This window comes from Mya arenaria, chromosome 9 (assembly GCF_026914265.1).
Source record: "Mya arenaria isolate MELC-2E11 chromosome 9, ASM2691426v1".
Lineage (NCBI taxonomy): Eukaryota > Metazoa > Mollusca > Bivalvia > Myida > Myidae > Mya > Mya arenaria.
This window is the reverse complement of record NC_069130.1, coordinates 57,802,621-57,874,709: the sequence shown is the minus strand read 5'-3', so window position 1 is coordinate 57,874,709 and position 72,089 is coordinate 57,802,621. Positions and strand designations below refer to the sequence as shown.

Sequence of the window (72,089 nt, the reverse complement as noted above, 5' to 3'; positions counted from 1 at the left end):
TGGTTTGGTGTAAAACGGAAACATATATTTTGAGATTTATTCATAAGTTGTTGTGTGTTTTTTAAATGAAATTCAAATCTAAATTATGTTTAGGTGTTCAAGCAATACATGTATTCTACTGAAGTAATTTTAAATTACCCAATTAAAATTGAATGTATAAAGAGTAAATGTACACCTTCACCCCTCCCCCATCCGATCCCCGACCCGAATACTCCTTCATTTAAAGCCCGAATCCTGTGTTACACATACTATTAAACTGTTTTTGAAATTCTTCTTTACGTTCAATTTTCATAAAACTAGATTATACATTCATCAGACTCAGAGGTTCGACATTTTTGTCCGCATAATTTTGTTGGTAGATTTATAAACGGGTCTTTGTTATCAGAGCTATGATATTTAAAAAAACGGCAGAGAATTGGAATGTATAACAACCAGTCTAGATGCGCTGCGGAACATCGTAGAAGTACTTAGTATAATATATAGTCCCTATGATGAAACAAGGCAGTTTTGGAATTTCATTTCTGAATTATCTAACAAAACAAATACTAAGAAAATATCATATGCTTAAAAATACATTTAAAAAAAATAACGATCTGTAGGAATTGAAATTACGTACATCAATTTTCAGAAAATCAATTTTTTGAAATATATCGTTGCGTAATCGATATAACTGAACCACGTTTTGAATTCTACTCAACACAATCGATGAACAGTTATCTATAAGGTTTATACTTGTATTTATTGAGCTATTCGGATTTGACCCTCATTTTACATTTTAATCTCTGCTTTTCAAATAATCGTTTTTTTAAAATTAGCGATGATAAAGAATCGAAATAGCATTCATGAATTTTTAAAAAAATCTCATTGCATAACTGTATAGTTTGTATGACTATTAAATAGGACGATTTATGAATGAATCATACGGGTATTTGGAATGAAACGAAATTTGTAAAATATCTTGAGTTTGATGAAAAGGAGTTGTCGGTGTTGGCTGGACATCATCTGCATCTTTCTTCATATGGAAACAATGCTTGGAATATAATTCAAAATAATACAGGAAAATACTAAATACTAATAAAAGCGTCCCAAAGGCGTCTCCTACTGTAAAGTCAGCCATTGAAAGTTTATTAAATTTGGCTTATGCTTGGACATCTTCAAAATCAACTGCTGCCATATTTTATAAAAAGATTGAGTTATTAAAGAAAATCATCACCGGGATTCCACCAGAGTATGGTTAAGTCGGCTGGTGATAATACGTGTTGGACAGCGTTAAATTAAAAGTATTGACGGATTTTTCATTTACGTTCATGCATATGCATTGTTTTATAGATATAAAGTGACTAAGCATATCAAATAATAGTGCTTTTAATAATCAGTACACTGTCAACAATCAACAGAATATATAACAATTGTAAAGTATATTTATACCTTGACACACTGAAGTTTTCCTCCTTCACTGGACACAAAATGGACATTAAACTTTTAACATACGTTGGACATTATCTTCTTGAATTTGAAACTATTGGAGATCAGATGAGGAATGAGATGGACTTTCATTTAGAAAGATACCACACACACTATATGGTGGCCTTTCTGACATCGGCAGAAGAGTTAAAAACAAGACACAGTAGGCACGTGAGAGAGTTTTATGACAGGCGATTTTACGATCTTATTTCAAGGCGAGAACTTAATATGAGTCAACGATATATCAAACTTGACAGATTTTTATTCCTTGTGAATTTTAAAGACGAGTTTGGAAATGATAAACACACAGAGGCAAGACTGGTTGATCCAAATGGGGATCTCCGAAAAGAAATGAAGAACAACGAAGCTAGTGTTGGCGACACAAGTGAAATTCCTAATACTTCTTTGCAAATACCGACCCATGGATTCCTTCATGATATGATGGCCGACTTCAAAAAACAAAGAGGGGATAAGGAGGTACCTATCCTTGTCATATTTTCTTACTTCACACCTTGCACTTTGCAAGAACACAACTGTTCGGAGTTGTTAAAGCAATTTGCAATGAAGACGGGTATAGAAGTGATTGTGTCGTACAGAACGCCGTTTCATAGGACAGATGAACAGCAAGCTAAGCGATCCATGCTATGTGCTAACATGACAGTAATTCCCCCGTGCTTCACAGGGCAGCTTTTGAGGCAAAACATGTATCATGATGTGCTTTACAATTATGGCCTATAAAAACGCGTGTGTTACTTTTAGCACGGTCTAAAAAGTGGCAGTAAAACATGTTGAAGAATGTTCTTTCCAAGTTGTACTGTGATAACAGAGATAATGACCTTAGTGCGCCTACGAAAGTCGACCGCCCCTGGGATGTTTCCAATGGTGTGAGAATATATGGTTGCCTGAATACGAAAATATTGTGCCCCACGATGTTTCCAGTGGTGTGAAAATACATGGAGCCTGAATACGAAAATATTGTGCCGCGCGATGTTTCCAATGGTGTGAGAATATATGGTTGCCTGAATACGAAAATATTGTGCCCCACTATGTTGCCAGTAGTGTGAGAATATATGGTTGCCTGAATACGAAAATCGAGTGTTGCGATAATGTTTCCAATCGTGTGAGAATAAATTATTACCTGAATACAGAAGTTCAGCGCTACCTTGATGTTTCAAATGGTGTGAGAATATATAGTTTCATGAATACGTATATCAAATGATCCAATGATATTTCCGATGATGTAAGAATATAAAGTTGCCTACATACGAAAGTCGAGTGCCCCTTATGATTTCTCCAATGGTATGAGAATATAATTATAGTTGCATGAATACGTATATCAAATGATCCAATGATATTTCCGATGATGTAAGAATATATAGTTGCCTACATACGAAAGTCGAGTGCCCCTTATGATTTCTCCAATGGTATGAGAATATAATTATAGTTGCATGAATACGTATGTCAAATGATCCCATGATATTTTCAATAATGTAAGAATATATAGTTGCCTATATACGACAGTCGAGTGCTCCCATAATGTTTCCAATGGTGTGAGAATATACAGTTGCCTGAATACGGATGTCGAGTCTTTTAATGAAATTTTAAATGGTGCGAGAACATACCTGAATAAAAAAAATCGAGTGCTCTCATGATGTGAGAATATATAGTCGCTGAAATGATTTACAGAATGAAAAAGATTAGGAAAATTATAACCTGTTATGGTGATGTTAGTTACACAATATATGACACACAACTAACAGGATTGTATTGGAATAGTGCTACAAAAGTGTTGAGGATGTATCCCTATTTTTGCTCAAATATATACAAATTAATAAAATCAAATGCATATTGTTTATTCGTGAAAGTAATTAATTCATGTACATTTTATTTGGTAAAACCGGCGATTTTGAATCGCAACAACCAAAATGTATTAGCTAGATATTAGTGATTAACTATAACACTACTATAATTATCAGTGTCATGTCTTGATTCAGTGTTACGTATGATTTTTTTTATCAATTGCGGTTTTGATGATACTTCTTGCATTTTGAAATAGTTATATCCTTTTATATGTTTTTGATACTATATCCTTATCGTATATAATGTATATATTTAATAAAACATTAACTTTTTTGTCAAGCAAAAAACAACAACAAATACTAGCAGAGAGTGTGATATCTTTACTGATGTAATATGTATGTGTGCATAATGGTCAAGGTCAACTTAAACATTATACTGTGTGAACATCTGAAGCTGTGGTAAAAGGTATGAAATAGTGTAGCATAAACGGCGTCATGAGAGTGGTCAGCAACCAAGGGCCATAACTTATGGAGCCCATAATGCAGCAGTACTCGTCCCTTTTCTAAGTTTGCCATTTTTTTTAAGAAACGGGTAGATGGTATATATGATCGGTGTAGATTATAACTGCTGACTTATTTTTTCGATGATATTAAATAAATGTGATAAATTGTTCGACTATTTTTTAAACTATATTTTTGCTCATTGAATATCATTTTTAAGAACAATTTCTGATTTTTTTTATCTTGAACAGCCATATTGATTAACAAAGGCAAAGTTGAATATAGCTTATTTGACATTTCAAGAAGAGTTATAGTACATATTTAGAACTCACTTTACTTATCAGATGTCTTCAAATTTTAATATAAATAAATGTATTAAAATGGAGCGATGTGTTTTCGTTTATATGGCGTTATACAGTATAGATCGTCTGGGGAATTATATGATTTAGAAACTGTCTTGACGAAGGGCCATTTATTTTGTGAATATAAAGTGAACATGACCAGAACAAAACCTTTGTTTCAGTGACAACTACTAATCAACATAGCCACATGCTGGTACATATACTGTCAACAATTATTTAAAATGCCCCCCCCCTCTCCTTCGGACGCCCTCTTGGCCAAGTAGAGTGCTCTCATTTTAATGCCGAGGATGTCAGAATATATAATTGCCTGGATACAAACGTCGTGTGTTCCAATGGTTTTTCCAATGGTGTGCGCATATTTAGTTGGTTAAATTCGAACATTTAGTGTTCCCATGATGTTTCGAGTGGTGTAAACATATATAGTTGCCTGAATTCAAATATCGAGTGTTTCCATGATGTTTCGAATAGTGTGCGCATATATAGTTGCCTGAATACAAAAATCTAGTGCTTCCATGATATGTCCAATGGAGTGCGAATATATAGTTGTCTACATTTAAAATTTAGTGCTCACATAATGTTTTCAGTGCTGTAAGAATATATAGTTGCCTAAATACGTCAATCGACTGCTGCCATGATGTTTCGAATGGTTTGAGCATGTTAAGTTGCCTGAAAACAAAATTCGAGTGCTCCCATGATGTTTCGAACGGTGGAAAAATATGTAGTTTCCTGCATAAGAAAGTCGATTGCTACCATGATGTTTCAAATGATGATGAAAATTCAGTTGCCTGCATACGAATTTCGAGTGCTCCAGCGATATTTTCCATGATGCTAGAATCTTAAGATGCCTAAAGAGGAGGTCGACTGTTCCCATGATGTTTTCGATGTCGAGATAATATAAAGTTTCATAAATAAGAATGTCGAGAGCTCCCACGATGTTTTCAATGGTGTGAGAATTTAAAATTACCTGAATACGAATGTTGAGTGCTCGCATGATTTTTTCAATGTTGTGAGAAAATAAAGTTGCCTGAATGAATGTCGAGTGCTCAAATGAAATTTCAATTGCTGTGTGGCCATATGGTAAGTTGAATAAAGAAGTCGAGTGCTCCCATGATGTGAGAATATATAGATGCCTTAATACGAAGGTCAACTGCTCCCCTAATGTGAGCATATAAAGTTGTCTCGCATGAAATCGTTGAATACAATTATTCACGTTTTGAAAAATATAAATTTTATTGATTTCAGGAGATAGGTTCAAATACTCGTAGTACTTCAGCACTTACGTAGATTAGTTTGGCGGGACACTAGTAACATGATTTCCTCGTGTTTTTGTGGGTATATGGGGAAAACGATTTTGTTTCCGTCACTCGAGGTTTTGTATTTGGTGAAATAAGAAGTTATTTTGAAATGTCTGAAAGCGAAGATATAAATTTGATCAGTTCTTTGGTTAAACAATTTTAGTGGTATTTCGACAAGAACTTTGGCCAGCTGAAAAGGACTGTGGAATCTGAAACTGAATGGGCGGCGGAGACTGCTGGGTAAAAAGCCTTTTTCTTTTTGAAGTTTTCTGGGAGGTCTAGGCGGCGTATCTCTGGCAGAAGGATGTTTTGTGCAGGGTTTTCTGAATATTTTGAAAACTCGGTTGATATTTCACAACATTCTGGAAAGATACTTTAAAGGCTGATCATGAAATTTTGTCTTTATAGAAAATGTATACGTTTTATCTATCATTATCAAACCTCTAAGTTTTATCATGAAAAACAAACAATCAATTTTACGAAATAATGAGTTTGTATCTTTAGCAATTCATGATTTGATTCAGAAAAGTGTTTATGAAGAACCTTTCATTTTATATAATTTCAATGCGTGTGATATATTTTCAAGGTGAGTCTAGAGGCGTTTTATGGAAAGGTGTATTGATACATAGAACACGAAATTCGTTAAGTTAAGTGTAATTGTTGATTATGATGATTATGGGACTTGTCAGGATTTTTGTATTTATTTCAATACATTGTATAAGCCGCATTATAAAGACAGATTTGATAAAGATGCAATTTTAACCCAAATTACCAAAATTTATACAATTGATTTGATATACCAAAAAAATTATGTTTAAATGTCGAATACAATGGTTCTTATGAAGGATACCGAGTTTAATTTGAAAAGAAATGAGCATAACACATGGTTTTTCTACTCTATGAGATGATAGTAGACCACAGTAAATCTTTAAGCATTCACCAATCATTTAATATATTTGCGTTTAAAGCTATTAAATACACGGTTACACTCTTGTTCTCATTATAATATATTCCATAAATGCATTATTTAGTAAGTAGTTAAAGGTTTATCACTTAAAAATTATGTTTGTTATACAAGTGTATGTATTGATTTTGAGCAATAAGTCCCATAATTAATGATTACACTCATAATTTGCCAAGATAGTTCCCTGTTTTGGACTCCGTTCACAGTGGCAGTTGATGCTTTTTCTGTTTATTGGGGGAAAAGAAAACAATCTGTCGGTACCTCCAATTCATTAGGTACCAAATGTTTTGAATCATTTGGCATATTGTAAAGGTGTGGGGACATTAGCTAGTTGCACCCTTTTGGCCTTCGAGTCTCTTTTGCCTATGTTGAGAAGTGAGAATGCTTCCTTTAAGAAATATATTATGAAGATTTGATGTTAAGAAAAGACAATATTTATGTTCAAGCTAGAAATACTTCTACAATGTTTTGGTACAGACGGATGTACAAGTGATGTTGTTGTAGTAAGATTGGATTGTGATTTGTAATGGAACTCATGGAATGCATTACTCTATTCTACAAGATATTGTTACTAATTCATTATTGATAATATTATATAGAAGTTGTTTTACTTGTATTAAGTAAGATTTCTTTTTTGTATATGGGTTGTATATATCTGTTAGATGGCAGAAAACAGCCAGCATTTGTCAGACTGTCTCAAACAATCCAGAGGAGCAGTTCTCAGAAGTTGATAATGTGATTTTGCCTGAGAGAGAACGTTTTACTGTCTACTGTAACTGTTCTTTAGCTTTTAACAAATTTAGAGCATGTTGTAAGAAATCAAAATTAAAAAGTTTACCAGCTTCACCTGTATATGTAGCCTTAAGTTTAGTGATCGTTATTCAGGAAGATAAAGTTAGTAAATCAAAACTGAAATTTATACTTTACGGTATCGATTGGGCAAATGTTGTTGTTTATGAAAATTTTCTTTGTGATGGTACTTGGTTGAACTGTCTTTTGGGTTGCATAAGGAAAGTGAAAAAACCGGTTAATAAAAAGGAGCCTTTAGATAGTGAAATTTAAAAAGAAAGGAAGACGCTTCAGTTTATGAGAACAGTTCTTTATGAGACTTTAGAGATATTACTAGTTTTGTGCTTGCAATTGCAGATTTTTTCAGGATAAAAGAAGTTCTTTAAGTCGTTTCAATACAGTATAAGACACATATTGTGAAATTCATATTGAAAAGCCAATGACTGACGTTTAAAGAGAAGGAAATAACGTTGTTATAGGTAAAACGCATACTGAATTTTGTCATGTTTAATTGCTACGTACATATTTGATAAAATTTGGCATAGACAGTGATCCATCAGAATTAATGTTTTAAGAGCTGAGTGAATTTGTAGAAAAACTAATACTTATGAATTGAGAATTTTGGATAAACTAATTAGTTGAACAACTGTACATGATTTGTTTAAGACCAAATTAGCTGAAATAGGTTAAGATGCTAGTCATTTTGGTTTACATTCGTTTCGTTCTTGTGGTGCCATAGCTTGTGCTGAAAAGAAATTATTTGAAAGAATATTACAAAAACATGGAAGTTGGATTTGTGCTTCTTCCATGGACAATTATGTAAAAGAAACCTTAAAAGAAAGGTTTACAGTGACACTGATTTTAGACTTATGAAACGTTTTATTTATGTTTGAAAGCCTTTACTAAGATACTCATTTAAGGTCTAATGAAGAGATATATAAATATTTTTTTGTGCTTTTTGGGGGGATGTAGAGTAAGAAGTTAGTTTGATTATTTTTTATTCAATTAAGGTTGTGATATTTGGCTTGGATAGCCAGGGCTAGCTGCCCTTTTGTGATATTTGGCTTGAATAGCCAGGGCTAGCCGCCCTTTTGTGATATTTGGTTTGGATAGCCTGGGCTAGCTGCCCTTTTGTGATTTGGCTTGGATAGCCAGGGCTAGCTGCCCTTTTGTGATATTTGGTTTGGATAGCCTGGCTAGCTGCCCTTTTGTGATATTTGGCTTGGATAGCCAGGGCTAGCTGCCCTTTTGGGATTAGTTGCTTGGATAGCCAGGGATAGCTGCCCTTTTGTGACATTTGGCTTGGATAGCCAGAGCTAGCTGCCATTTTGTGATATTTGGCTTGGATAGCCTGGTTTAGCTGCCCTTTGTGATATTTGGCTTGGATAGCCAGGGCTAGCTGCCCTTTTGTGATATGTTGCTTGGATAACCAGGGTTATAGAACCTTTAGTGATACTTAGTTTAGATAAAAAAGGGCTAGCTGCCCTTTTGTGATTGTTGATTTGGAAAGCCGGGGCTAGAGTTCTTTTTGAAAATTTAGCTCAGATAGTTAGGGCTATATTCCCGTTTGTGGTATTTGGCTCGTGTTTTTGTGGGTATATGGGGAAAACGATTTTGTTTTTGTCACTCGAGGTTTTGTATTTGGTGAAATAAGAAGTTATTTTGAAATGTCTGAAAGCGAAGATATAAATTTGATAATATTTCCCGCCCATCCCATCCCTATTTTCAGATTGATTTTCCTGTTGCACGTGCTCTATTTACATGCATATTTTTTCATTTACATTATTCCACTGTTTGATTGCCTAACATAAGTTAGTAACGTATTTGTTACTTTTATGATTTAAGATTTACCGTATGTTTAGTTTCGTTCCAGTTATTTCATGATGTTTTGATACCAGTCATTATTGGTGTTGCTGACTCTTAGGACGGACGTGGCCACGATTGACGAAGATTACGATCCAGATGTGCTCAGACGCTATAACCAATCTTCCAGCATCAGAATACTGCCTTTCCCTGTGTACATGTTCACCAAATACATTGCCAATTCCTAAACTGTTTGTGTTGTTGTATTTTGAGATTAGTTAATAATTAGTTTACTCACGTATTGAGTGAGTAAAACGATTTACAGAATGTACAGCATTAGGTATATTATAACTCGTTATGTTAATGTTAGTTGCCAAATATATGACACACAACTAACGAGACATCACGTAACTAACCATATGTAATGGAGTAGTGCTTCTAAAGTGTGTTGAGGATGTATCCCTATGTTTGCTTAACCATATACGAATTATGAATTTAAATGGATATCGTTTATTTGTCAAACTGATTAATCTATGTCACCTTTATTTGGTGTGACCGGTGATTTTGAATTGCAACATCCGAAATGTGTAACCTTGATATGAGTGATTGACTATTACACTGTTCTTTATCTGTCTTGATTCAGTGTTAAGTATAATTTTTATATTGCGGTTTTAATAATTATATTCTAATCAATTTAGATCTGAAATGGCCTCTACCTCAAACAAACTGAAAGAGAAATAAATCAAGCACCATTGTGAAAATCAAAGTTTTCTAAACCACAGAAAAAAAGTCCACAGAAAAATTGAGAGTAAAAAAATCTTAAAATCACGTTAACATATTTTACCTTGAAGAGTGTCAAATATCCTGTAAACAGAGATTGAAATTGAATAAACGCTGGTTTAAAGTTATAGATGCTCTTTTCTTTTATGTAATTGAACCAAAAACAACCAATAATACAAATGCGTGTGTTTTACGAGTAAAGTTAGCAAATTGAAAAGATCATGTAACGTATAATTTTCAAATGAAATTTTACAAATTCTGATGTTTGTTTTCCCCACCCAGTTTTACACACAAGTATTGAAAATAATTTTGAAATTCAATGTTTATTTTTTTAAGTGTTATTTTGTTAATATGTTTAATATAAGAACATGTCCTTATTTACACCTTCTTGTATTTCTTCCCTTTTACCCTATTTATTGAGTAAAACATATTAACATAATAATAAGAATATATATGATCATCAGAGAAAATAACATTTGCGTTTAATTAGCCTCAAAATGGTACAATTACACATATTAAGGGTATTCTAGGTGCCACTACTGAATTTATATGTACACTACAGAACCATCAAACATAAGCATACATAGAAATGAACTTTTTAAGTATTCTATTATATGACATAACACTAAGATACTTTAATTGAAATTGGGTGTATCACACTTTAGAAAGTCTACCAATATAGCGTAGTTATATAAGTGTAATAAGTGAACGCACCTTGTTCATCAATCTCTACTTCAGAACTGTTAAGTCCTGTCCTGTCCCATCAAAGAGCTCACCCTTATTGCTACAGCTCAGTCCATGACACTCACCACATGCTGCTGTACAACAAAGTCCATGCTTCCTACAGGTACAAGGCTTTGAATCACAGTTTTTGCCTGCAACAACATCGTATCATCTTCATAAGCCTTTCAAGTGCGGCTGTCAGAGTTGTCTTCACATGGACTAGCTTGTCACCATTCGTCATCCAACCCCAGTTAGTTGGAGAAATGCCTCGACCAAGCCACGTCTGAACCTGAAGGTAGACTATATAGCTATGGAAGTAAGCTGCACTTGAAGTAGGGAGAAGAGACTATACCAAAACAGCACTCCTCTTTGTTTGGACTTTATGAACAAACTTACAATATCTCAAAAGTTCCAAACCCTTTAGACTGTCTCCCCCCATATGCAGTTGTGATAACTAACTGAATGATACTACAAGCAAGTTCAAATTCGTCATGTAACGAGTCTTTTAGAAAAATACCAGCATGATTTCGGACTTTTTCATCAGACACATTTTGTTTAACGTGGCGCCTTGACCAAAGACATACAATCGAGAAGTTGTGTCACAGCCGGTAAATGCGTGGATAAATACGAGCAGTTTTCGCACTTCTTCCCCAAGCACCTGAATGGTCTTGTGTAAGTCCCAGAAGTTTTTCCTTTAAATAAAAGCTTTAGAATCAAATGTGAAAAACACTGTTGTATGCATCTGAATTTGCGTAAAAGCAAAGAAGGACAAGCAGACCTATGTCTTTTCAAATGACAACTACTTCAGAGTGTTCTGTCGCACGTATGACTGTTTTCACTTTCAGTAGACCAGGAATTGGGACGTATGACATCCATGTACATTTCGTCATCTCCAATCTTCACTGCGTTCTTTGTGCCTAATGTAACAACATTGCTTGATGTTTAGAAAGAATGTGAAGCGACCGTTTTGTCTTCCATTTCATTGAAAATGTCTTCGCCAATGCTCTTTGCCGCGTCGACATTAGCATTCTCTTCTCCGACGGTACCAGTTTTACTGTTCCTTAGCTTTGATTATTCGAAGAAAGGACTTATTCTTAGAAATGTCAAAAACGTGTCAGTGTCTATTATTTCTCGCGCTACCCTACTGCTTTGAACGTCCTTGAGCAGGTCACTTGTCTCATACCTCGGTCCTGTGTATTCTTGAATGGAAGTGTTGACATCAGAGCAGGCAGGCATTGAAAGTAGCCACTGAGCGCTTTGTATCTCTGACATTCCCCGACCTCTGGTCAGCCCTCCTGCACTTTAAACACTGCGTATGAGTGCTTGTTCGATGACTAAGTCAGTTGACAGTCCAGCCCAAAATCTCTTCATCTCTTCTTACCACATGATGACCACCAATAGATGAGTCTTGCACTCCTTATGAGTTGTTTGAAGGGGTGACATCTGCTTAAATTAGATACACCTATCCTAATTTTAGATATATGTGATGGCCAACAGCTGCAACAAATGGCAGCATCTCTTGTATTGTCTTCAAGTGAAGTTCCAAGTTTCCGGTCCTCTCAGCTTTAATGTATCTCTTCAGAATAGCAACCATGTCCATGTACTGAAGCCAGGGTTGTGCTGTTCTGTTTGATCCGAGAGATGACTACTGCTGAGTACCTAACAGCTGTATCTTGCAAGGAAGCATTGCTTAATAGAGATTCAACATTAACCTCACTTGGATATACACCGTGGAGCAAAGTTTTTAAATTCTATACAACCTGAAGCTCATGAGTCATCTCATGTGAACCACTTTGCACCATTGATTCACTGTAAACAATCGCTGTTTTCATTCTGAAAAGGCCAGTGGAAAGGTCTTCAACAAGGAGGCTATTGAGTGCGCTATCTACAAGAATATGTCCTTTGACAGCCCTAGAAACCGCATTGCCACCTAGCATGTGTTTTTGGCATACACTGTTTCTATCAACTCTTGCAAGCCAGAGGTCTGCACAAGGTGCCCTATGCAACAAAGAAAGCTCACTTGAGTATGAAAACCTATCTGTACTACCATAGGTTTGATTGTACTGTTTTCTGGTTCATTCAAGACCATTTGCACTGTGTATAGTTGATACACCTCAAATCACTTGGTTTCAGGTCGATCATTAAAAGCAACAAAATCATTGATTTCCCCGGATGGCGTCCAGTTTGTATTGTTTGCATGAAGCCTGACCAGTTTGAACATTGCGTTTTCAACGTTCTTGATATATTAAACAATTACTCAAGGTTTTGAGTCGTTCGGTAACATCATTCACCTCATTTAGACTTTGAAATGTTAAAGCACCAAATGGGCTGTAAAATGTAACATTTATCTTGCCGACTGATAGCAAATCCTCAGTGGTTGAAGATATTCTTGAAATAACCCGGCTGGATTTGACCCTGGTGTTATGATGGCTATTTTCCCATGCATGCAATGTGTTATGGCCATCAACTGTAGCGATATGGTGATCGCCATCATCAGCAACAAAATGAATGGCTAAGTCAGTTTGTTCTTTTCCTATTTCAATCATCCCGTTGGTGGCAGCAGCAGCTTCATATTTTTGCACCTTTGTATACGAAGAACTAAATCAAATACTGTTCAGTGTGTCCACAGCAAATTTTGATCCAAAATGGTGGTACATTTGTACTAGTCATGCGATTTGAAATATTAATATGCTTTTATCTGTTATTGATAGTATATCTAAAGCATATATAATAAGTTTTAAAAAACGTTCCCTTTATGTTACAAAACAAAATACTAGCAGAAAGTGTTTATATCTTAACTGATGTAATATTTACGTATGCATGGTCAAAGCCAACTTAAGCATTATATTGTATGAACATCTGAAGCTGTGATAAAACGTTTCTATAAAATTGTTTAGCATACATGGCGTCATGAGAATGAACAGTAACAAAGAGCCATAACTATGGAGTCCATAATGCTAAATGGCCAACAACCGTCCTCATCCCATTTCTTAGTTTGCGAATTGTTTTTTAGGACACGGGTAGCTGGTATCAATGCTCGGTGTAGAATTATAAATGGTGACTTATTCTTTCCAAGATATCACATAACTGAACTGTTTGACTAGTTCAAACTGTATTTTTGTCCATTGAATGTCTCTGTTTAAGAGCAATTTATGAACTATTGATCTTGATCAACTATAATAGTTACAATATTGTACCTCTATGATATCTTACTGCTTTTTTGCTTTAATTGCAAACCTATCTTGCTTTTACATGCTGGGAAAAGTTTATTATAGCTGATGGAATAGAACTCCATTCAACTGAAAACAGTAAAAACATCCTTATGCTTGCTGATAGATATCGCTTTATAAATATCTTCACATCTCAAATGTTTGTATTGTATCCAAGAGCATAAACTTAGATACGCCTAATGGTAATATTTTGTGATCATAACTGGAGATATGCATATATTAAGAATACAGTATGTTTTTGGAACGTATTCGTATATATCAATGATGCGATTCTGTGGTTTTGCCGATGTGATTTTGTCGACTTGAAGATCAACATATTGAATTTGTCGTCGTAACATTGGTCGTAAAAACAAGCTGAACGTTCTATGTCTACACAACGTGTTTAACCTAATGTGTCGATAAATGTTGTGTCGACTTATGCACTTCATCAGTGTGAAATGTTTTAAATAGTCAAATAGACAGAACTATATTGTCACATGATCAGTTTACGACCTACGCTTCCATTTAAATAGTTTTAAACACAAGGATTCCCATGTTTTTTGTGTGTTAACCTTATTTTTTCTTATATGTGTAAGGTTTTTTTATGCGACAGAGTGAAGGTTTAGCAGTTAAAAACATCATATAAATAGGGATGTTTCTGACACTTTGCGAAGGTGAAACATTGAGTCCGGGTTCTGCAAAAAAAATAGGAAAGTGAAAATGCATTTTTTCTAAGAAAAAGACATTTCATACGGACCACATTTCTTCCAGACATATTTTACAGTAACGATATTGTTAAAAGGAAACAGGAAAGTTAAGCTTCGAATAATACAATTTCTCCTTGCCAACAATATCAAGAAATCACCATAACCGTGTTGAGTTTTATATTGCTCGCCGAATTATTATAACCAATACAACATCCACAACACCTGAATATTAAACGCTATTTTACATGTTGCATGTCCAGTGCAATTTCTATGACCTACAATGCTTTGCTTATAAAAGACGTATAAACAAGTTTAAATCAGTTAAAAATAGTGATGCCTTACGACCACACTCATCTGTTCCAGAGATCAGTTTCGCCAGTTTGACAGTAAGGGGTGGCGGGACCTTGGAGATTGAAACTGATGGGCTTTGAATAAAGCTGGTTGGGACAGTCTTTACTGTTCGGAGCGAGGGATAGGCGGAAGTGTTCAATTCGGCACTCAAGAAAACTCAGCTTACTTCTTTGCAAATGCACAGGTTGAATGAGTTTGTCAATTGCTGAAGGATGTATTTTCAAATTTGATTAGATATCACTCACCGATCATATAACTGTTTATTTTTTAACCAGGCTGTCTGGAATAAAACCAAGGTTATTAGATTTAAATATGGGATGGGTTCAACAATGTGTCAGGGTTGTTCCTCGACTTGAGGATGATTTTAAAGTTACTGACACAAATGCTCACCATGACAAAACAGTGTGTGTTTTCATGAAAGAACCATGTCTATTATTCAACGGTCAAGCTCACATTTTCAGGATCTTTGGTAGAAATACATGATTTTGGCTCGTACATATTATTATGAGTCATGGCTAAGTCGCTCAAGTGATATTTGCCCTTGAATTTAAAGAAAAATCCTTCTTGTCTACAATAAGCACCCATACACTTTCTAAAGCTTACCTGATCTTAATAAAACATTTTGATGGTTATTTGCAGCTTTTCTGATTTTTAAGGAAAATACATAGTGATACCTTTGGTCTCGGCGTCAGCATCATTGATCACAATAATGGAATTAAAGTTTAACTTGTATAAAACTTAGTGTATATGTTTCCAGAAACAATAAGTACATATAAAGTATAATAAACAAACAATGCCAATCACTTATCATGCTTAGAGAATGACCGGACAACAATTTCCTTGTTTTTTTGCTGTCTAAGAGTGTAGAGTGCAGCTGCACACCTGGCGATGCTGCTACCCAGTGTGAGTCAACAGAGTACTGCGGGCTGTAGAAGGTTGATTGTATTGGCATAGAAAGCTATAGAGACATTTGCACATGAGTTAACAGAGATGAAAAAGCTTCGAGAAATTGACTTCATATTTATATGGATGTCATTTTTGGAAAAGTGCAGTGCACAAGGACAATAACTGTTGGTGCAGTATTCGTAAGATTATTTCCCTTTGCTAAGTAGTTTCATACTTAATGTTTGCCCGGCGAAAAACTTGAAAGTCTTAAAGGTATTGACTTCAAACTGTATATACCTATATATCTAATTGTGAAGTAGTGCAGTGTACAGGAAACCTAACTATGGGTGCAGTATTTGTTTAGTTATTGCCCTTTGTTAATGTTCATTGTTGTCCTTGGTCGTAAGGCATATATGGTTCTGTTCTCAGCTCGGCGGGGTATAGGGCAGTCCGTCACTGTTCTTGTTGCTGGCTAATGCTAATTTGTGTAAACTGAATGTGCTGCATATTCATACCCTATGGTTTATTTTCTAGAACTGGACCTGGATACATGCAGCAGGAAGATGAACGTGATGGTGATTTACGTCAGCAACTGTGGGTTGCTGTTGAACAGCTGGGCTTTCAGGAAAACATGTATTATGCCCCTAGTCACCCTTTGGTGGGAGGCAAACATGAACGAGGCTAGAAGTGTGGACGGCACTATGCGTCTCATATGAAGGTAACTGGCGGAATCTAAATATAAATGAACTGGTAAAGTTTCCCTTGCCATCTTTCACCCTTATAACAGCACACTATTTTAGCTCCAGTATTTTAAGAATAAGGAGAATTTAAGTTTTTAGGGCAAGTTGGCATTTTCACTTATTTTTCCCATTCCCTTCATTCGATTCATAAGACAATTCACGCAGTCGTGTAGGGCCATCACTTAATAAGGTTACATAACTCGATATTATCAATATAAATTAAGGCTCCTGATTCTTTTATTTATGCACTTTAGAAATAATTATGACAATGATAAAGAATTGATAGTTATACCGGTAAGTAAAGTTAACAAAGCGAAACAAACAGTTACTTTTCAAAATCAAAATGGACAAACAATCAAAAGAAAATGTATGTACCGTATTACCGTCTTGAAAATATTTAATCGAATATGGTCGCTGAGCGTAAATGATCGGAAACCTGACACCATCTCTAACAATTATTCTGAATAATGCAATTGACAAAATTCATCATACTGTTTTGCTTTATAAAAATATAAACTTAATGTACGCCAAAGGCACTGCCTAGTAGTATCGTGCTAACGACAAAACAACAAAATACCTTCAGAAAATAGTGTGCATTTAGGACTGCTTAAAATGTTTCAAGAAATCGTGAAAAACTAACAAGAGAACAAAAAATAGGATACAATTGAAATTAAATGCGACGATTATAAAAAGACGTGTGTATGTGTAGATTCATATTGAAAAAAAAACCTTTTTTTTTTACTTTTACTGCTTGGACACATATATTCTACTAATTGTCATTATAAATAGTTAGAAGCCGTTTATTTAACATGCCTTACATTTCATAGCCTCGAACCCCTGTTGGATTTGTTTCGTAGAAATAATATGACCGAAAATGACGTAGTACATTTTATAAACATGAACATTATTCCATAATCATTAAACTGTTGAGCAGTGAAATACACGTTGTCTTTCGGTGATATTTTTGCAAAAACGATAAAGCGAAAATACGCCATGTGTCGTGATGAAGATACGATATAATAATCTGTCGTTTCTCCGCTCTGCCACATGTCGCATATTCGCCCCGTCACTTAGAGTACTTCACCTCGCATTTTCAAGGCATTTTGCGTATTTTCGTATTGACGCATTTTTGTATTTCTGAGATCAGCCACACAACCGTCTCAAAATTATGTTTAATATTTATTCTGCTTTATATACAATGTATCATGGTTTTTTATTTGTCGCTAGGTTTCTCTTCCTATGAAAATAGGAAATAAATAAAAATAATAGTGTTTGGGAAAAATAATACTATTAAATCTAATGATCTTACATTAATTCAAAATACAAAAAAAAAACAAAAAAAACAAGGTTAAACATCTGTGAATTTTAAACAAAACTGCGCACAAACACCTAGCTCGTATTTCAACTTTACATATCGAATGCATTTTTGGTATATTCTGCACCTGTCTTATTAACATCAAGCTCCCTGTATTTGAAAGTAATAAAGCAATTGGGGAATTAAGCTACTTGTTATATTTTATTCCGTCTGTTGGATTCTATTGAAATCTTTACCCTTTTCAATGTGGTTATAATACCAAAATCAGCGACACTGGCCATTGTGACCGGCTGAAGTGGCGATTATAGACTCGTACCGTACTGTACTTTCCATTCGATACAAGATTACCAAGAGAAGAACATTGTTTTTTTTCTCATCTTTTAACAGTAAAATACTCCTCTGTCATTATTGAAGAATTTTTAGTTTTGTAGGCTCAAAAGCATGCTTCAACGGACAGTGATTTTTGTTATAGAGGCCTTTGCTTTGTTTTAAGAGTTCAAAACGAGCGTTTGACTTGCTTGGATGAATAGGTTTAAACAAGGGCTTTAATCTAAACATAAAACAAAACGACGAAGGTTTTATTATACGAAACGTGAGCTAATCATCACTGAACCGCTTTAACCTTCCTTCAATAGTAAAGAGAAATATAAAAAAAAATCCTTATGCTGCATTAGTCATAATGGGGGAAAAACCAACGACATGAAATTAGAAAACACTTTTTTTTTCGTCTGAACCGCGCAGATGAAAAGATCATGTGACTACATTTTTTTCATATTTTTTATCGTGTAAACGTTGAAGTCGAGACGAGTTGGCTGGCGGTCGGTGTAAAATATCATTTTGAGCTCTCACATTTTGAAACAATAACTATGGAAGAAAATAGCAAGCGTTTGGATTGATGTGTAATAGAGTGATAAACGGCGTGTTAAGGTGTTTAGACTGATGAGTGAATATCCTTTCATAATATATATATATAAACGAGACTGACACGTTAAGGTAAGTTTTAAATATTGTATCTCTTGTTTGTTCGGGCAACCCAGGCCATGACCGATAAAAAAAACTCTCAAGTTCTGATTGTCAAGAATATTTTCAATATTTTTTTATTCTTTCCACATAGTTGTGGTCATCTTTTTATTGCTTTATTGTTTACGTTTTAGGTCGTTATATTGCTTGCATTTGTGGCCATGCTTTTCTGAAAACTATGATAATGCATGTCTGAAAATTGTGATCATGCATGTCTGAAAATTGTGATAATGCATGTCTGAAAATTGTGATCATGCATGTCTGAAATTGTGATCATGCATGTCTGAAAATTTTGATCATGCATGTTTAAATTGTGATCATGCATGTCTGAAAATTTTGATCATGCATGTCTAAATTATGATCATGCATGTCTGAAAATTGTGATCTGAAAATTGTGATCATGCATGTCTAAATTGTGATCATGAATGTCTGAAAATTGTGATCATGCATGTCTAAATTGTGATCATGCATGTCTGAAAATTGTGAAAATGCATGTCTGAAAATTGTGAAAATGCATGTCTGAAAATTGTGATCATGCATGTCTGAAAATTGTGATCATGCATGTCTGAAAATTGTGATAATGCATGTTTAAAAATTGTGATCATGCATGTCTAAATTGTGGTCATGCATGTCTGAAAATTGTGAAAATGCATGTCTGAAAATTGTGATCATGCATGTCTGAAAATTGTGATAATGCATGTCTGAATATTGTGATCATGCATGTCTGAAAATTATGATCAGACATGTCCGAAAATGTCGATAAATTATGATAATGCTTGTCCGATAATTATGATAATCCATGTCTTAAATTTGTGATAATGCATGTCTGAAAATTGTGATAATGCATGTCTGACATTGTGTTAATTCATGTCTGAAAATTGTGATCAAACATGTCTGAGCATTGTGAAAATGCTTGTCTGAAAACATTGTGAAAATTGTGAACATGCTTGCCTTGAATTAATATACAATTTGACAGTGATAATAAATTCATCAGCTGTTCATGTCAGCTATACACAGCAGATGTACAGTGCATAATGCATTTGAATTTAAAATGCATCAAACGTATGTTTCTTTTGAATAAAAAATCTGAAATATATTTCACACAGCTAGTATACCAATTAATGAATTAGTGAGTGAGTGAATGAATCAATGAATAAATCAATCAATGAATAAATCAATCAATATACAAATCAATCAATCCATCAATCCATCAATTAATCGATCTCGCTCGTTCACTCACTCACTCGCTCACTCGCTCACTCGCTCACTCGCTCACTCGCTCACTCGCTCACGCGCTCACTCACTCACTCACTCACTCACTCACTCACTCACTCACTCACTCACTCACTCACTCACTCACTCACTCACTCACTCACTCACTCACTCACTCACTCACTCACTCACTCACTCACTCACTCACTCACTCACTCACTCACTCACTCACTCACTCACTCACTCACTCACTCACTCACTTTTCTTAAAACAATGTAGGTTTGCACTTGATATGCATTTTAATGTTTAAACTAGTGTTGGGAATCGGTTGCAATTTTACTATCGATGATCGGTTCCACTCAAGTAACCGATTATCGATAGTACAATCGGTTTTCAAAATACTAGATAGTACCTGAGTTGTAGTTTTATTCATGTACAGTATTAAACTCTTAATCATTATATGCATATACCTTATGTCTATGATTGAAATTATTAAGTGTTGTTGTATAAAAAATAGTTCATTTTCTTGCTCATCGTGGCTTTCATCAGCCATTTTGTTAAAGATAACATCCGAACACTTACTAATATATTTTTTTTCGATAATCGATTATAACTAAATACTATCGATTGTCGCCGATTTCAGGCCCAACCAATCGATTTTCGATTATAATCGATCATCGGAACATCACTAGTTGAAACCAATCGATTTTTTATGATCAAATCAAAACAAATAATCGCATTTGTGATTTAAAAAAACACATGATAACGTGGGTATTTGTGGCCACGGAGCTATTAATCGAACATGCATGTTAACAAACGAAAGTATAATTTGTTTTGTCATAGCTAAATCTCACTAAAGAAACCAGTATTATCGAGAATTTTTATTTTGTCGGGAATGACGAAGACCGTCTGTTTACCGGAATAAACATGTATATACTATTTTTTCTGGGTTGAACTTGAGCCAAAAGCCAGAGAGCCTGAGCCAAAACTTGCATAATAAATGCGTCTTTTTCTAAAAGTAAACTATGCAAGAGATATCACGTGAGGATTTAGCAGATAAGATATCACGATAAAATCTCCGCATGTATACAAGTCAGAGTGTCCCCTCCCCCTCCATGCAACGCCCGTTTCGTTACGAGGATTATAAGGGCATTTCAATAGGTACCCGGAACGCATAAGAGTAGTTTACGCGGTATACATTCTCATTCTCGGGGGTTTGATAATGATAAGTCTACGCATAGTATCATTATTGGACTAATAACTATTGTGACAGATTACGTTTTATCACCAGTTATTAAACTATTTTGGTACGCAGAGTAAAGTAATGTGCGTAAGGATTGGGGTGTGGTCGGATGGGGGCAGGGAGCTTAGGGTTTTTGAATTGAGGGAGGAGACTAAATTTATTTCCTCAGACTTAAGGAAGTTATAATTATAAACTCAGAACATTCAATGACGGTCCACATTGGATGAAATGTGAAAGGTTTTAGACTATGAGGGTGGAAATGGTTTTCTCTCAAAATGCGTGTTCATGGCACAAAAGCAAACTACAAACATTTTTAAGAAAACCAATCAAATATTTTGATGAGTGTGCATGTAGAATACTTACTTTGTAAAACAGTACGTAACAAACAATTCTTTTAAGTAAACATGACTAGATTCATTGACTTAAAACGTTTCTCATCACAGCTATAATATGGTATTCAAGTTTTAATTGCAATAAAATGAGCGACTCTAAATTGCAAGATATCTGACAAAAAAACCCCAAAACAATCTGCATGTAAAAAGCGTTACTTCAAGTTTCAATAACATGACTTGACATTTTATTGGTAACACAACACTCATAAATACTTTTATGCTAATTGACTTGAAATATCAATTACAATCTAAAACGGATATACTATTGCATCTGTAAATTGAAGCTTAAGTAACCACTGTTAGCAAGAATATCATTAACCATGCAACATTACTATGTAATAATAATTGTATAAATTATGTGAAAAAACACAGACTAGAAATTTGCTGCACACCCTCGAAACGAATATGTTCATTTACATGTACTTCTCTTACCTAACATTAAAACAATTTGACATGTGTTAACATTATGTGTCATATACTTGACAAATTGCATTACTCGTACATTTTACCAATTATGCATAATTTACATGAAAAATTATATCAGATGTATAAAATCATACATTACAGTAACATTTTGAAAGAAAAATCTGCACTCTTCAATGAAGTCAATTTAATTGACCTCATTTAATTCAAGTAACACTTTCAAACCGATATACTTTCAATATATTAACACCCTGCTCTAGTCAGTATCAGATTCGTCTTCAAACACGATGTCAATCAAGCTCCACTTCGTTATCGTCTTTTTCCGAGTCACTGTGGTTTACTTCTTAACTAGAACACAACATATCAATAATTTCTTGTGAAACAACGTTACCACATGTCCACTCGTTTTCGATACCACTTGGGCCTTTTTTCAACCACTACATTCTATAGGTCGAAGTCGTAGTAGGTAATTTTCATGAGACGTACACTTGATAGTTGAGCCGGGAAACTCATGTTGATACTGTTATACGAGTCTAGAGAGTAACCTTGATCGTGGTTCTTTTTGCAGAATGTGTCATATCTCGATTCGTTCACCTGTGTATATTTTGGTTAAGTATTCAGCAGTCAAAGCCTTCGATTTCTTCAAGAAGGTGACAAAGTTTAGACAGTGAAGGTATATGGTATTTGTATTAGTTCTTTCTAGGAATTGAAGCGGTGCCAGTATTGTATCACACCTTGTGAAGCTATTAATGGTTAGTACTACTGCACACATATCTTCTCCTTTGTTTTAGCAATCTCTTTAACATTGAAAAGTCGCTGCTTGTTACTGACACCAGTATGAAAAGAAAACTGGAATGCTTCGCTCGCAGCACTAGGACATCTGTGTCTGGATATCTAACAATGACCGTGTTTATGTATGTCTCTTGTTAGGATGAAAACAATGCCTCCTTGTCAAATATTTCAATATTGACATCTTCGAGATTTGAAAGATGGCAACACATTTCTCTTAGAAAAACAGCGGTCTCAAAGCTTTCTGCAAAGTTGTTTTTCCCATAAAAGCCTTCCAGTCCGTAGGTGTTATTATTTTCGGACCATATATCAAGAATGTTAGGGTAAACAGTCAGCTCTTCGAATTTATCAGGTACTCGTGGTAGGCTTTGAAGTGTTGCATTGCCGTCATATATGTGTGCAACATCCTCACATGGTTTTAAAGGGCATTCCGTCAGCAGTTACTAAGAACCATGGAATTTGACCAAGGGAAAGAGGCAGTTTTGTTCACAATTTGATTGTTTATGGACTCCTCTATAGCTGCATGGCCCGATCCATGAGCACAATATAAAATCTAATTCATGTTAAAGAATTAGGTTTTCCAACTTGTTTACTTATTTATGTATATGTTTGTAAACTACATGTTAACGAATTGAGTATGAATTAATTATTTCTCATTTATATACCATTTTAAAATTTTTGTTGAAGAAATACATATTTGTTATATCATTGTGTTTAAACATTTAAATTTAAATGTGTTTGCAATTTTATTTGATCTAACTCTACATAAATATTTTACATTCAAAACTTTTGTCTTAATAACTAAATTACGGTAACGTAGGTTACATCACTGCTTCAAATCAGAAATAAAATAATAAGTGTGCATAATTAAAGTGTTAAATTTTGTAAAAAGTAGTAATCATTTACCAGCATGAATCGTAATAACACTCGCGTTATCTGCACAATCATATGAAGGTTAAGGGGTTTATTGATGAAATCATCTAATACAGTCTCACCTCGTTGGCTCGAAATCGCTTGACTCGAATTCATCGTTGGCTCGAACTGAATGTAAAGGACCGATTAATTCAAACTGAGCCTTCCTGCTTGGCTCGAATATTCCAAGGCTCGAGGTAAATGGCAGGGGATAGCTTAATGTCTATTTAGTCTGCATTCTGATTATCTTAATATTGTGTTATCAAAATAACCTTTATTGCATAAGAATTTCGACGTTCTGTTCCTAGTATCACATGAAGGATCGCCACGTTTCAAATTTTCTACCAAGATGAAGTTGCTCGGGAAACTTCAAGTAAATGTTTAAAAAAAGCATCATGAAAAATCATGAAATTCACTCAATCTCTTTACGTCAGCTCATGCGGTGTTTAAGTAAACATACTATAACAAACAAGGTCATTGCCTTGAAAAATTGTAATTGATCGTTCAATGTGTCTGCCGTCTATGTTTTATACCGTCTCTTTTTGTAGCTTTGTGATGGATAACGCACGTAATGAGAATGTTGATTGCCTGGGAAAAACCGCCATATAGATGAGATTTTTTTTAATTGAGTGCTGCATTTTTACGATTAGATCCGATTAAATCAAAAACGCTTCAGTACGAAAATGTTATTAAGCAAAATATTCAGAACAATGAACTGACATTAAAACTTTATTTCTCAGTATAAGAAGGTTATTTTTCATAGTTGATTATCTTTATCGCTTAAGACCGTGCAGTTTTTATTGTGGTTTTAATGATTACATAGCACTCGTCTAATATATTCATTGTCTTACGATTGGGCGAATTGTTAAACTTTTTTTGAATATGTAAAGCGACGTTGAAATTTACACGTAGATAGATGGTAGTTTGCATTTAGTACACATTGTATATAAGTATATTAGATAACTCAGATGTCGAGTATTATAGTGAGAGGGGATACAGTGGATTAGTGATTAGTTGTCCGCCTCTCAACCAACAGTTTGTGTGTTTCGATCTGCATCAGGGTGAGAATGGTTATGGGGTCCACCTCTCACCCAAGAGGTCGAGGGTTCGAATCCCACCAATATTTTCTGACCTTGTTAAAATGCAGCAATTCACAGTTTATGCTAGATCGTTGGAAGGTGTGATCCCTTGATAAATCTGAGGAAAGAAATACATACATTTATGTTAAATATCCCTAAAAGTTTTACAGATATGACACCACAGCAGGAGTTAAGTTCCAACTCTAATGACTCTGCATAGCAACACATACTGTGTCGATTCTTATAGATAAGGAAACAAAGATAAATCGTTTTTGACACAGGCACCGGGTTTTCAAACTCATTAAAAAAAACACCTGCCAAAATGTGAAAAAATTATTATAAAATATAACTAATAATTTTTCACTTTTTTGTAAGCACCGTTATTTTTAGTCTGGAATTATAAGACTTGTTTTTTTTTGTTTTTTTTAATATAGGAGTTTTAAAATCCAGTGCCAGTGGGTAAGATACTGTAACTCATTATGAATATGTACTTTAAGATCCACCAACAATGGAATCATGTCCGCCAAACGTCCAGACAACGCCAACTTGGGTGGCACCAGGTGTTATAGTGACACGGGCGGAATGTTCCTATACTGAAAATGGGCCAGGTAAAGTCGATTACACGACAAACAGTACGCATGCTTTCTTTAATACAATTTAATAAAACATATCTACACCTATTTCAAAATCAAAGTGCCAATGAGCTGAAAGACTGTTTCCGGTCAAGTATGTGAGGATTGTGATTTTTATTCAAACAATGAGAACGGATGAAGGGCACAATAGAATGAAAACAGTGTCTGTAAAAATTTTAAAAGTGACTTGTGTTTGGACGAGGGCCTAGAGCACTTGAGTCCACATTGGGCGAGAAAACAGACATATCTACGTCTATTTTGTTGCGTCAGATATTTTGTCGATGAAATAGTCACCTATATCGCCGAAATCCACTATTCCAAAGTATTTAAGTTTACAATTTAAGCCCCTTTCGCGTTTTTCTTAAGATTTTTCGGTGCTTTGATTAAAATATCTAATAATACAATAGGAAATTTAATAATCATATATATCATTCTCTTTTATAACCATATACACGTGTTTTTTACTTAAAACAAAGCATTTCATATTATTTTACAAACAACTAGAGGAATAATTCATTTGAAAATGCAGAGCTTATCAGATGATTGTTTGTCCGCTGTGAGAACAAACATGTGGTCAGTTAATGTATGTAGAAACTATATTTAGATTAATTGGAAATCGTCTGATCTGAGAATGAGAAAATATCAATTTTATTGTTGTTTTTTTATTGATAAATTAATGTTTAATGTACGTATGTTTGTAGAAATAGTGCAGTTATAAATAATTGGCACTCTTTGTTTAATCAGAACAACTTTTTTGACCTGACCTGTGAGTATTATTAACGGGAGAAGAAACCAAACGATTAAACATGAGTCCGTCTGAATATGCTGTCGTCGAATGATTTGATAGCTGATAACAATGATTTAATTGATTTCAACGTGCGCTTAATGATTTACAGCGGTGTGGTATCGAAATTCGTCATAACTTTATAAACAAAATTTACAATTTATACACCGGTATAAAGCTCAAGAAATAACTTTTTTTTTCATATAACAAACAGAAATTGGCATTGCAACGACGAGTTTAAAAGGCCGTTAAATGAAACTCGTCAATATTTGACCGCCAGTGCAGGTTTAAAAAATAGGAATGTTTTCCCGAAAATCGTGATAACTTTATCATTAGAAGTTTTATGATTGCAATTTACACACCGATATAAAGCTAGGAACCTAATCTTTCATATGATTTAAACTATTATATCGTAACGACGATTTGATTAGCAGTGCAGCAGAGAGTTAAAAAACGTTCAGTGTTAATCGGTAACAAAAGAGAGCAATAATTCATTGCTCATAATTAATAAAAGAGCAATATTATGAACATTTTTTTTTTAATTTTCCTCATTAAACTTATACCGATATAATCATAAGAGAATATTATGTTGAATAATCGAAATTTGAATTGGAGTTATATTTTAATTATTTCCTTTGCGAGTTCAAAGTATACGGAGAGAAAATGATACCTTCGGACTGCATTCAAAGCCGAAAGGCGTAATTAAAAACGTCAATGAAATAATCATTATGCTTAACATTTTAACTTAATTTCAATCAATTGAAAGTAAAGACACTATTGTTTCGTTTGATTTTATATAATGTTTTAAAATAACGGTTCACGAATAAAGACAACTTCATATGGAAAATACGGATTGTGTTGTTTGTAAAAAATACTAAACATGTATCCTTGGTTTGCATAATCTCTTCATAAAACATAAATGATTTGTATTATAAAGAAGGTTGCTTTCGTTTGATGTAATGTTAAATTTGGAGTTTATTTTCTTTACATATCATTACATCATGGTCATGATTATGTCAGAAAACAACAACAAAGGGGTATATTTTTTTGTAAAAGCCGACAATAATTGACTTGATCACAGAAGTACTAGGGGTTTACCTATTAGTTTATTATTATTTGTTTTACTATTAAGTTTCCTCAAGTTAATGCATACTTTAATAAGATTTATCTATTACGTTTTTTCTTTATTCAGGATTGTTGGGATAAGAGTGAGGTCTGTGCAAGTAAACTGGTTAAAACCCCCCAGTAAACTTACATTGTTCTGACCGTTCCAAGGCGGTACCTAACAATCCTTGATAAGCATACCTAGTTTTTTTATATACTTAGTAGTATATATGCACTGTGATGTTTGTGGAGTTTTATGTTTCTTGTTTGTGTTTTTTTTTGGTTTTGTGTTCTATGTCTATGGCGTTTACACTGTGTCATTAAATGAGGTTTATGTTTAAACTTCAGGCCCCAATTTCTCGAAACTTCTTAAGTCCCTTATAACAGGATTAAGCTAATCTCACTATTTTTGTTGTTCTATAAAATGTGTTATATTTACTTCTTCAAGAATTTTTAGAAATTATTTAGGAATAATCTGTATGATTATCAGAATAAACCATTTTTCATTTATCAAAATTAATTTTCAGTATGTATTTTGGCTGTTTGAAATAAGCGACTTAAGCCTTTTAAGCTTAATAAGTTTCGAGAAATTGGGGCCAGGCCAATGAGCTTGTTTCTAAAGTTTTTCACATAAATATTGGATCAAACATAATTACTCAAAGGTTGGAATACTAATACTTATCATAATCCCAGCTCGAATGCATGCCGAAATTAAACTAAACTCATCAATTTTCATTTTTGATTAGGTTTGAATCGAATAATAATCTTAATTCATTGTAGTCGCTCAAATGGCCCGTAAGCTTGGCTTGCTTTTATTCTTCTTTTCTTTGAATGGTAATCACATAACATAACTTTTATTTTGAATTAATACAGATTATCATCATATACATCAATCAGTAATTCATAAATTCACAAATAATGAAATAAAACTCAATTGATAGCTCTAATTAGCTTCTATATGCGTTACATGTCACAAACAACAATAGAGAAGGAAATTACATTGCATTACAAAAAAATCTACTTTACAACATTGATTATATTGTCTTATTGTTTAGAAGCTTTTATGATATACTTGTTTATGCAATTGGTGACATATTTCTGACATTGAGACGTTGAATATATTTGAACATACTAGGCCTTTTTATATAATTAGAAGAGATATTCTCTCTCCTTAAGTCACTATATATAAAGTACAGAAAATCAATAAAATGATATTAATCCTCTAACTCAATTCGGTATAACAATATTTTTAGGCCAAAGGTACAATGTTTTCGAATTCGGATCGGTGATATTCGAAAAAAATGGTCATAGTTCATATGTTTGCAGAACAATTAAAACCACACACCTACGGTATAAATAAAATGAAGATTCACAAAGTATTAACTTTTTATTCCGGTAGTACAGCTTATAAAACTACAACAAGGACAAAACAGTCAATGAATTGAATATATCAAAATACGTTGATAGTTATTCGATCCATCAAGAGCATTTCTTGAATCGTTTTAAAGCTTTGCATGTCATAATTGATGCTGTAACATTTGTGAACAAAATTGAATCACCAACTAACTTTTTCAGCTCAGAAAGCTTTTCATGATAATTCCCATTGGCTTGTCACTGTAAGTGCACTGTCGCCAGGGAAAACGAATCGAGCAAGGAAGAAATCCACCAGGAAAACGTAATTAACTATTACCAGCTAGACCCGAAAGTACAATCGAAAAACAGTTATAGTAAGGCTATGTATGCTAGTTAAATGAAGGAGGTTACTGAAGTAATGGTTCTTCTTTTTGCCAAGTTATTTTAAGATCCGTTCACTAAGATGGCAAAACCTTTTATAACAGCGGAGGGATCATGTGATGGGTTTATGGGTTTATAGTAGTAAATTATGATTATATTATCACATATTTTGGTTGAGATCTGTACCTCAGCATTTTATTATTTAAATATTGCCACAAATATGTATTATAATACATGGAATGAAATAGAAATGTCATTACGCAATCCCGGCAGCTGCCATACTATGCCAATTTTGACAATGAAAGAAATGGCAAAGTTCAAGTCACAAATTTAGCAACTTAGTACTTATTTAAAAGTATGCATTACCATTTATTAGGTTGCTCCTTAATATGTAAAAAACATATAAACAAATGAATTTTGAATGACAGTATCACCAGTGTGACTTAGAGCTTTTACAAAAGTATCAAAAGTAACAATACCATATTTCAAAAGATAATTGACGATTCATAATTACATCAGATTTCTTAAAAAGTGTACAATACCATCAATTTATGTCATATTTATACACTTACTCAAATAAGTTGCCCATCTTTATTTGCGTATGTGTAAGTAAACATACACAAACCTCCTTAATTACAAATCCATTTTGACCGAATATTACCGATCCGAATATGTTGGCTTTCTGTAGTTTTTCACATTAATATTCAAAATATAGTTACAAAACCGAATTAAAATTCATAAGCTATACGAAAAAATAGACACAAACACCTAAGCTTTATATATTTCAGTACATTGTATATTGAAAATTCTATACCGAATCTTGGACGAAATCATGAAAATTACCTTTCAACCATAACGGCTAATTTTCATCCCCTTTGTTAGTGGTCCCAGACGAGACATAATTGTGCATTACTCACTGTCCTAGCCTAAAGTTGAATGCCTAAAACTATGCCAAAAATACACAAGAACGTACTTTTATGCAAATAAATGAAAACATTAGAAAAAAATACTCCTGAAATTTATGCGGAACATGTTCAAATTCCCATAATGTTTAAGGGATGTAAGCCTATTTTTGTATGAATATATCCAAATGCCTTCTCTTAACCATTACGTTTTTAACCTCCCCAAAATGCATTTATCGCAATAACAAATTTCAACCAAACCGAAAGTTACTTTAAGTATAATTTTTTATTTAGCACGCACATCGTCATTACAAAATTTGCATATCACTTGACTTTCTGAATACGTAAAAGTATATGTTGCTTTAAATACAAATAGCTTTCCCGAATATGCATCTGAAAATACTTATTTTATCATTTTATCATTATTTTACTCCATGATATCGAAATTGCAGAAAAAATACAATGTTTGTTTTTGGGGGGTAGCGCACCCACGCCGGTCAGGTCAATAAAACATAACCGTATGATAACACCACCTGAACCACTAGACCACCAGGATTTTCTTAAAACCAATCGATATGATGACATGTTAACCAAACTTTGATAAAATCACTTGGTTATGTCAATCAACTAAGTTACGCAACAACAAAGCTGTTTACGCTTATATGAAAAACGTCTTCAGAAAAGATATTTGAGCAAATATCAACATTTGCTTAAGCTTTTGGTATCTCAGTTTTAACACTCCTTATGATTTGCCACACTTTATATCGTCATACACAAAAAAAGTGCATTTCACAAAATCACAAGAAAGTGCCAACCTGCGATTTTTCACGAAACAATATTTATAATTTTTCATTCGAAAATACTTTCATCACATTTATTTCGAAACAGGAGCTTTATTCCTTTATGTGAAATTTCATTTGAAATTGGTCAGCATTTCTCCGGCAACTATTAATGTAAAGCTAAAGCAAAATGATTTCAGTGATCTTGATCTTTGAAGTTGAAGATTGCTTTCGTATTCTACTGATCCTGACCTAACTAATGGTGTTGTATGAAAGGAAGTCTGAAATTAACGGTCAAACCCCCTGGCAAATAAACGTAATTACTCGTTACGTAAAGGTATAGTTCTTCGCCAATGGAAACTCGCTCATGTCAGTGCAGTTTTTAAAAAGAATGACCATCAGGACGTCAGCAACTACATTTCCATTTATCTGCTGAGTGTTCTTAGTAAGGTCTTTGAACGCATTATTCATAAACATGTTTTCAACTTCTTCATTCAACGCCATAACGACTCTCCAGTCTGGGATTGTCTCTAAATATTCAACTATCTACCTCCGTGTATCATTCTTTCTGTCAAGCTCTCAATGAAAAAAAATATGAATCAGGGCAGTATTCTGTGATATATACAAAGCTTTTGATCGAGTCTGGCATCATGATCTTTTATTTAAGTTAGAAAGAAGTGGTATAGCAGGGCGTCTTCGCTCATGGTTTGAGAACTAAATTTCTGAGCGAAAACAATGTGTTGTCCTTTCAGGAACATTTTCATCTTACAGCTTCTATTTCAGCGAGAGTTCTCTAACTTGAAGGTTCCATTTTAATTTTTATTTCTATTCCTCACATAATAATATATAAACGATATCATCGACGGAATACATAGGGGATATCATGATAGGACGCTTTTCTGGTGACCTGTATCACGTCGAGTTCGGTGTGTAAACACGTATCTGTCGAGACCGCAGAAAATCGTTTTATTGTAATATTCCATTTATTATATACCTGCCTTCGGTTTCAATTTAATTTAAATTTACCGCCATCTGTCAAATGCAGGTTTGAATTCGAATGTGTTACGTAGTTTTGTGTAATGAATCCAAGGGAGGCTACCACAGCGATACGAAGTCAGAAGTTACAGAATTCACATTATTGAGCAAAATAAGAACAACATATTTTATGTTTTAGCAAAATTAACAAATTGCTAATACGAAAACAATTATTAAATATCACAGCACACACAAAAAAACAACAACAACCAAAAAACTGTACTTATTTTACGAGAATACATTAACCGTCATTTCATGTACACGTTAAAGGATTCTTCAGTTAAGAGATCAAGTTCAAACTTAAGTGCAGACAATTTTGCGGCGTATTTCAAAACTATTAATAATCCAGAAAATCATTTCTATCAAGCCGACGAAGACATTTTAAATTTTAATGACAGATATTTGGATGTGGAACTTCAGATTATGTTTGCAGAGTTAGACAAAGAAATTACATTAGAAGAAATAGATAAATCTATTAACAATTATGAAAAAATATAAGCGGCGGGGTAGATTTATTAATGAATGAGATGTTTATATATGGTGAAAAATATTTACATTATTTTCTTGCTTTATTTAATTCGTGTTTAAAACGAGGACATTTCCAAAAAATCTGGTCTGGTATTATTGTTCCGATACTCAAAAATGGTGATGAAAATGACCCGAGCAATTATAGAGGAATAACATTACTTAGTACATTAGGAAAATTGTTCACACGATTTCTTAATAACTGGTTAAACGAATGGGCAGAAAAATACTCAGTTTATGTAGAAGCTCAAGCAGGTTTCCGTAAAGGCATCAGCACAGTGGACAACATATTCATACTGCACTATTTAATTAGTAATTGTTTAAATAACAACGACAGGCTGTTCTGCTTATTTGTTGATTTCCAAAAGGCTTTTGATTTTGTTGTAAGAGATGTGTTATGGTTTAAATTACTTAAATATGGGGTGAGGGGTAACATACTGAATGTAATCAAATCTATGTATAAGAGTGTTAAGTCAAAAGTCAAAATGTGCGATAACCTAAGTTATTATTTCACATGTGATTTAGGGGTATGTCAAGGTGAAAGCCTTTCTCCTTTTTTATTTAATATGTAGTTTAATGACAGTGAGGAGACATTTATTCTACAAGGAGTGCAAGGTATCGAACTAGGAGATTTGATATTATTTGTGCGATTGTACGCGGACGATATTATTTTGTTCGCAAAAATTGCACATGAACTACAGAATTCATTAAATGTTTTAGCTGATTAATGTGATAGATGGAAGCTGTCTGTAAATATTAAATAAAACTAAAGTTATGGTTTTCAAAAAGGCGGTAGACTACCACAAAATTTGTCTTTCAAATATAAGAATGAAGAAATAGAAATTGTAAGTAAATTCAAATACCTTCCCCAAGTTGGGATTTTATTCACCACAGGAGGTTCATTCAATGAAACTGATAAAATGCTAGGAGGCCAAGCACTAAAGGCTATTTTTAAAATGAATAAGTACTTATATAAGTTCACCGATATTTCACCAAAACACATTCTTGATCTTTTTGATAAACTTATAGCTCCAATTCTCAACTATTCAGGTGAAGTATGGGGATTCAATACTGGATCTCAGGTTGAGCGCACACATTGAACATTTTGCAAAAGGTTGCTTGGCGTTAAAATATCAACGCAAAATGACTTTATTTATGGTGAAACAGGAAGATTAAATCTAATAAATCGAAGATATGATACTATTATTAAGTTTTGGTTATAAACTGTGTATGTGTGGAGATAACAAATACAATAATAAATTAAAAAAATCACTTGATGCAAATCCTGACAAAATAAATGGGGCTTCGAAAGTGCAGGTATTACTTTCCCAGTTAGTGTTTTACGAAGCTTAGTTAAATCAAGGAGTAGGGAGTCGTCCAATATTTAAATGCAACTATACATGAATCGTCTAGGTCAATGTTTTACAGAACTGTTTTCAGTTTTAAGTTTAGCGAATACCTCAACCTTCTCGCAATCGTTTTAACCATCAATACTCTCTTCATGGAATGCGCGTCCGCCATCCACAAGATAATCTACAGCACTGCAATCATTTCGCTTGGCGCTGAATAAAAATGTTCGTGAAGTACTTGCTCACTATTACCAAGCGTCTAGGGTCAACAACGTCCGCCATGCTGAACTCCGAATGCATCCTTTATAAACATCTATTTTCTAAGAATACCGTAGAATGTCCACTGTGTGCATCTGGAACAATAGGAGACACTTACCACTTTCCTTTTATGTCCATTATATACTAAGCACAGAATGGGCTTGTTTAAAACTCTACGTACCTTAACACTATAACTATACAGCTTATATTATTTGGATACAATAAGCATGCCTTCCACAAAGTACAAACATTTAGTAAGCACCAAACGTTTTACAAACTAATTTCAATATCGAGCTCCGTCTCCGACTCGGCTAAGCAACTTCTAATTCCCTTAAATCTCTCTTTCCGTTCAATTCCTTCACTCCTGTCCTATCTTCCGCAATTCATAATGTCAAACTTTTCTGTAAGTTTATGCATATAGAAATGCATAATATTGTTGTATAATTATCGTTTTGTGTCTCGATTACGCCTTCTTGTGTAACAATGATCACTGTTTGTTTATTCTTTTTAAGTATAATTTTATGAATTATAAATCAATCATAATATATAAGTCAACATGTCAATTCTGGTATTGTACCCCACATGCTAATTCTTTAAATGATATACAGAAAAGAGACTTAGAAAAAGAATTTATGCTTACTTCTCAATTCTGTAAATGTGTACTTTAATTGTTAGTAGAACTAATTCTTGATGTCACATACATACAAATATTGACTACCATGATTATTTTGTCTTATTAGTCTTATTATAAAAATATCAGCTATCAGTCAAAATAATACCAATATTTGACTTTGATAATAAAAAATGGTTTATTGTGATAATCATAAAGATATTTTATATCTAAAGTATAAAAAGACTCTTTAAAAAAATTATACGCAAATTATAGAAAAAAAATGCCTTTATCTTGTTACCCCGTCGATAAACTTGGGCCGAATCAGACTGATGTCAAAAATGAAAAACAAATATCCAAACTTGTTTGCTCGATGAAAATAATATGCGGATCATTTTTTTCAGTATTCATGAAGTAGATACTAAAAATGAGTATCACAACTTGAAAATGTTTTGTCAAAAGCCATTAGTACAGAAACATAAATAGATCTAATGACGTTTACAGGAGGGAACTCATATATCATGGATCGATCTATTTTGAATTGCTATATGTATTGTCAATAGCCTCTGTGAGGTCCACGTCTTCTTGTAAGAATAAGTCACCTGTTCATTTGTATATAATAGGGTCATAAAAACTGCGTTTTGATCCGGAATGTCGTATTCGACTCTCGTGGACTTTTGCAGATTCGGATTTCACGAGGCGCAAATCGAGTGAAATCAAAATCTGCAAAAGTCCACGAGAGTCGAATACGACATTCCGGATCAAAACGCAGTACTAATAACCCTTTTATTATAAACATTACTGGTTAGATCACTTAAAAGCCACATGTTTTCATAATAAATGTCATTTTAACGACGCACTAATTTGTTTTATGACGTCATTTTAATATCGCGCGACGATACTTGTTATGAAGTGACGTCACAAGAGTGGAATACGGCCGTATTGCACTGGATGGACTATATCAAATTGTAAAAGGAATATACATTCAAAATAAAACACCTCATATCAATGCGTGTTTTAGATTGCAACCTTGCTGACGGGGCGCCGATGCCCAATAAAGAGCTTCACCTCTCGGGTGAAGGGAAGACCGCCAGAACAAAGCCCGCCCTCATTGGCGAGAGAGACGTCCCCCGGCTTGCTGAAACTGTTCGTATCATGAACTAATATCTTTCTATAATTGTATATGATAAGATAATTGTTATTGCAATTCAAAGACGATGTAGTATATATATTAGAAATCACAATTAATAAATAACGTAGAGACAGCATTGAATATATTTAAGACAAGACAATAAAGTTAACTGACAATAACTTGGAATTATAATCTAGGTTGTTTTTTGTCCGGTCAGCGTATTGGTTAGTACACTCGCTACTCACCAAAGCGACCTGGGTTCGATTCCCGGCCAAGGCGCAAGTGAGTTTGGTTTGTGGTCACCAAGCCGGTAAGGTACTACGGGAATTCCGGTTTTTACCACAGCTCAAGTCCATACTCTCGCGTAACATGATGCCAACGAGAGTAATTGATATGAAGTTGTTAAAAGTTGTTTCACAATTGTTGTGAAATAGTTAAGTTAAAACTTATATTCCAGATATTCGACAGTATGTATTAGTCTCAGTTTTTAAGTATTTAAAAACAACACACCATACGACACATTATCTATAAACTACAAGACTAGTATGAATGTTTTCTGCCGCTTTCTCTTACAGACAGGGCGAACACGCTGTGCAACATGCGGGAAGTGGTTCCACAGCCGCCAGCAGCTATCGCAGCACGCGCTTGTGCACTCTGGTGTCAGGAAATATAAATGCCGCTTCTGTGACCGCGCGTTCAAGCAGCCGTCGCACCTCCATCAGCATCACAGAATACATACAGGTAGGTTTGTATCGCACTTTTCTCGTGCAGACATTTTAATCAACCACGAACGCGGCCACTTTTAAAGTATCCGGGCTCCGTTTCAATGAAGACCGTAAGGCTTAAAGCTGCACTCTCACAGATTGAACGTTTTGACAACTTTTTTTTTATTTTTCGTCTTGAAACGAGCAGGTTTTTGCGTAAATATCTGAAAACCAGTTATAACAGACTGATTACAAAATATCAGATCGCAGAATTTCATATTTTCTCTCCAAAATTGATGTTTTATGCATTTTTCTTAAATCGTTGGTAACGGTTTAAGCCATAAAACATTAAATTTGGAATGGAAATATGAAAATCTGCGATCTGATCTTTTGTCAACAGTCTTTCATCACTAATTTGCAGATATGTACACCAAAGTTGCTAATTCCAAGACAAAAAAATAAAAAAAGTTGGAAAAACGGTAAATCTGTGAGAGTGCAGCTTTAAAGGGGCTAGACACCAGATGGTCCCAAAATCAGCAAGCACAGTAATTCCTCAAAACAAGCCCAGAATTTTCAATGTGAGATATTACGAGGCCGATCAGGCATCACTTTACATGGTTAAATAATAAAGGCAACACTCATATTGCTGTCTCATCTGTGTTTCCGCGTTTAAAACAGTGCATAATGATTTCCCTGTTTAAATATATCTGTTAAGAGTACAGATACATATACCGACGCTATTTTTAAAATCACTTGGATAAACGTAATCAACGGCAACCCTAGTAAATTTTGAATTTTAAAATGCGCAAAAAATGCGAAAGATGCATGTGTCATTAGCAATATGATACATCAGTAGGTAAGATTAAATACGTTGTACACAACGATTTCAATTGTATGTTAGTTTTTGACGATTTTCTTTCTTTTTCTTGCAATTGTATTTTATCTAGCCCCTTAAAGATCTTAAATTTCAATGGTCGTGCGTTACCACGTTTTTTCAATAATTTAGGTCATGGATGGTATATATTCTGCCCGTAGCTTTACGGGAACTCTCAAGCAGCGTAAAGTTTACGAAATGGTATAATGTTGAAACGTGGCTCAAACCATTATGAACGTCTTCGATAGTATCACATAATGGCGAACAGCAACCAATTATAAACCTCTAAATAATAATTATTCACATGTTGTCATGCTCCTTCATTTGATAAACACTATAAATGAATCCAAGCAGAGTCTTTCCTAGCTGTCCAACCTGAATCACAAACATTTGTTCGTTGAAACAAATAGTTATTATAATAAATGACACCCCTACTTGGGAGAATCAACCCCTGTGATTGTCGACTGCAAAATAGTAAAGATACATACTTGAAGATGAAGAAAGCAACCTTCGTAAATTACAAAAAAAACAACAACAGTTAATGCTAAATACTTACATTTTACTACGCCCTTCATTTGAGAAACCATACAAATATTTGGATTTCCGGTTGCAGAGGAGCCTTTATAAAGCTGTCCGTCATGAGTCATTACCTTTGTAAACTACACAAATAGTTAAAATAATTACTTACATTTTGCCGCGCACCGACAGGTGAGACACGCTTCAAATGCACGTTCCTGGTAGTAGAAGACCCCCACCTTTGCCGTTCATTGCAAATTTAGTTACGATAATTAATTATATTTTGCTACGTCCTAACAGGTGAGAAACCATACACATGCAGCATTTCCGGTTGCAACAGAGCCTTTCCCCAGCTATCCAACCTCAATCACCACCTTCGGAATCACGACAAGCCGGAACCGCCCCCGGAAAACACTTGTGTCTTCTGTGACCGGGCGTACGCCAGTGAGACGGTGCTGCGGACACACCTGGAAAAGGTTGGATATTTAGTCTGATATAGTTGTATAAGTTAACAAAGTCCGACTAAGGCCATTTCCGGTAAAATGGACATGCTTTGTACAAAACCTATTCCGATGAAGGGCACATTCCAATCGAATGAAGATATCAACATACACAAGGGCAGTAATGGCAGGTGCGTCCAGGTTTTCTGGTTCATTGTTTGGGGTGAAAAACGTCTTCGATTCGGTGAGTATTAACTCTGTTTTCTATATGTCTCAACGATTTTTTAGAAACGATCTGGTGCAGCGAATGGAGAGCAATTGCTTGTTTACGATGACGCTTGTTTAAGATGAAAATGTATTATAATATCTCGTGAAAACAATACACGTTCTTACTAGACTTACCGACTCACACATTGCAGTTTATTCTTCAAAACTACGATTTAATACAATTCACTTTCGTGCACACCTCACCAGTTATCTTGTGTTGGTCAATGACAGTTTTGCTATTTTTTCCGAGTGCAGATAGCCAGTTTTGGAGATAGATTTGCACATTTAAGGAAATGCTTACTGGTTCATTATGTACATTTTTAGAACGCCGGTTCATCCAAAATCTGATAAATCTATTGTATATTTATAATTGTGTATTATACCATAACTAAGAAGGGTCATTTTGATCAGTGCTTCAGCTTAAAGTAGAGCTGCCATTATGTTTTGAAGGTAATATAGGAGGTCGAGACACGATTTAGTCTTTAATTGAAAAAGTGTTTACTGAACTTGTGACGAACTTAATTGAAGACGTTAAATTGTTGACTGTTTACTGAAGGTTGTCTCCCTTTTAAATTTGACTGCAATATTTAAACGAAATGCTTAAAGATAGCTGCATAATCTGTTAAATAAATTCTTTGTTTCTTTTCATTGTTATTTTCCAAAAAGGCAATTTAAAATAATCCACGATTTTATCATTAGTGATATGAGTTTAGTCTACATCAACTCGATTGACCAAGACGTATGAATATAATACAACTATTTTAATATACTTTTAACATCTTCTTTATGTTCTAAAGGCTATCATCAATTTCAGTTCAAAATGGCAGACATGCTGGGAAAGAACGCTACAAGTTTGATGAATGCGGGCAGGGAAATGCATCACGTTTATCCCACGAGTTACACATACAGCAAAAGCATCATCCAGGGAAGTGTCATGTGTGTAAAGGATGTGGAAAGTCATTTTCGACTAAGCTTGATATAAAGAGACACAATGACAGAGAGGATAAAAAATGAATTACTCTTGCAAGTTTTATGAGAAATAAGAAAATGATTTAAGTATTATCATCTTTTATTTTGTGTAAAACGATGAGGCACTCATTTAAATCTGCTTTGTTTACAATTGCTGTGTCAGCTTTAAGCTTCGTTTACCATGTTTGATGATGTCGTGATTGATCTGTGATTACGAATTCCTTATTCATTTTCAAATAAACGTGTAATATAAAGTGTCCGCCTTATTATAACAACTCCAGCTAACTCGAGTATGAACAGACTCGTTTAAAAAGAAACAACATCGTTTCTTATGTTTAGTAACATACGTACATAATAAATATTACATATACAAACTGAAGTGATAGATGTTACTATTGACGATATCCTATCGTTATTATGAGAATAATATATGTAAGAAATAACAATTACATTTAATGACACATGTATATGTTAAAACTATATTATTCGCATTTATTTGTATATGACAAAATATAAGGGGACGTTGACAGTAAAGTGTTCCTTGAACAAAGCAAAAGCGGTGAGAATACAGTTTACAATGTTCAAGTTTTAAACAATTATTCCAACACTCAGATGAGAACAGTGAGATAGATTGATTTAAGTTACAACTAATGTACCTTTTATTATCATAACAGTCAGACTTTTCTGAATACTGAATACGGTGTGAAAATTTTAGTTTGAAATTTGCACAACTTATAATAAGATCTATTCAAAGTATGCATACAAAAAAAGAAAATTGTTATGATACAAATCTTTCATTCCCCGAAAGTATAAATATAAAGTTACTTATGGTGTGAAAAAAACAACAAAACAAGTTGAAATGACTAGTAATTCAGTGGGTTACAACATCGAATAGATTAATCAGATTTAGGATAAAACAGTGTTCTAAAAATGTACAGAATAAATCAGTAAGCATTACCTTAAATGTGCCGATTTATCTCCAAATCTGCACTCGGAAAACAGTAACAATACTGTCATTGACCAAAACAAGGTATCGGATGAGGTTTGCACGAAAGAAAATGGTATTAAATCGTAGTTTTGAAGAATAAAGTGCATTGAGTGAGTCGTCAAGTCTGTAAAAAAACGTGTTTTGTTTTCACTCGATATTTAAATACAGACATAATTTTCATCTAAAACATGCGTCATCGTAGATAAGCCATTGCTCTTCATTTGGTGCACAATGTCGTTTCTAAACAATATCGTTGAAACATATAGAAAACAGTGGTAATACTCACCGAATCGAATATTTTTTCCCCCAAACAATGAACCAAGAAACCTGGACGAACCTGACATTATTGCCCTTGATACAACGCCTTGTTATCTTACTGGGGATTATGCACCAGTCAATTGTAACCACGCCCCCCCCCCCCCAGGTTCGGGGGTATACCGGGGATAGCCGGAGAATCGGGCCGTGTTTTTACCTTCCAGGTGGCCCTGCAATTCTGGGTGAATGCGGTGGTTTTGTCCTCGCGCCAAAAATAGCGGGAAATGAGCCTTAACTAGGGTCCCTGGGGTGCGGGGGCATTTGGCTGGGATTTTACCAGCAGTTCGTCCCCGCAGGGCGAGGATTTTACCGGGCTTGACTGGACCGAAAGTCAAAGTCCCGGCTATTCCCCGGACCTGGGGGCCGTGGTTACAATTGACTGGTGCATTATTTCCGATTTAGTCAACAGGTTTGATGTAAATGAGAACATAGGAATAAACGCACGTCATAATTGAAATTTGGGATTTTTTCCTTTTAATTAATGCATTTTGTTAACTTAACTTTCATTTGATAAGAAATACGACAACTATTAAAAACACTGAATATCACAACAAAAATAGCGTCATGATTTTGCCATTCAAATATTTTAGATTCATGGATGCAGCCCAGAAAGTATGTCTGCAACGAGGTCTACCAACTATGACTCCGCGAAAAAGGGAAAACCCATGTGTTCAATAAACAACAATGTGACGTCACAGGGGATACCTGAGGCTTCTTCTTTACACAGTTATATGTTACCCTCGATAAGACCTACGATATCACCTTCGGCCGTTAATGTGGACAAGAATATCGCATCCCTCAGTAGCGGTTTCGAGAGCGCTGTTATCATCCGAACATTATATCCGAAATCTGTCCCTGCTCCCAAAAACTTTATCACAAATACTGGATTGTATAGCAGCATACTAAACGATATTCACAATGGTAAAACGCTGAACAATACTTGTATTGATTTAACAAACAACGATTATAAAAATGTTGACAACAGTGATTCGGTACCGCCATTGAAGAAGGCCAGATTTGTTGTTTCTAACGAAAGTGTTTTACCTGCAAGTGGCATTAATATACCAAATGCTTATGTTTCCGGGATTTACATTCAACCTAATGCTGGCAATTCCATACCGACCATGAACCCGTCGAATATAAACGGGACCGAGCTAAATTGTTCACAAGAGAACGGAATGGAGTTTATAGAAGACATTTCTGTCATGCAATATAACTACTCATTAGGCGATGATACAAATGATCCCTACGAACAAACAGATAGACAAAACGGCTTTGCAACCAGCCACGTTAACGGGACCGCCTTGAATGGTCATGCAATAGTAGGTCATACAGAAGTAAAACAGTATGGTAACACTAATTACCCAACGACAGAACTCAACGAATGGACGGACGGTGGCACCGATGGGACACTAGAAGGAAACGTCGCGACTGCCTTCCGCTGCCGGAAACGGAAAGCTTCTCAGCCACAGAGAGTTGTGTATGCGACACAAGAGTAGACTAAACATTTCCAAATATGTCGACGAATTTGCTCCTTGTTCTCCATCTCTCATTCCCTTTATATACTTCTCTAAATATGCTAAGGGTCATCGTATTGTGTCTAACACTGATTGACTGATTCCGGTGCTTTATAGAGATTAAGCAATGATAAAAGAATGTTTCCACTGTTTGTAACTAAAGCATATTCTCACGTCCAAAATCGAGTGTCAGCACGCACATAGCTGGTACACAAATCAAAAGAAGTCATTTCCGCTATTATTTTACTCGCTCATCAATCGATCAAAAACTGTTAAAGGAATACATATATCAAGAAATTGAAACTACAAACACCAGCAGCAAATTGTATCAAACTGATAAAGTCATTGGTTTGCTAAAAATTGGCCAAAATATTTATTGATTGGTCATTATTTATCCAAAGATTAAGAGTAACCAATCAAATCATTCAAATTTGCAAGCTGGCCTTAAGATAACCTTTAAACAATACATTCAAGTTGTATACAATAGGCTGCTGCGGATATATTTGTTTTTAAAGTTATTTGCACTTGCTTCGCTTTTACAACTCCGATTGGATATGAAATCCCTTAGATATGCCTTCCTTACCTTACAGACGATTAAATGCTTATACCGCTTCCGTATCATAACTCTAACCGGTGTTTTAAAGGGGCTGTACTTCGTATGATGAAAAAGCGAAAAGAAAAAGAAAACTGTCGAAAACTGACATAAACTTGGTATTGATGTGTACAATGCATTAAAACTTACTAACTGAAGTACCACATAGTTTACAATTAATCTATTTTTCACAGTTTATTTGGTATTATTCCATTAAAAAAAGATTACTAGGTATGTCTACCTAGTAGAATTCATTCCCTATTCGTGATTTGCTAGTCGATGTTATCACGTGATAATACCAAGTTAGGTATATAGCTGAAATATTCCAATCATTGAGAATAAGCCTTCGCAGCACAGTGAATACAACACTGGTCTGCAATGTTGGCGACCCCGGTTCGAACCCGGTTTCCGACTCGATTTTTCTTTACATTTTGGTATTTTTTTTACAATTATGATATCAAAGAGTAAACCATTTTATTAAATAATTGTCCTGAGATTCGTTACAGAAAAAAACAACGTTTCTTTGCGCCAATCTGGTGTACAGTCCCTTTAATCAAATCTACGATTACATGTATTTCGATTAAATAAAGCATATTCTAGTTCGTGTCCACACTTCATTATATAATTATTATTTTTTTATATATAGTTTACGATCATATCACAAAGAACATAAGAAGTTCAAATGTAAGATAATTTGTTCTGCAATATACGACCATGTCGCATGTAATATACGACCATATCACATGTTATATACGACCATATCACATGTAATTTACGAGCATATCACAAACATCGTTAAGAGTTCTAATATGAGTTCGTTTGTTCTTCAATATACGACTATATCACATAGAATATACAATTATATTATATAAATGGTTAGAAGTTCAAAGATGAATATGTTTGTTATTAAATCTACGACCATATCACAGACATCGTTGTTCATGTAAGTACATATGCGGTCAAATTTGAGCAAGCGGCTTATATGGTCCAGGTGTAAATGGAGCAATCCATGACTTCCGCTTGTTCAAGTCTAACCAACGGCATGGCTAACCATCACCATCGAAAAGGGCAGATAACCAACACCAAGGACAGCATGCACAAACGATATGAGCAGCTCTTTGAACTTACATAAACTATTTTGTTGCATTTTTCCCGTCATTTTAGAAAGTTTCCAGAAGAATTACCAATTAAAATATAAGTTGAATAGGTTAATGCCATATTTACTGTGAACACTCCACAAAAAGCATTTCAACTTATACAAATTATGGAGTAAATGCAGCATGGAAATGTGAAGTTTGCAGTCTGACAACTTCACAATGTCAAGTCGACAGGGAAAACATGTAACCAGTACGATGTTTATTATTATGATAGTTCACACGTTCGCCTCTTTCAAAAATATAGTATGTACAATAACATTTTGGGCAAATTATCTTTATCTTAACGAATAATAGGACTATCTATCGGGATATTGTATTGTTATACTTTAGATGCTCATGATACCGTGCAGAGCTAAGAGAAATTCATTAAAGCTTACAGTACTGGTAATGTTTTTAGGAAACTTTTTGGACAGAATATCTTTATCTTAGTGAATGATTGGACTGTCCGTCGGGAGATGGCATATTGTTATGCCTTAGACGGTCATGATATCGTGTCATTGCTTAACAATTTATTCACCTTAAGATGGACAATTCATCAAGTCACAAGCAAACATTGATCTTGTTTAGTAAAACACACTTGCCCGAGTTATACTTGTTCTAACTTGAGAAGTATTGATGGGGTACACTTTACATCCATACAGTTCTTTTACTTCAATGTATTATTATGTTTAACTATTTTGACTTGCTTGGATCAAAACAAAAAAGAGAAAACATATTAGCGTTTAAAAATGTGTTTTTTTCACAATAAGTAGCTACTTGGTCACTAAAAAACCTAAAGAAGCGCCTAAATATCGCTTATATTTTTATTTGTACAAAATATTATGTTTTGTTTTGTTTACATCATTACAATCAAACGAATTCAACATAATAATGTAAAACAATCATAAACAAAATATATGGTTTTGCATCAATCCAGTTTGTGCTCTTAAAAACTAGCTTCCTATCTATCACCCTACATCTGTAACGGATAAAAAACATGCTTATTGAATTGTTTTTAAAAGTAAAATTTTTAAGATATAGCTAATCAATTGACTTAATTATTTATTTATCTCTTTATTTACTCATTCATTTGTTTATTTTGTTTTTGTTGTTTTTCTTTAGTTTTTTCTTATTGTTTATGTTGTTGTTGTTTTTCTTTCGTTTTTTCTTGTTGTTTTTGTTGTTGTTGACGACAATATGATTATTGTTGTTTGATCTGTTTGATTGTATTACAGACATGAACAATTACTTGTTGTATAATAAGTAGAAGTATATATATTTACTTTTGTTACATTGACATTCGATTATGTTTGTTTTACGATTTTTTCTCAGAGCATCAATTGGTTCATCGTCGTAACAAAAGAAGATTAATTAAACAGATAAATAGCATTCGCATTATGTTCTGGTGAATGATTTTTCTGGACGATATTTATTCCTTCTCATTTTTGGAAGTTGGTTTAGCATTGAAACATAGATTGATGTGGATATGCGTGCAATCAAATGGTTCATTACCAAAAGAAACATTTCTTAAGGAAACAATCGTGACGAATCAAAACGTGTTGGAAAAGTATTTCCTTTGATCGCAAATTAACAGCACAATACATTTGCATTTTATCTTGGGGAAACAATACATTCGTTACTAAAAAATCTACTGCAAATGTATTAATGTTCGGTTTCATTGTAATAAATAGAAATATTAAAGTGCTGAAAATTACTACATTTAGAATTGCCTTGTAACGCAATAATATGGCATTAGTGTCTCAAAGAAAGTAGCATGCTTCATTATCCTCACGATAGTACCTCAGGAGATTAAATACGCAAACACTGTATTATATTGACTTGATACGTAATTATAACCTTACATGCATGTTTGGCGATGTCGAACTCGATGAAAGTTTCAACGAAACTCTTGAGTGAGTGTTTTTGGCAATAGTAAAGGAAAACGTTTCTTAATTCCGGGTGATAAATGATACGCCGAGCGTACTTTATTCCTTAACTCCAAAAAAACTCAAGACACTTGTTTTATTTGTTTGTCTCGTCTGATTCTCCGAAAAGTGAGTAAATGAGGTATGGTCATAGCCTTGGTTCCGCTATCTTCGTTGTGCAAAATATTTGACTTGACCACAACTCAAATAAATATTCAAGATATTCAAATATAACAAGGTTAAAATCAGGCCCAAAACAAGACGCACATGCATATAAAGACCTTTAACTCTGGATGAAGTAGTTTGCCGCTTGTTCGACAGAACATCAAACAAAGTTTGGTATTTGCTCTGCGGCGCGCTTATTGCTAGTATAATCAAGACTCTGAAATGCACAGTAATATTTTATCATCAAAACTGTTATTTGTCTGTTTTTAGAAAAGCAGATAATTCTCTTTGAAGTTTTAATTCGACATAGCTGTTTTTATTTCCGTCAATGATTATGGCTTCCTAAATAATTGAAACATTTATGCACACGTATATCCTCAACTTGTTATCAATTAATTTACTGGCTAATTTTACACAATTAACCAATATAATAACGAAAATATAGAAAAACATTATACCTAGAAACAGGCCACAGAGTTGACGAGTATAAACATCGTGGAAGCCAGTTCTTTATGACGATGTTTTGCTGGTATGCTTTCAAATGGAGGAAACGGGCGCAAGATATTTGGATGAATGATTTTACCACCGAAGAATCACATGATCGTCATGGGATACGGGTCCCCTGTATGGTTAGTTAGCAAATCAAAATGAATCAGCCTGAAAATATGATCGTCTTGTAATCCCTTTCATGGGATATCCCTCTCTGGTGGATAATATAGCAAAGCAGAAAGGATAAACCCGGAAATATGTTTGTCTTAATTTCCTTTTCTGTTCGAATGCTTCTCTACAATCTCTACAATCTCTTCAATCTACCAGCACCAGAAATACTCAGCTCACAATCAAGGTTGTCGTGTAGTACCACCTTCCATGGTTTTGGTTCCCCTGTATATCAATATAGCAAGGCAAACATTTACCTCCCCAAAACATGAGTATCTGGTAGTCGTTTTCGCGGAATAAATTACTCTGTTGTGGCAATCTAGAAAACCAGTAAGAAACAGCCATTGCATGGTGATATTTTTTCTCTGTAATTCCAATCTAGAAAAACAGTGAGAACACCGTTTCGTAGTATACAACAGTCTCATGTGTACATATAAATGGTCAATGAACAATAAAATGAATCGCCTCTCAATCTGAGTTATAAGAGACAATATATGCGTATTAACTTGTTTATTATAGACGCATTCAAACTGTTGACGTTTTTTTTTTATTTGAACCTTCATTATAAATTAACCTTTAAACGAAAACCGTGATAATAGTATACTAAAATTGCGTCCTAGACATAATGATACTCCAAATGAGCATGTTAAACACGAAACAAGTCATTACCATGGGAAGACAAGACAACAAGGCCAATAAATGCAAAAAAAGAACCGAGACGACTTAAGAGGCAAACACATGGGCTGATAAGTTAAGGATTACTAATGCAAAACTATTTAAACGGCACAAGTACTTTCTCATTCGTTTGCAAGTGAACACTTGGGGAGAAAAAAACTGCAAGCTGACTTAAAAGTAAAACAATTTCGAATATTGTCATTTTCACACACTTTATTTATTTCTGATTAAGGTATTAGCCATGTAATACAACTCGGGAAACATCGGGTAACATCGACATATATCGCCACTCGCCGTAACAGATCGCGACAAACATCGGGCGTATTCGGCCTGTACCGGATGTTGCTATTTTTAGAAACAGAAGGTATTTCCCGGCTATTCATAGGTCAATAATGGAATTTCTACATCGTAGGATTTGGAAACATTGTGATGTTTTTCTCATGAATATACGTTTAAAATAAATAAACATTAAAAGTACACGCTGACAGTTGATTACGATACATCTAACAATTTGAGTCATTACAGTAAAACATGGATTATAAGTGAAATATACGCGTAAGAGAAGATTTTCTCTCGAAAAAACGAACTCTCAACAATCAGCATGGAACTGGGATATTCAGATATTCGTATCAAAAGGCTATGAATGTAAGTATCCTTGAGCAGTTTTGTACGTTGATGTGTTCAAAAACGTTTGTTTTTTTATTTATCTTTGGAATTCTGAAATCATTTTTATTAGCTGAATGTTTAGACATAGAGCATGTTCATATTTTACATGTACTTATGTACATGTTACATATTTCTATATGTACTTATACATAACTTATGTTTATGATATGATATGAGTATGTAATCTTTTAATTGATTGTTTTATCTTAGAAAAATATTAGACTTAAAATATTGTTTAAAAATTATTTGTTTTGGTACGTGACCTATTTCTAACATACCATAATACATGTACATACCCGTTATTTGTTTTTACAAAATGCATATTTTCAAAATTAACCAGTGAAATAAAGTTGTATGTGGTTTGGGGCTTGAAGCCGCATCTGCTTGGACACTATTGACATTCATTGGCTTGGTGTAGGTCTCGTTAAAATCCCAGACTGTCGTGAATCATTATCAACCATATGCACAACAACTACACATTTGTGCCTACCAACCCTTACTCTTGGCTAAGACGGATATTAGTGCAGAATGTATAATATTTGTGCATTTGTATTTTACGGTGGTAGTTTCTGCTGGTTGATAATCAGAAGTCTAATTTCTTTCAGGCAGGAAAATGACTGAATATTACTTAGTCAACAACACTGAGTTATGAAGAATTCCAGCCTGCATTAAATACTATGTTTGATCCTTGAGAGCGGATTTGACAGCCATGTCTATCCACAAGGCAGTCGCATCTGATCGAGATGATACGAGTATTTCATATAAAACATATTTGACTTGGTTTTTGTTTTTATAAACCTACTGTTTTCAATAATCAAGTGGTGGTGGTGGTGATGATGATGATGATGATGATGATGATGATGATGATGATGATGATGAATTTTATTGATAAAATAATAATTTCTTTATATATACATGTATGTATCAGCTTGTTGTTGTTTTTTTCAAAATAATGTCGAGAAATATTAAACTGTCTATTTTTTATTTTGTATATGTATGGCAGTATAATTATCTATACTGAGTACAAATTAGTTAGAAAGGCTTTAAAGTACAACTTTTTTCCTTTACAGCACTAAACATTCTTGATGGGTAAAGTACCTGAAGGGGCATGAAAACCAAATCAGCATTGACTCAGCATTGAGTAGTTATCATCTGTGCACACACTACAAGTACAAAGCATGCGAACAGACCAAACTTCAAATGCTGAAGAGTGAAGAATTATTGTGAAAAAAACTAAATGTTAGAATACCAATGACAAAATAAAACAGATAGACATCAAATTACCCACAGAGATTGTTGACATGTTATAATATTAAAAAACAAACATTAGTTGAGAACTTTCACTCTGATATTTTTGGAGGGGCGTTACAGCCCACTTAGTGTTCTTGTTTCTTCACATATTTTAGTTTAAAAGTACACTCATTTGTTTTAAACTTTGTATTCTGAGTTAGTATCATAAGTAAAATTCATTTATTTGAAAGAGTACATTTTATGAATAAGTCCAAATAAGCTTTTTTACAAGAAAAAGGTTGATTTTTAAGCATTTTATTAGCTATAAAAATGTATGGTAACATGACATTATGTATATTTTCTTCAAAACCGGACGGTAAACTATCATAAATTGTCTTTTAAATTGTTCAATAGACATCATAGATAATATCCTAAATGATTTCAGCAGCTTGCGTTATATTTAACTATTTTTTATGAATTTTATAAAACTGCTATATAAATTCAAATATCGAAAAACTGCTCTTTTCCGAAGAATCACAAGATCAATCAAAATGATTTTTTCCATGTGTATCAATAATGTGTTCGTTTGAACTTTTGTTTTCTTTTAACTGAAGTTTATTTTACCAGAAACTGTTGTGTTTATTTCATAATCTCTGATAATGCGAAAAAAATTCAAATACAGACAAAATATTTACTTGTCGCTCTTTGTAGCCCTTTTTTAATTCACGGTAAAAAATCTTCAAAATTTGGATTAAAGTCCCATTGTGTACCGTGATTATAACTATGTTGTCGGTTCAAGCTTTTATAAAAGTATGTATTACGTGGCTAATACCTTAACACAATGGAACCGAACATTGATACATTTCCAATTTATTGTTTTTAAAAATAAAAACATAAGGAATGCGGTATTTCCTGAAGATATAATCTAAAATTATTGTTCAGCTTATTTAAGATTGAAGAAAGATATTGTGTTATCATGGATGAATGTCGAAACTAGAGGGAAAATAAAGAATGAATTAACAGAGAACTAGCTTCATTAATAAGGTTAGTTAAACATTGGAATGTTTCTAATCGAATTTATTCAGCATTGAAACACACTTAATTTATTTCCGCACGCACTTCACAGTTTTATCTTCGAGTTAATCAGATATATTTTAGAGGCCTTCTTCTTAAGCCTCAGTGTAAATGATAAATAAAAAAATCATTTCCCTCCAGCCACAGTTAAATGGTCGAGTTATTATTTACAAACATTTCCCATTTTTTCCCTCAAATATTTTATTTCGATGAATACAAGGCTGCTGCAAACGTTTTTTTTATCTACGCTCGTATATGTTGTAAATGCAAAATATACGAGTATATGGACACACGTCATAACTAATGTATTTGTTTCCTACCTTTTTTCCACTAATATAAAAAAATACAATATGTTTCAATGCAATGTAGGAGATTCTATATGTTCATTAGCAACAACAGGAAAAACAGCAGCAGCAACAGCAGCAACAACAATAACAACAACATAATCTGTGTTGTCGTCGTTATATTATATTGACCATAAGGATCGGTCTTCATTGACAATAAGAATGCATTCACGGCTGCACCATTTATGTGCCTCCAGCGCTGATCTTCCTTTTATTATCTTGAGACGATCCCCGTTTACCTTAAATAGTACACTGTACGTCGTCTGTTATACAACCTGACGGACTGTTCATGAATACGTAGCTTAGTGCAATTCCATGACGTTTCGTATACAGCGGCCTTACTATTCGGAAACAATAATAAATAATGGAAATTTTATTGTTTCCTGATATTGGATACAGCGGTGTACTTTGAAAACGAGTCTCGCTAGCATATGTTTGACGCCACATCTAGCAATACTGCAAAGATGATATACCTCTCTAAGTGAACAAACCATCAAAGTCAAACAAATACTTTTTATTTCGCTGTTTTTATTCGTTATATCCTTGAGTAAAGTAAACAGTAATGCATAAACGATAGACTTGTTAAATCGGAACTATGACATATCGATAAACTGAGATGCAAGCTACGATCAAAACTTCTTTACAATGCTATAAGTGTAACTGTAAAATGATATCTGTTGAACTGAAATGTGCATAAGTGAGATAAGGGAAAGCTACTGTCATAGTGATGTCATACAGTGATGCAATCCTTCGTGAAATATGAAACAGACTTCACATATGTGATTCAGGACTAATGTTAAGTCATTTGAATTCTCAGAACGATAAATTACGTAAAACAGTAAAGCACGTCTGGCGCAGTTGTACAACATTTCAAGTCTACAAACAAAAATCACAAGTTCGAGTGAGATTGAAAACTATGAGTTATTCAGGAAATACCACCACCCGGACGATAGCAGCTTTGCCGCCGGCAGAAGACATTCCTTCGGCAAATAGAGTAATAAAAGGAATTGTTCTAAGTGTATTAATCAGTGTGAGCTTGATTGGGAACCTGTCCCTCTGGATTGTGGTCCTCCGATCCCGGGTGCTAAGGACATTGACTAGCATGTTTATTCTTGGTCTGTCCACTGCAGGTAAGAACTTCATGAAGATGTTAAAATTTAAAATACAGGTTGATGTTGATACTTTATAACGCAGACAAATTACGTTATGATTATTTTCAAGGAAGTAAATGTGGTACTTGCGCTAATATTGTGATTTGAATCAAAATCTGATCATGCAATAATCTTTTCTAGATACAAAAGCATTGCATTGATAATAAATGTATATTTTATTGTCATGGAGTTATAAATCGTTCCAAACCAAACATATAACTTTCCGACTGTCCTATACTGATTTCATTTGATTGGATTGAAACTGTAGGTCCATTTCATCTTGAAAGATAAACACGTTTTTATTTTCTTCTAATATTTATCATGTTTTTGTACAAACATTTACCGAAATTTATTTTAATCTATCAGTAAGGATTTTTATTTTAAAATAAATTTCAGAATAACAGTTTATTTATTGCTCTGTCGAAAAGAATGGGACTTTATTAAATGTTTAAGCAAACAACATATGATTTGCCTTTATAAAATCAACATGTATGGCACTTATTGTAATTCTATAGACACAAGATTGTTGGACAATGCTGATTTAGAAGCTCTCTTCTGCTAAAAACCGTGCACTTATTGCATTAATGTTCCATTGTGTTTTATAGAATCGGATGGCCAATGAGCGAGCCGTTCGCTGATAGCTCCATTAAGACAAATACTCAATTTTGATGCCTCGTGGCCACTTGTAATTTTCGTATTATTTGTAAAAAAATGTTTTTAAATTATCAGCATGTTTTATGTATTGAACGTTTGTAGTTTTTATGAATGCTTGACAAAACAAGTAAGGAACTTCTTACTGATTAGAAGAAATACTATGTATTTAATTGATGCTTAATAAGACAATAAGAGTCAGACAACAGATAAAATCTAAATAGACGTTTTCTGATATCTCCATTAGCCAAAACATTTTAAATGTGATACCGTGTTACTTTTGCTTTATTCAAACAACAACTGATTACCGAATATTTGTAGCTCAAATAAGGAATAAAAGTATGCATTGAGTACCCCCCCCCCCAACCTCACTCACTTCCTGCTCATTTTTGTATAGGTGACCCCCCCCCCCCTTATCATTTTAACTAAGTTGACAAAACACCCCTTAAGATGTTTACAAGGCGAAAAACACACCCCTAAAGTTTTAAAAGGGTTCAGTAAATGAAATTGATGTGAGCTACGGATTTTAAAAATGACAAATATATATACTTAAAATATATAATATAATGAACAGTAAAGAGACAGTTTTTGTAAAGTAGTGCATTTTATCGCTCTTTATATAGCAAATATTCATTTCAAAGACGTGCATGTGTTAATCTATATGTAATTGTGCTTCATGAACTTTGTTTTGAGTTTGCATTTTGTCAGAAAATTTATTAAATGAATAGTTTCAATTTATAACATGTACTAAGTGTTGCCTGATATCACGAATAAATTGAGTACGGGTTTGAGTATATATCATCTTTACTTTCCAATACCTCAAGCACTAGTCAAAGTAAGCTTATCCTTAAGACAAACTGTTTCCTTTCATCCCGGAATATCTTGACAACAACTATAATCAATATTTACATAAAACTTTGTTGCGCTAAACAAGATGCATTATCTTTCTCTAGATGTTCGTCAATTAAATAAGGACTCATGAACTTCTTTGTTGAATATCCAAATGAGGAACACCATTAATTTCCGAATAAAAATCATTCATGAAATCCTTCGGTCAATATATATATCAATACAGAACTGTTTGACCTCCCGTTGGAAAAATGTCCCTGTTGCAGAAACATAGTTTTATAATATAATATTAAACATATGCCATCCATAAAATATGAATTTAGAAAAAAAAATAAGCAGTTAAAGTTTAACAAACAAAAACTTTATCAGAGATGTGTGGATTTTCCGTTGACATTCAAATGGAAAGGTAATTTAGATTTATGAATATGTTTGTATGCCAATATGTATGAAACTTTGTGGCCTCTTCAAATATGTGATAAGTTATATTGAAACAAAGTAAAATAATCCGTAACGATTCTTAAACTCATTCCCTGGGTACATTTATATTGATATTTATCTTTAAATAGAAGAATTCACCATAAAGCCACAACCCATTGCTGTTAAGAAATTGCCAAGCTGTTTTGCACCTAAATAAAATCCTTATCTTGTTGCACTTTCGCTTTTTCAAGAATGCAAAAGCTCTCATAACACCTGCACGTGTATGAATGGAATACTCATCTTATCATTGCTAGAGATTGATTCTTTAACAAGAGAGCCATGTCAAAACTATTTCGTTAGATTTTCTAAGCTCTATTCACGTAATATGCTTGCTAAAGATTGATCCTTTAAAACACAAAAAAACTCGATTTATATAAGACTTTTACTCCTTCTAACACACTTTTGCATTTTGGCATTTATTGACTGGTAGAATTTGACATCAGCTTATTTGCATGATTTGTTTTTCCGTTTTTCAAAAAAGCTACAGATGGTGGCACTATAAAGTTGGTAAGAGTATACATACGATCCTAAACAATCCAGGCTCGGAAAAAAACGCTGTTTGAAATTTTCTTGCATAAATCGTAATATGTGTCCTCATTTACTCAATATTTAACAGCAGTTAAAATGAATGCCATCTTATTATTCCAACTAAACCTCCATGCCCCAATTTCTCGTAATATCATCAAGCAAATTATGTTGAATCATCGTATCGTTTAGTCAAATTACTTGCTTAAACTTGTTTTTTGCTAAACAAAAAGTACTTCATCGTGAATATTGGGGACAGGAGTGAGTCAAGTACTAGTAACTGAACCGACAATCCGAATAATTATTATATACCCATTATAAATCCACACGCAATACATATCGCAAACTACGGTAGTCCGCATTCCACTCTTGTGACGTCACGTCATAACAAGTATCGTTGCGCGATGTTAAATTGACGTCATAAAACAAAATATTGCGTCGTTAAAATGACATTTATTATGAGAGCATGTGGCTTTTAAGTAATCTAGTAATGTATATAATAAAAGGGTTATTAGTACTCCGTTTTGATCCGGAATGCCTTGCACCTCGTGAAATCCGAATCTGCAAAAATCACATCGAGTCGAATACAACCTCCCGGATCAAAATAACCCTATTTTATACACAAGCTCTTTAGGGTTGCGGGGGTCGTACCTGTTGTGTACCATATTGCTAAACACATCATTCAATAATTATGGCGTGCGGTGTAAGAAGATAGCGTTTTAATTTATCCGCACAGTAGTTATAGAACGGGTATGGCTATTTTACTTGTTACCGTTTCGATTTCGATATCTGAGTTAATGTGTAGACAAAATCAAATAAAAACTCTCACACATGGACAAAGTCATTAACCTCCATACAATTTCATGGCCCTGAGCCACGTATTAATTAACAACGGATAAAAAGAAACACAAGAAACATATCAGTGATGTAACATTTAACTGTTCTTAAAGCCAAATGGAGAACAAATTTTGCCACGTATAAAACTGTTGTATAAGCCTAGTGACAATTACTAGTCTATTTACATTGCATCGATTTATATTATACCGGTACTGTATCAATTACATATCTCCTAGCAGTTTATTTATAAGTTATTCTAGCACTTTCAGCATGTGTGTCTAAGAAATAAAATATCTCGAGCCTATCCTGATTAATTTTTGCATCCATAAACGTGAACGGCGTTAAAATCAAACACAACAGAAACAATACTGTAAGTTCATCCTCATTCTCCTGCGCTACTTATGTATTACCGGCGAGTTCAATGGATGTTCAACCTACGAACCGTCCGACCTTAAGTATATGTAGCAATAGTTATAAACTTTTATTATAACTCTGAAATTGTTTTCATTTCAGATTTACTGGTTGCGACAGTAAACATGCCCTTGACTGTGTATACCATAGTGATGGGAGAATGGAACCTGGGATACAACGCATGCGTACTGGCAGGGTTTATCAACATGCTGACCTTAGTAACAAGCGTCATGTCGTTATGCAACATTTCTTTAAATAGATACGTCATGGTCTGCCACCCATCGAAGTTCAAGAACATTTATACAGTTCGAAACGCTGTGCTCATGATAATAGGTAAGATACATCTCATTGTGGTTCATCATATCATAACTCATTAAAAAACACCCTTGATAAGTACATACATTGTTTAACTAAGGATATATTGAATCCAAATTCTGATCTGCAGATACACCCACCAAGATATTCTGCTTAGGTTTGCAACATTAGATTTTGTTGTGTTTCCTAATGTTACTTTTCGTTAGGGGTAATTTAAAGAGCGTATTTTCCGGTTTAAAAGGATAGTTAAGGTAGATTTTTTAAATACACTATCATTTGAAACGTTAAACTTGGTTTATTTGTATGATAAAGTATTTAAAATATTTGTAATTGCTTCCTTTAAAAGTACATTATTCAATCGCATAGAAAACTATGCTTGAATGCATGGAATCGTGATAAAGTCGATCATTTATATCAATAAAATGTAGCGGTCAGCAATGGCGTTTGTTTATACAAATACACTATTTAATCTTACCAGTATGATGCAGACTGACGGTCATCGAAAATCGACTCATACTATATTATTCGTTATTAATATACATGGCATGCAAGCTTGGTTGAAAATATTTATAATATGAGAATTTTATTTTTAAAAAAATAAACTGCTTAGTACCGCGTTAAAACGGCTTACTCGCCTTCATTAAGTTTCGATACTTATCTATAACTTGTCAATTTTCCACTCCCTTTTGTAACTGTCTTTATCATTTTGCATTAAACAAACTAAACAATTTAATATGTTGCGGCCAAGAATGTTCATATGAAAATTTGTAGTTGATTTATATAATTTATTTTCGTTTCAGGTGTATTCACACTGTCTACATTTTTGTCAACATTTCCACTGATTGGCTGGTCAGAGTATGTGTACACGCCCACTCACTCGTTCTGCTTCGCTGATTGGGTAAACCACATGTCATACGCCTTCTTTATGATTGGTTGCTGCTTTGGAATACCGTTTAGTGTAATGACCGTTTGTAATGTATGCATAATTCGTACAGTTCGAAATAGTCGACTAAGAGTGAAGACCAATTTTCGAAATTTAAGCTCGTCGAAGGATTCATATTTTCGAAGAACTCGAAATACCACAATCAGAAACGATGTCAGTAGTATGTACGAAGACAGGAAAGCAGCTGGTTTCATGAGTTCATCATTCAATCTTTCTGGTATCCAAAATATGAACTCAAAAGGTAGAATGTACGAAAGCATCGAAAAAGACATATCAATCATTGAAATTGAAGATGCAATGGACGAAAGCGAAACTGCCAAAAATAACCATGCAATGGAAAAAATGGACAACAATATTAACGACACAAACCGAAAGATGACTAAGGAATCAAATACAACAAAGAAAGTTAGTACAGTATCAGACAAAACTCTAGCGGCGTCAATGTTTCGAACAAACCTACCAGGGCACAAGAACAATATAGCACTTGAAAAAAGTAACATTTCTGACGTTTACAGTCATGACAATCGAAATACAGTTCCGTTTGCGACCAATAATTTATTTTTACATCCTTACAGGAAATCAATAGCTGAACAGTCGCGCCGAAATCCTCGTCCCTTGTCTGAACCCAACTCAAAGGTGTTTATCAAAACAGGATTCTCCAGTCCTGTAGCTATTAGTCTAAGAGCCGTGTCGATGCGCCAAAGACAGCCGTTACGTAGAAGGGAGGAACTACGGCTAGCGTTATCATTAACTGTTGTTGTAGTTGTTTTTGTCATATGTTGGTTGCCTTACTGTGTGTCTATGCTATTGTCTATATTCGCAAGCGGGGACATTCCAAGAGAGTTTCACACGTTCACGCTGTTGATAGGTTATGCAAATAGCGGATGCAATCCCATTATTTACGGCGTAATGAACGAACGTTTCAAGGTTGGCTTTAAACGTCTGTTTTGTTTCTGGCGTCAATCTTCCGACTTTTCAATACGTAGCGCATAAAGTAAACCTATTGAGTTACAAAACTGTCTTAGTAAACAACAGTTTTGGAAGTGTACCGTATTATATCATGCATAGGACGCACTTTTTTACCCCCAATTATCGTCTTAAAAATTGCCTGCGTCCTTTCTATGCTATTAGAATTTCATCTGTTTTTTTCCAAGTCCATTTCAGGTCGAAAATATCGGACCGGGGAAGAACGCGGTAATAGTAAGTATCTGTACTGCGTCACCGAAGTGAACAACTGACATAGGTTAAATCATGCAAGTTAACACACACAGAAATATATTGAAAGTTTACTTTAAAATGATTTATTGAAAAATAAATTGAAAACAAACACGAGTGTTTACTTTTTTACAAAAGGGACGCTACTCACAAAAACTCGATGTGAGTCAGCACTTGATTGAGTTATAACGGCAACGGAAAATCGGGAAAGGAGGTATTTATCAATTAATCGTTGTTCATGATTTTAATGTTTCGATATTTTACAAAACATTTTGTTGTATGTTACTGTTTTAAAAAAATAATAAAGGAATGTGCATAACGCAAAGTAGCATTATTGTCACTATCAAATCTTTTCAAATGTGCGAAGGTGTGAAAAACACCCGCAGTCTGTCATCAGAAAAACATCAATAGAACGAACTATTGCGATGGTAATACCGTATTGTTGTTCGCACTTTACCCGAGGTGCCTTCTGCTGGCAAGGCTAATTACCGACACGCAATAATTATGCTGACATGCTTTAATCCGCGCAGCGACAAGCCTTATCAAAACAATCATTAGTTTTGACAATACACAGTTTTGCAACGGTTGCAACGGTTGACTGTCATTCAGAGGGCATGTCCGGAGATGCAACGGTTGCAACGGTTGACTGTCAGTCAGAACTAGTCTATTACAGCATTTGTATAAGTCTTATATTATGCGTGAATGTTCTCAAAATGACAAGACATATATCAATCATTGTTGTGTACGTTTAATTACCGAAATACGACGATTATTATCGAAATACACTAGACACTTACCAAAATATGCCTTTTATACAATTTTTTTTTTTTTTTTTTACTTCAATATATGTTATAAATACTTAACCAACCTCAATTTTTCGGCTCCGATTTTGACATTTTTCCGCTGCGTCCTATCTTATATATTAAGGGGTTTTACCCGTTTTCTCATCGATTTTTTTGCCTGCGTCCTATCTATGCTAGCGTCCTATACATGATATAATACGATACATGATATAATACGGTACTTGGAAATGCATTCATACTGAAGTATGTATTGATATATTCCATTTACTGCATGAATATTTTTATGAAAAATTAAAGAAACAAGTACAGTACTGGGGAGTTGAAACATAAACCCCGTTTTATGGCACAGGGTCAACAAAAGGAAATAGAACACTAAAACAAGCGATCACAAACCAGAAACATAGAACAACAGCACAAAACGCTATAAACAACACGCTACATATATACACAACTTACATGTCAAAGTTATCTAATATATGAAATTAAACCAAAACAACGTCATTGAGCCGACATTTTAACAAGGTTTCCAACGTTTAAGTTAAGTTATTATTATATCAATGAAGTTATACTACATGGTCATTGATGGCACGATTGGATATCGCGAAAAGGTAAACGCGGTTCAAAGTAAACTCGTTTTTTTGTTTTAATTTTACAAAGTGTTTTAACGAAGTCTTAATGGAAATCTCACATGGAGGTTCTTGAGATATATGTTGTCCGTTACATAATTGTTTGTAAAATAACTGCGGGAAAATGCTCCTATTGTATGAAATAAATGCTTTTCATTACATATTACACATCACTTTTCAGGTAAAAATGATAAATTGTAATCATACTAAACAGAGATTGCATATACACCGGAAGCTTCGGATATTTAATATCATCTCGCTTAAAAATACTTTGATAGGGCAATTTGCAAACAAACAAATATTAATACTGCAGTTGTTTCAAATGTACATGCACATACATATTTGGCAAGAAATGAGTCCCACTGTGTGCCGTGTTTTGTGCATTTCTTGATCTTGTTTTATCTTGTTATCTAGGAACGAGCCATTTTATGCGAAAATGCATGGAACGCAGTCATATAAGACTGCTGACAAAAGTAGATCGCAGATTACTTTATTTAAGTTCAAACATTGATTTTTATGCATTTTTTTTAAACATTTAGTAACGCTTTAAGCCATAAAACGGAAATATGAATATTTTCGATCTGATCTTTTGTCAGCGGTTTTGTATACTGGTTTGCAGATATTTACGCAAAAATTGCTCAATCTAAGATAAAGAAATAAAAAAGTTGTAAAACGGTATATCTGTGAGAGTGTAGCTTTAATGTCTTCTGCAAAGAAAACAGACTTAATTTCTAGCTAAAATGTAAATATATTTTGTTATTACGGCGTTGTTTGTCTTTTCCGACGAATTGTTATGTTACACGGCCTCTTCATTGATTATGTCAATTGTCCATTAAAAAGATATTTTATGTGTCCTTCAAAATTAATGTATTTAAAACACGGTAGGATGCGCATTTCATTAGTGATTGATTTTATATAAAACTTTTTTAGCAGGAAAACATGCAAAATTAAACACAATTAGGTGTTGCGGCAAATTATTTTCGTGCGTTTTATGTGTCATTTTATTAATCCAATTTTCTGTTTTTGTTGTTCAGCTGCGAGCGAAACAGTAGGACGCCTTGTACAATATTCCAATATTACTGTATCTTCGTGCTGTTAAAGCTCATTAACCTTTACCCATGTTCCTGCTATACATAAGTGCATTTTATAGTTATTGTCATTCAATAGTAATCTTTTTATTTAATACTATCACAATGCTGCATATTGTAAGGGTCGGGTTTAAAAAAGATGGCTTCGTTGCTTTTTTTAACCTTTCTTAGGCATTCTATGAATTAAATCACAAAATGAAAAGGTTTTCCTCTAAATGCCTCCAAATACAACGGAATATAATAAAACTAACCAGTCTCCATGTATTTTATAACAGTGGTCAGTCATGCATACATATACTCACTTGGTATATTACCTTTAAGAATAGAAACTGGGTGGTATCCAGGTGAACCTGCGGATGCAAGACTTTGTAGGCTATGCGATGCCCAAGGGGTTTAAAATTAGCATTTTGTATTAAAGTGCTCATTGTACACTTATACAAGAATTTCATGCTTTGGTTCTGTGCTTTCTGTAGATCGTTTCACTAATCTTACTGACGTTGAAAAATAAGCGTTTTTAATGAATAACAAAATAAGACAGTTAGCGAAGTACACCGTGAAAGCTAATGCTCTAAGGAGAAGTACACTATATGCATAGCATTAATACGTGTCTTTAAACTTTGTATTAAACATTTATATGTTTCAACATTGCATAAACGACCAAGTATCCTCATTTAACTGTAGGAAGTTAGATAAACACATTAACTGTTCGGTATTCTGGAAATTATTATGATTAATTTAATTTTTAATAGTACACACTATTTGCTAAAGAGAAACAGCACCTCGACTAACATAACTATATATGTTAATATATGTACCAATGCTTGAGAAATGTTAACATTAAGGTGACTTATAGTCCCGATGAACCGGGTGTTATCATCATTTAAGTATGTATTGTGAATATCATTTGTGTTATGCACATGTCACTATAATAAACAACTTACTTACTTACTTACTTACTTACTTACTTACTGACTTACTTATACTGATTTTCAATGTTTTGATATCTGAGTTACATCTGGTTTACCATTTACTCAGATATTGGGTTTTCGTAAATGAGTAGAAATACATATGACCAATGATTTCAACGGAATTTTAGTACTCTTCCCTTGCCTCCGTAAAATATTTTCACAAAATATGTTTTTTTGATAAAGTACACGTGAATTTATCAAAGAAAATCTTGATGCACAAGCGGGAAAATGTTCAATGAAATAAATCGTATTCATATATAACATAAAGTGAAACACGTACTTCAGATACTGAAACATACTTCATCATGACCTTTCCTGAAAGCTGCTTTACTTTCTGAATAGTTCGAAATGATTTGTGTAATAATTTGGTTATAGAACCCCAAACCAGGAAGAATCATTTTTAAAAGTTAAGATAGTACTGTGAGTCAAAACTCTTTCTTAATATAAACCTAAACAATATACAATCGTACTATACTTATTTTTCAAACAAACAGACGACCTCCTTAACTCGACCGTAAGGTAAGATACGAATCTTTATCCAGCTCTCTGGGGGCTGACAAATTGAACGCTGCCCAAAATGTAATGTTTTGTATACATCCTGATTATTATGCCCCCTTTTGAAAAAAGTGGGGTATATTGTTTTGCACATGTCGGTCGGTCTGTCTGTCTGTCGGTCGGTCGGAATACCAAATGGTTTCCGATCAATAACTTGTTTAATATGTATTCGCAAGTTTAATCTACATGTGTGCATGCGTGCATGTGTGTGTGTATGTGTGCATGCGTGCATGTGTGTGTGTATGTGTGCATGTGTGCATGTGTGTGTGTGTATGTGTGCATGCGTGCATGTGTGTGTGCATGCGTGCATGTGTATGTGTATGTGTGCATGCGTGCATGTGTGTGTGTATGTGTGCATGCGTGCATTTGTGTGTGTGTGTATGTGTGCATGCGTGCATGTGTATGTGTATGCGTGCATGCGTGCATGCGTGTGTGTGTGTGTGTGTGTGTGTGTGCGTGTGTGCGTGTGTGCGTGTGTGCGTGCATGCGTGCATGCGTGTGTGTGTGTGTGTGTGTGTGTGTGTGCATGTGTGCATGCGTGCGTGTGTGTGTGTATGTGTGCATGCGTGCGTGTGTGTGTATGTGTGCATGCGTGCATGCATGTGTGTGTGTGTGTATGTGTGCATGCGTGCATGTGTGTGTGTATGTGTGCATGCGTGCATGTGTGTGTGTGTGTGTGTGTGTGTGTGTATGTGTGCATGCGTGCATGTGTGTGTGTATGTGTGCATGCGTGCATGTGTGTGTGTATGTGTGCATGTGTGTGTGTGTATGTGTGCATGCGTGCATGTGTGTGTGTATGTGTGCATGCGTGCATGTGTGTGTGTATGTGTGCATGCGTACATGTGTGTGTGTATGTGTGCGATAATTATTTAACGACACCACCACACTATCAATGGGCGACGGCTTCAGCGAGTGCATCAGTCGTGTAAGGTTGCTGGACATTGTACACAAGTCATGATGTTAATCTGGTTAGTACTTTAGCGTGTATCTAGCGATGAGGCGAGGGATCGCACCTTTGACCCCGTGATTACAGTCATTTGTTAACAATTGTAATGTCATCGTGAAAAATCTGGATTAGGAGATGCTTTGTATATTAGTTTATTGTGCAGTATTCGGTGTTCAACTAATATTCTATCTACGGGTCCAGGAATGGCTTGTTTCCACACTTTAGCCATTTATAGGTACTAGTATTTTGACAAATTTTATATTGCATTACAAATGTTTAATTTGCATTGTGGATGGAATAATGAACAATGTCTTTGATCATAGTAACAACACATTTATTGTCAATAATATTATTTATTTATTTTTTAAATCGAGCCACTTTCAAAATGATGTCTTGTAAATGACTCCCCCACTGGATAGCGTGGCCACTCGACGGACACACGCCCTTGTCTAATTATTAAGTACGCGCCGGGTATAAATAGTTCGATATTCCGTATGTAAGTAAACAACTGTGGCGGATCCGTTGTCTAGTAACACACTTAACTGTCAATCCAGGAATCGCAGATTCGATTCCCCACCGCTCTACTAAACAAATACAAATAATCGTCTTCCGGGAGGTTCGTCAAATGGGGCTCCAGTGTGACAGTGCTATACACGTAAAAGAACCAGGGTAACTCTAGCCTGGGTTACATTCTGTCTGTGCACCATGCTCCGTAAACCTAAAATAATTAGCAATCTTATCGGAGCACTCGCCGAATGGGCAATCCCCGAGTGCGGTTATAAATAAGTTTACTCACACACACACGTGTAAGTAAACTACACATTCCATTGGAACCAGCCGAGTGCTGAATTATATAGCGATTGTGTTGTTGAAACGGATGACGCAAACATTACAGTTGGTTGCTTTTAATAAAGAAAGGCGGCTCTTTTAGGAATAAAATGTTCGGAAGTATCCTAAAATGTTTGATAACCAGTGGCGCTACTAACTGATTCCCGCATCGGGTTTGACTTAGTTTTTCACATAAGTAATTGATGTATTATATCAAATTCTAAAAAAACGCTTCTAAATGAGATGACAAATATTAGTCTAAGATTATACAATTATGTAAATATATTTATTATTATTATATATTATAAATTTATATATAATAATGTCAAGTCTAAAGATATCTTACATTTGCAAAATTGGCCTTGATAATCAATATCGACAAGGGAAATCTGAATCCGATTTCCAATTTGCGGTATATCTTTTGGGATAGGTCGTTCAGTCAGGCCTTGCTAATAAAGCTGCACTCTCACAGATTTTCCGATTTTAAAACTTTTTTTTTATTTTTTTGTCTTGAAAAGAGCAATCTTTTGCGTAAATATCTGCATACCAATGATAAAAGATTGCTGAGAAAAGATCAGATCGCGGAAACTCATATTTCTGTTCGTAAATTAATGTTTTATGGCTTAAACTGCATAAAACATCAATTTTTGAACTTAACTATAAAAATCTGCAATCCAATTTTTGTCAGCTGTCTTATATAACTGGTTTCCATGCATTTTCGCAAATATTGGCTCAAAAAATAAAACAGTTGTCAAAACCTTCAATCTGTGAGAGTGCAGATTTAAGGGAACTGTGACATTGTTGAAATAGTAAGTTTACAGAAGGGCATTTCGATAAGTTCATAGCTCTTTGTTATGTAAGAAAACACTTTTGATGTACATGATTCATTTCAACAGAAAGGAAATGAATGAGAATAGAAAAATAAAATTATCACGTTTTTATGTAAGGGAATTTCAAACAGTGTTTAAATGGTGGTCTTTTTTTATTTCTCTTTTAAATTACATTTCAATCATCTTTTACTTTTTATAAATGTACTTTTCCATTTATTCACATTTCCGTTGGAATCATTTGATATGTTAAAATGCCTGCTGTGAATAGATCACCGAACATGCAATGAACAGTTTCACTCGCACCGTTACTACTGTAAGCGGGTGCCATGATTGGTGACAGGGTTGCCCTTTCCTTACTGTCAATAACCAGTTTCTATATTACCCAGACTGCTGTAAGCAGATGTCATGTCTGTTGACAATGGAACCCATATCTTTACTGTCAATGGACAGTTTCTATCATACAAATACTGCTGTAAGCAGGTGTCATGGGTGCTGACAATGAAACCCTTATCATTACTGTCAATGGACAGTTTCTATCATACCCAGACTGCTGTAAGCAGATGTCATGTCTGTTGACAATGGAACCCTTATCTTTACTGTCAATGGACAGTTTCTATCATACAAATACTGCTGTAAGCAGGTGTCATGGGTGCTGACAATGAAACCCTTATCATTACTGTCAATGGACAGTTTCTATCATACAAATACTGCTGTAAGCAGGTGTCATGGGTGCTGACAATGAAACCCTTATCATTACTGTCAATGGACAGTTTCTATCATACCCAGACTGCTGTAAGCAGATGTCATGTCTGTTGACAATGGAACCCTTATCTTTACTGTCAATGGACAGTTTCTATCATACAAATACTGCTGTAAGCAGGTGTCATGGGTGCTGACAATGAAACCCTTATCTTTACTGTCAATGGACAGTTTCTATCATACCCAGACTGCTGTAAGCAGGTGTCATGGGTGCTGACAATGAAACCCTTATCATTACTGTCAATGGACAGTTTCTATCATACCCAGACTGCTGTAAGCAGGTGTCATGAGTGCTGACAATGAAACCCTTTATCATTTCTGTCAATGGACAGTTTCTTTCATACCCAGACTGCTGTAAGCAGGTGTCATGGGTGCTGACAATGGAACCCTTATCATTACTGTCAATGGACAGTTTCTATCATACCCATACTGCTGTAAGCAGGTGTCATGTCTGTAGACAATGGAACCCTTATCTTTACTGTCAATGGACAGTTTTTATCATACAAAGACTGCTGTAAGCAGGTGTCATGGGTGCTGACAATGGAACCCTTATCATTACTGTCAATGGACAGTTTCTATCATACCCAGACTGCTGTAAGCACGTGTCATGTCTGTTGACAATGGAACCCTTATCTTAACTGTCTATGGACAGTTTCTATCATACCCAGACTGCTGTAAGCAGGTGTCATGTCTGTTGACAATGGAACCCTTATCTTTACTGTCAATGGACAGTTTCTATCATACCCAGACTGCTGTAAGCAGGTGTCATGGGTGCTGACAATGGAACCCTTATCATTACTGTCAATGGACAGTTTCTATCATACCCAGACTGCTGTAAGCAGGTGTCATGTCTGTTGACAATGGAACCCTTATCATTACTGTCAATGGACAGTTTCTATCATACCCATACTGCTGTAAGCAGGTGCCATGTCTGTTGACAATGGAACCCTTATCTTTACTGTCAATGGACAGTTTCTATCATACCCAGACTGCTGTAAGCAGGTGTCATGTCTGTTGACAATGGAACCCTTATCTTTACTGTCAATGGACAGTTTCTATCATACCCAGACTGCTGTGAGCAGGTGTCATGTCTGTTGACAATGGAACCCTTATCTTTACTGTCAATGGACAGTTTCTATCATACCCAGACTGCTGTAAGCAGGTGTCATGTCTGTTGACAATGGAACCCTTATCTTTACTGTCAATGGACAGTTTCTATCATACCCAGACTGCTGTAAGCAGGTATCATGGGTGCTGACAATGGAACCCTTATCTTTACTGTCAATGAACAGTTTCTATCATACCCAGACTGCTGTAAGCAGGTGTCATGTCTGTTGACAATGGAACCCTTATATTTACTGTCAATGAACAGTTTCTATCATACAAAGACTGCTGTAAGCAGGTGTCATGTCTGTTGACAATGGAACCCTTATCTTAACTGTTAATGGACAGTTTCTATCATACAAAGACTGCTGTAAGCAGGTGTCATGGGTGCTGACAATGGAACCCTTATCATACTGTCAATGAACAGTTCCAAGTCTACAAAGACTGCTGTTAGCAGGTGTCATGCGTGCTGACAGTGGTGCACTTTTCATTACTGTTAATGAACAGTTTTGATTATACTGAGACTGCCATAAGCCGGTGCAAAGGGTATTGACAATGGAACCCTTATCATTACTGTCAATGAACACTTTCCATCAGACCTAGACCGCAGTAGGGTGGTGTTATGGGTGTTAACAAAGGAACCCTTATCATTAATATCAACGAGCAGTTGCCATTTTACCTTGACTGCTGTAAGCCGGTGCCAAGGGTTTTGACAGTGTTGCACTGTCAGTACTGTCAATTCATTATTTGATCATCCTGAGATTGCTGTGGGTCACTGCCATGGGCGTTGACACCGTTACATTTAACCTTACTGTCAATAAACAGTTTTCTGTCATACCGCAACTGCTGTAAGCCGATGCCATGGGTGTTCACAGCGGTGCAATTATCATTTGTGTCAATGCACAGTTCCAGTTATACCCACACTGCTGAATGCCCATGCTGTGGTTATTGACAGTAGTGCACTAATCATTACTATAAATGAACAGTTCCATTCATACAGAGACTGCATACATGTCTAAGTCGATGACATTGGTGTTGACAGTGGTGCTTTTATCATGACTGACAATGGCCAGTTTCAATCATACCGACACTGCTGTTAGCCGGTGCCATGGGTGACAGTGGTGCACCTATCATTACTGTCATGGAACATTTCTATCATACCGAGGCTGCTGTAAGCCTCTGCCATGTGTGTTGACAATGGTGTTTCTTTCCAAAACGTCCAATTTCGTAACCCATGAGCAATAATTATTTTAAGATGTCATGTTAAAAAGTTGATAACACAATACCTGATTTCGATTTGCTGCACTTAAGCGTGTAGGCCTGGGGCCTAAAATCTGGAAAAACATAAACCAAAGATATTTGCCCCCATTTAAGGTACAAAATATTTGGTATTTAAACAAGTCATATATAACACGAATCGTTAATTTTTATAATATTTATATTACTTTATTTTTTAAATAATTTATATAGATTCTTGTTCTCGAACTATCTTAATGTTTAAATGTTTTACATACATAAATAATACCACTATGACACGATCAGTATGCTACTATTAACAGTACACTATTTTCTGATAAACAGCTAGACCCAGTACAGAACAATACTATTCAACGGAAAAAAATATGTTTACACATACTTTGACTCATGATTTTCATGAATGTACTTTAAACAAAAATGTTGTGATATTCAAGGAAGAAATTAATCAATTAATCAGGGGTAAGCAATTGCTCTTGTAATTTCATCCATTAACATATCTAGAAGGATGCTGCAACCTACCGGGAGTTACAAAGGGGATTGTATATTTAATTAAAAGTGTACTTTGTAAGATCAGGAACCACGCGGAAAGGGGATTAATATGTGCAATACCGTATAAAATTTGCCAAAGATTGACATGTGTTTTCACGCGTTGCCCAACCTCAAAAGATAAAGTACTAAACTAACGTCAGTGTGGTGGAAGGTGTAAACATAATTAATTGTGACTACCAACTTGCTTAAAAAAGATAGGTAGGTAGGTAGGTAGGTAGGTATAACTATTTACGATCATGAATTTTAATCAGAGTTTTTTTTGTTGTTTTTTGCAAAAAACAGTATCACAATAGAAATGTCGGAAAGAACGTAATATTATTAGCGTATTTTGTGTGCCATAGACTCATGGTTTATTTGCCTATAGAGATGTTACACGGGCCGTATACCTTTAACTATTCTTTAAGTTACTAGTTTAACCATATTCTCGTTTAAGCAATAAGAATTCAAGAACGGACAAACAAAAGAAAACGGTATACAACAAAAAAACACTTACATTTCATTAAAAGTGCCCGTATGACCTTAATACTAAACCAAAGAGTCATTTTCGAACATCGCTTTGCACGGGTATCGATTCAACAAGACTTGGGTGGGAAAACACTCTTTTATTCATTTAATATTCATTAAGCAAATATACTTAGTTGTGTCAAGCGTTTTAATTTGGCTGAAAATACATTTTCGTATTTACTGATCTTGAATAGCTATATTAATTATAATGTCACATTTTTTCAATATATTTTAATGATAGGAAACAGTTCTTTAAACTGAGGGCACCACTGTAACTAAGCATTAGGCAACACTATCACAACAATGCTTAAAGGGCTAGACACCAGATGGTCAAAAATCGATAGATACAGAGTTACCCCCAAAAGAAGCCCAAAATGCGAGCTAGTAAGAGCCCGATAGTTCATTTCTTTACATGGTTAGAATAATGAAGGCAATACTCATGTTGCTGATTCATCTGTGTTCCCTCGTTTAAAAAAAATACTTGCGATTAAATGTCGTTGTGAAAATTGCCAGCAGCACTCTCCAGTTTTATGACGTCAGCGGTCCATATTATATTTTTTGCGAGGTCCGGACCGGCCAAAAACATGATATGGACCGCTGACGTCATGAAAACTGGATTTTTATTTAAATATATTTATATACGGACCGATCAACCTTATATACACAAAGAAGGGACACATTTATGTAAGGTATAATATTACAAAGTATGATTTTTTTTCAAAATAAGATTATCATTTAGTTGTAACGATAACTATATTTACCTGCATTGTGTAGTATAAATATTGTATAATTCGTTGTATACATAAATGCGTTAGGATTGACCTGTCACTCGTTACAGTGTTTTGTGTATTTTCGTTGATCCTTTTTCGAGAATACTTACGTTTGAATAACGAGCCGATTGAACCAATATGAACATACATCGATATTCTTTACAATTAGTGTTGGTACTTGTAGGTTTTCTATAAATGTTTGTGCATTGGTCTATTCCAAAACTATTTACGTACGTTTTTCTTTTTTTAAAGTGTAATATTTAAGATATATTTCAGATATGAAATATCTATTGTTTTATTATAAGTACTCCTTCCTTCCTTCCTTCCTTCCTTCCTTCCTTCCTTCCTTCCTTCCTTCCTTCCTTCCTTCCTTCCTTCCTTCCTTCCTTCCTTCCTTCCTTCCTTCCTTCCTTCCTTCCTTCCTTCCTTCCTTCCTTCCTTCCTTCCTTCCTTCCTTCCTTCCTTGCTTTCTTCCTTCCTTGCTTTCTTTCTTTCTTTCTTCACTCTCTCGCACACTATTTTTTTTTTTTTTTTTTTTTGTTGTAGTTGATGTTTCATTTTCTTAATTGTATTTCAGAAATGATCAATCACTCTATTATTAGTAGAAGTTGTTTTTTTGTTTTATGATTTTATATTCACAGAGAATCAATTGATTTATCGTCGTAACAAAAGCAAAATTAATTAAACAGATCAATCAAATCGCATTATGTTCCGGTGAATAATTTGGCGGAACGATTTTCACTGCTTATCTTTTTAGTAAGATGGTTTTATATTGACGTTTAATTTGACGAAGATATACGTGCAAATAAATGGTTTTATCTTTTGAATAAGAAATGTTTTTGCAAGATAAGGAAAACGACCGTGAGGACAACACTTAGAAAATCATTTGCTTCCATCGAAAATGAAATGCACAATAATGTCGAATTCTATCTTAAGGAAACAATACAATGTCTTTCCCCTTGTTCGACTGGTATCAATTTCTCGAAACTTCTTAAGTCCTTTATAACAGGATTAAGCTAATCTTACTATTTTTGTTGTTCTAAAACATCAGACGGCGCTCCTGTTATTATAATCAAGACACTGAAATGCAAATTAACATTTATTTTGTTTTGTCTTTTTAAGAAGAGTAGAATTGCTCTTTAAAGTTTTAATTCGACACGGTTGTATTTATTTTTCGTACACGGTGTGTTTTTAAAAAAAGAGAACATTTTTTGCACGGGTATCACAACACAAAACTATGGTTCAAACAAGAGCTGTCATCGTAACGGACGAACTCCTCCGACGTGCTTGACAGATCAATGAAAAATTGAAGAGCCAACGTCTATTTATATATGCAGAGTAACATGAGTTCTGACCTGAAGCGGGGGGGGGGGGCATTGAACTTAAAGGTAGGGACATGGGACTTGCATCCGACCGACAAATCAAGACCTGCATCCTACATCCGACATGTCGCTTCTATGTGCCCATCATGTGTACCTGGCAGTTCTCAACCCTCCCTAAGATGGCAAAGTCTCAAACCGGACACAGCCATCATTACTCTATGTGCTTATATGCAAAATTCCAGAAAAAGAACATATGTGACCATTTCACTATCATTGACCGGTATAGTTATACGTGATGAGTTTTGGCCTCTGCCTTCCGATCATCTGAGGCGTATTATATCAAGTAAATTCATTGGAATGAATCGCCAGTCGAATTTTGAAGCGAATGGTATTTATCTTTAGCATGGAAATACCATATATTTTGTTTTAAATTCTTCTAATACTTCATTTCTGTAATGTATGCCGTACGGGAAATAGCATTGCTTTGCAACTCTGTGGTATTCAGGTCATTTTCAGCACATGCGAAGCAGAAAGTTTTTTTTGTGTTTCATTTCATTTGATACAAGAATATGACACTCGTCATCAAATAATACACAGTTTTCCTCAACTTTTCCAGCAAATATGTTAGTAAGCTCAGTTGATATTACATATTATATTAAATGTATTCTGTTGTTTCGATGTTAGCACTACCCTTAGTGAAGATAAGAGGTCATAATTGGACATAATTAGCGACAAGGGTTTGAAGCTTTTATAGAAATGGTCTTGGATTTATATCTGTTAATAATTCGACCATCCGCGGGCAATTAATACGCACTTAAACTTCTAATAACAATCTGTTGATAACGGAGGATAAATTGGCATTTCATGTTCAATAACATAAATCGACACCATACAACAGGACTAGAAATAATTAAAGCAAATTGACCAATTATCACATTAAAGCCTTATTTTCTTGGAAACTTACACACTCTTAATAGCAATTTCATCCGCACTACAAATTTCAAGTATAACTTCGAATAAAGGCAGGGGCGTAGCCAGGCTTTACTGAATGTTACGCACGAACGGGGGCGGCTGTGGGAGAGGGAATATCCCAATAGCCAGGGGGGGGGGGAATGGAACTACCATGTTAAGCTCTGAGGTGTATTTGGAGG

General features: G+C 34.5%; 2 protein-coding genes across 7 annotated transcripts; both read left to right on the top strand.

Moving 5' to 3' along the window:
- Positions 1-18,254: 18,254 nt before the first annotated feature.
- Positions 18,255-43,706, top strand: LOC128246918 (zinc finger protein 713-like). Of its 6 annotated transcripts, none has more exons than XM_052965456.1 (6): positions 18,256-18,674; positions 25,255-25,365; positions 35,491-35,615; positions 36,177-36,342; positions 37,996-38,171; positions 41,265-43,706. In XM_052965456.1, exons 2-6 carry the CDS (start codon positions 25,266-25,268, stop codon positions 42,171-42,173), a joined length of 1,476 nt encoding a protein of 491 aa, XP_052821416.1. In that variant the 5' UTR covers positions 18,256-18,674; positions 25,255-25,265; the 3' UTR covers positions 42,174-43,706. The 6 variants fall into 6 exon arrangements, with proteins under 6 accessions (XP_052821418.1, XP_052821416.1, XP_052821413.1 ...); XM_052965453.1 differs by having other exon boundaries at positions 18,260-18,680; XM_052965459.1 differs by lacking the exon at positions 41,265-43,706 and adding an exon at positions 39,217-39,620 and having other exon boundaries at positions 18,324-18,680.
- Positions 43,707-51,436: 7,730 nt separating this feature from the next.
- LOC128203087 (octopamine receptor-like) lies at positions 51,437-61,408 on the top strand. The gene is made up of 3 exons (XM_052904356.1): positions 51,437-51,785; positions 55,659-55,889; positions 56,672-61,408. The coding sequence occupies exons 1-3, from the start codon at positions 51,449-51,451 to the stop codon at positions 57,805-57,807; spliced, it is 1,704 nt and encodes a 567-aa protein (XP_052760316.1). The 5' UTR covers positions 51,437-51,448; the 3' UTR covers positions 57,808-61,408.
- Positions 61,409-72,089: the final 10,681 nt, after the last annotated feature.

What these genes read in the sequence shown, in the direction of transcription:
- LOC128246918 (XM_052965456.1), top strand. Translation starts at nt 25,266, where the DNA reads ATGGAATCATGTCCGCCAAACGTCCAGACAACGCCAACTTGGGTGGCA. An exon ending in TCCCCCGGCTTGCTGAAACT is followed by an intron (nt 35,616 to 36,176) that starts GTTCGTATCATG and finishes TTTCTCTTACAG; the next exon opens with ACAGGGCGAACACGCTGTGC. An exon ending in GCATCACAGAATACATACAG is followed by an intron (nt 36,343 to 37,995) that starts GTAGGTTTGTAT and finishes ACGTCCTAACAG; the next exon opens with GTGAGAAACCATACACATGC.
- LOC128203087 (XM_052904356.1), top strand. Translation starts at nt 51,449, where the DNA reads ATGTTAAGTCATTTGAATTCTCAGAACGATAAATTACGTAAAACAGTA. An exon ending in TCTTGGTCTGTCCACTGCAG is followed by an intron (nt 51,786 to 55,658) that starts GTAAGAACTTCA and finishes TTTTCATTTCAG; the next exon opens with ATTTACTGGTTGCGACAGTA. An exon ending in CGCTGTGCTCATGATAATAG is followed by an intron (nt 55,890 to 56,671) that starts GTAAGATACATC and finishes TTTTCGTTTCAG; the next exon opens with GTGTATTCACACTGTCTACA.